This window comes from Mus caroli, unplaced genomic scaffold (genome assembly GCF_978045245.1).
Source record: "Mus caroli unplaced genomic scaffold, Mus_caroli_1 scaffold_274, whole genome shotgun sequence".
In the NCBI taxonomy this organism is placed as follows: Eukaryota; Metazoa; Chordata; class Mammalia; order Rodentia; family Muridae; genus Mus; species Mus caroli.
This window is the reverse complement of record NW_028227529.1, coordinates 52,322-114,821: the sequence shown is the minus strand read 5'-3', so window position 1 is coordinate 114,821 and position 62,500 is coordinate 52,322. Positions and strand designations below refer to the sequence as shown.

At 45.7% G+C, this 62,500-nt stretch overlaps 1 protein-coding gene across 4 annotated transcripts; it reads right to left on the bottom strand.

Moving 5' to 3' along the window:
• Positions 1–11,865: 11,865 nt before the first annotated feature.
• Positions 11,866–61,842, bottom strand: LOC146999627 (actin-related protein 3B-like). Of its 4 annotated transcripts, XM_085834484.1 has the most exons (9): positions 61,761–61,842; positions 45,754–45,849; positions 43,343–43,450; positions 38,873–39,016; positions 36,781–36,954; positions 36,087–36,179; positions 14,072–14,197; positions 13,397–13,480; positions 11,866–12,680 (listed from the first exon to the last, which is right to left on the bottom strand). In XM_085834484.1, exons 1-9 carry the CDS (start codon positions 61,830–61,832, stop codon positions 12,585–12,587), a joined length of 993 nt encoding a protein of 330 aa, XP_085690610.1. In that variant the 5' UTR covers positions 61,833–61,842; the 3' UTR covers positions 11,866–12,584. The 4 variants fall into 4 exon arrangements, with proteins under 4 accessions (XP_085690610.1, XP_085690607.1, XP_085690608.1 ...); XM_085834481.1 differs by lacking the exons at positions 14,072–14,197; positions 61,761–61,842; XM_085834482.1 differs by lacking the exons at positions 38,873–39,016; positions 61,761–61,842.
• Positions 61,843–62,500: the final 658 nt, after the last annotated feature.

Sequence of the window (62,500 nt, the reverse complement as noted above, 5' to 3'; positions counted from 1 at the left end):
CTCTGGACACAAACCCACACAGCCCACACCCCAGTTCCAACTTGACTCCTCAGATATTCTGACACATCCAGGATCACAGGTGAAGCCCCAAACCCTGCCCCAATACCTGGCATAACTGGGACTCCAATAATCCTAGGAAGCAGATACCCCACCCAACCAAAGACCCACATGCCTTCCAGTTTCCATCTGTGCTGGGAGCAGAACATTGGCTCTGGATCCAAACATACACAGCCCTCACCCCAGTTGTAGATAGACTCCCCAGGTATCCTGACATATCCAGGATCACATGATCACAAGCTCACATGAAGACCAAGCTCCATCAGAGATAGAGAGGCCAAAAAACACCAGTGATAACCAGATGGCAAGAGGCAAGGGCAATAACATAAGCAATAGAAACCAACTTGGCTTGGCAACATCAGAACCCAGTTCTCCCACAACAGCAAGTCCTAGATACCCCAATACATCTATAAAGCAAGATTGACATCTAAATTCTCATATCATAAAAATGATAGAAGACTTTAAGAAGGACATAAATATATCCCATAGAAAAACACAGGAGAACACAAGTAAGCAAGTAGAAGGCTTTAAAGAGGAAACACATAAAAATCCCTTAAAGAAATACAGGAAAACACAATCAAATAGGTAAAGAAATTAAACAAAACTCTCCAGGATCTAAAAATGGAAAGAGAAACATTAAAGAAAACACAAAAGGAGACAGCCCTGGAGATGGAAAACCTAGGAAATAGAACAGGAGTCACAGATGCAAGCATCACTAACAATACAAGAGATAGAAGAGAGAATCTCAGTGGTAGAAGACACCATAGAAGATATCGACACAACTGTCAAGGAAAAAACAAAAAGCAAAAACATTCTATCTCAAAACATTCAAGAAATCCAGGATACAGTGAAAAGACTGAGCCTGAGAATAATGGGTATAGAAGAGAGTGAAGATTCCCAACTCAAATGACTAGCATCTTCAACAAAATTATAGAAGAAAACTTCCCTAGCCTAAAGAAAGAGATGCCCATAAACATACAAGAAGCCTATAGAAAACAAAACAGATGGGACTAGAAAAGAAATACCTCTCATCACATAATAATTAAAACACCAAATGCACAGAATAAACAAAGAATATTGAAGGCAAAAAGGTCAAGTAAAATATAAAGGAAAAGGCAGACCTATCCAAATTACACCAGAATTCTCACCAGAGACTATAAAAGCCAGAAGATCCTGGCCAGGTGTGAGACAGACCATAAGAGAACAAAAATGTCATCCAAATTTTATCTAAGGTCCCTCCCTTTGAGTCCTGAAATCTCTCACCTCCCAGGTCTCTGGTAGAGGTGCACATAACTCTTGAGAGACTTGAGTCCCCAGGGAGTGGGGAGGAATGGTGGGGAGGGTGTGTTGGGGAGGGGACATCATCTTAGGAAAGAGGTATGAGATGAGGAACAGCCAGATGGTCAACAGGGAAGGGGATAATGACTGGACTGTAACACATGATTAAATAATAATAATAAATAAATAAAGGAAAAGGAAAAAAAATGCCAGCCCAGGCTACTATACCCAGCAAAACTCTCAATTACCATAGATGGAGAAACCAAGGTATTCCAAGACTAAACCAAATTTAAACAATATCTTTCCACTAATCCAACCCTACAGAGGATAATAGAAGGATAAGTCCAACACAGGAGGAAGAGTTCACCCAAGAAAAAGTAATAAATTAATCTTTTCACAACAAACCCAAAAGAAGAGAAACACACAAATATAACTCCATATCTACCAACAAAAATAATAGGAACCATAAATCATTGGCCCTAATATCTCTCATCATCAATGGACTCAATTCCCTAATAAAAGATATAGGCTAACAGACTGGATATGCAAACAGGATCCAGCATTTTGCTGCATACAGGAAACATACTTCAGTGACAAAGACAGACATCACCTCAAAGTAAAAGGCTGGGAAAAAATTTTCCAGGCAAATATCCCCCAAGAAACAAGCCGGAGTAGTAATCATTTTAATATCCAATAAAATAGACTTTCAACCAAAATTTATCCAAAAAAAAAAATGGAGAAGGACACTACATATTCATCAAAGGAAAAACTCCACCAAGACGAACTCTTAATTCTGAACATCTATGCTCTAAATGCAAGGGAACCCACATTTGTAAAAGAAACAATACTGAAGCTCAAAGCACACATTGAACCTCACACAATAGTAGTAGTCAGGGCAGGAACTCAAGCAGGACAGGAACCTGGAGTCAGGAGTTGATACAGAGAACATGGAGGGGTGCTGCTTTTTGTTCAGCCTGCATTCTAATAGAACCCAGGACCACCAGCTCAGGGACAGCACCACCCACCATGAACTGGGTCCAACTCATCTATCAATAACTGAGAAAATAAATGAGTTACAGCTGGGTCTTATTGAGGCATTTCCTCAACCGAGGTTCCTTCTTCTCTGATGACTCTAATGTGTGTCAAGTTGACACAAACCCAGCCAGTACAGTATGTGTGTGTGTGGTGTGTCACAAGTATATCATATATGAACACTAATATGTGCCAGTGCATACACCTATGCACCTATGCACCTATGCACATGGGAGAAGGCCAGAAGAGGGCAGCATGTGTCTTCCTCATCGCTTTCTGTCTTATTCCTTCCAGGAAGTGTCTCTCCATGAATTGTCCTTTGGGGTTAGGCTGGCAGTCAGCAAGCTCCAGCTACTGTACTGTCTCTGTCTCTGTCTCTGCCTTGTTATCTGGATGCTAGGATCTGAACTTCATGTGTGAGCTGCAAGTGTTTGCCCACTGGGCCATCTGCTCAGGCCAGAGAAGAGTTTGAATATTTCCTTTTTCTTCACATTCTCTAGAGAAATAGAGGATGGGGCCACTCTCAAGTCCTGCAGTGAAGGGAAGGAACAGGGGTAGAAATAACAGAACCCACAGGGACAAACCATCACCCAGTCTATGAGTAATGTTGGAAACATCAAATATGATGTCACTAACATTTCTCAAATAAAAACTATTTCCCTCTTTCAAAATTCTCCCTCAGCCCTTGGTCCTATGAAGGTTCTATGTCCCAGTATAAGGGAATGCCAGGACCAGGAGTGGGAATGGGTGGGTTGGGGAGCAGGGGGAGGGGGGAGGGGACAGGGGATTTTCAGAGAGAAAACTAGGAAAGGGAATAACATTTGAAATGTAAATAAGAAAATATCTAATATAAAATTCTCCCTTGGGCACATAACTTTTAAATATGAATATGGAGCACGAGGCTCCTAGTTCCTCCTGGAATAGGTTCCATTCAACATCACAACCTCTCTCTCTTTCACTCATGACCAAAGGCTCATGTCCTAAGGGACAGAAGCCTGTTGTCACCTGGACCCATGGACACATTCTGCAGTTCCCATCAGTCAGCACCACTGCCATCCCCAGTGTCTGATTCCCTCCCCTTGGGCTATTGTGTTTGAATTTCAAGTACACTCTCGGTTAAAGAACTAGGCTTCCTTTTCAAAGGCTATGTCAATACAGCTTGAGGAGAGGCACTGATCCAATGTTGCTCAGCCAGATGAGGATGAGCACAGCAAGGAGATGAAAGATGCACCAAGAGACATGAGCCCCATTTTGCTAATTACAGTCTTTCTGCAAAGTGCCCTGTAACTGAAATTCTCCTTAATTATCTCTTACCAATGACCATTAAAAGATCCTCTTTTCTCATAGCTCACAATGAAAGCAATATCCTGAAGCTTAGGGTTTTTGTTTTTGTTTTTCCTTTCTAAAACCCTTGGGTTCTCTTCCATATTCAATGGAGTCTTCCAGGAGCAGCGATGAAGGCATCCTTCATTAGCAGACCCAGCTGGGGGACCAACAGACAGACCCATCTGCAGGCAGCTGTTCCAGGGTGTCTGGCCAAGACTGTCTCCCACAGCCTGTTCCCACTGGTTTGCAGGTAGGTCCCAGATGCGAGCCCAGGCTGTGGAAAGTGCAAGAGCCTCCAGCATCCTAAAACCTCTCACAAGCCCTGAGAGGCACCATGTCCCACTGTTAGCCCAAAGCTCCCTAACCCTTGGAGCTTGCCTATGCTCCACTATCCAGCACAGGCTCAGGAACAACTGCTGAGAATGAAGCCCAGGCCACTGGGAGCCAATGGAGGTGCCATGATTTGTCCCTTCTGTGAGGCTCACAAGTGACTCCTGTGTGGCCCTTGAACTGGCACTGGCCCATGGGATGCAGCATAGGATGGTGAGCTCAGTTCATGTCTCTCCCATTGCCTCCATTATAGAGGGAGAGTAGAAGAGGAAATCTAGTCCTTATCCAATAGTGGGGGTGGGTAGAGATCATATCTATTTCCTGATCACCTGGAGATGGGGCCTTGGAGTAATTCTAGTATTCATGGCTGATGGCTTTTCAGACAATCCACTGGAACTGTAGTGCTTGGGGTGGGGGTGGGGATCATAAGTGTGTGTGCATGCCTGCGTAAGTGTAAGTATGCATTCTCTCTCTCTCTCTCTCTCTCTCTCTCTCTCTCTCTCTCTCTCTCTCTCTCTCTCTCTCTAGAACATTGCATTAGTGAGTTGTCTTTGCTCAAAAAAGGAGGAGGGAGAGGAGGAGGGGCAGAGGAGGAAGAGGAGGAGGAGGACAGTGAGATGCCTCAGTGTTTGTGGCAAAGCCTAGTGACCTGAATTCTATCCCTGGGTCCTACATAGTAAAAGGACAAAACTGTCACAAGTTGTCCTCTGACATCTGCAAGTATGTCATGGCATGTGTGCATGACATTATACAAACACACACACTCACACACACACACACCTGGGGGGGGTAATTAAACATGGAAATGAACCCCACAAAGCTGTCAAGGGGAATGGTTTCTACACCACTGCCCCACCCCACTTCAGAGCAAAGACAAGCACCACCTCCCTGCATCATGAACATAACAACTTCCCAAGGAAGCACCTCAGGAAATGATGCACCATGTTGTTAGTGTCTGCTTACTCTCAACCCTGCTGGGGTTGCCACGAATTATCAGAATGGCAAGTTGAGTCTACTACCCTAATTAAGATAAAAGATGTCATGGTCAGGCGTCTATGTCTTCATACTGAGCAGGCGTGCTCTGCTAGTGAGCTTTTTTCTAGTTATCAGTCTCATAGGACTCCTGTAGGCTGCTGGACCTTGGGCTTTTCTTTGGTAGCTCTCTAGTACCACTATACAGACAGAGCACACTGGGAGTTTTCTTTTTCTTTACAAAATAAACAAGCACAGTGAGGTAGGGGGAGGGGAGTAGAAATGAAAATACTTCTAAATTTGGCCAGAAAATGATCTTATTGGTAGCTCCGGTTTAAAAATTATAAACAAGGGACTAGGTGATGGCCCAGTGGTTAAGAGCACTAGCTGCTCTTCTAGAACCAGAGGATTCTGGTTCAATTCCTAGTATCCTGTGGCAGCTCACACTACCCGTTTCAGTTTCAAGGAATCTGGCGCTCCTACTTAGACTTCATGGGCACCAGGCATGCAGCTGGTACACAGACATGCATGCAGTCAAAACACCCATACCCAAAAATAAAAATAAACTCCTTCCCACTATTCCTGTACTCTATGATAATAAGCTGTGGCCATCTGTGGCACACATGTGACGGTGACTGCATCCAGCCATTGTAACTTCTCATTCATTCATTGTGACTTCTCACAGCCCTTGTTAACTTCAGTCACATCGAGGCACACACACACACACACACACACACACACACACACACACACACCAGAACACCTCCCTCATTGTGTCACCTGCCTCCCGCAGCTGCAGGTACAGTTTCCTCACTTCTTGCTGGTCAGCAGAGGTCATGGGTCATATGCAGTCAGTATCTCTTCTCCTCCCCAGGTCTGCTCTGTGACTAGAGAAAAGCCTGTGGTTAACACCTGGGGTGTCAGCTCTACCATTCCTGGCATTTCCATGAGTCAGTGCTGGGAAAACATCAGACTCACTCAGTAGGTATAAAGTAGGCAAGACTACTGCATTGATCTGACCTCCAGGTATTGGAACTGCAGCCAAAGCATGTCATTAAGCTTTTATTTGACATCATAAACCTTTAGGTTTATAATTATTCACTTTTAATAATTTAAAAGTATATTTCATGAAATGAAAATTTAAAAATTCCCAGTACTCATATACTATCTGAGAGGAGAGACTACACAGCTGCTTCCTTAACTGAGAATAAGTCAGGGTTTGTAAAAATGCAACCTTTATAATCCTAAGATCAAGCGATAGCTTCTTTTTATAATACTTATTTTTTAATATTATATATATATATATATATATATATATATATATATATATATATATATATATGTGCAAGCATAAAATGTGCCTGTGGAGGTCAGAGGAGAGTCGCAGTTGTAGGCAGTTGTGAGCCATCCCATATCAAATGTTGGTAGCCAAACTCAGATCCTCCGGAAAGACACCAAGCACCCTTAACCACCAAGCCATCTCCGCAGACCCCTGTCACTTTGTAATAAGGATTTCTTTCCTTGTCAGTCATCCATTACAATTGCCTTGCAATCAATTTATATTTCTATTTAGCAAGCCTGACAATACATTTAAAAAGAAACATTATAAAATACTCTTTAAGTAAGTACAGATCATGTAACAAGTAAATTTTCCTAGCAGGGCACTCTTTGAAATCAGCTGTGCTGATTAAGCTGAGAGGTCGACCCAGCCTGACCATCTGTAGAGGAGACACAAGGGGAGGAGCCCAAGGAAGGAATGAGGTCTGCACTTTAGTCTCATGAGAGCCTGTTAGTCACTTAGGAAGCTGTAGCAGGAACCACTGTCACCCTGAAACACACTCACACCTGCAGGTCTAAAGTGGGCGATTTCTCCTGCCTCTTGCTGAGGGGACATTTCTCAAGGCCACCCTCCAGTTCTAACCAGACTGGAGGGACCACCTGAGACTTGCTACATCAACACACACGCTCAGTCACCTGCTCTCCAGGTGCATCCACCAGCTATGAAATTCTATTCTAATTTATGATACTATTAGAATCCTTATGATAAGAGTCATTCATATCCGAACACTCAGAGCCCAGCTTCCGCTGAGAGCAGTGGCCAGAGGATAGATACACCTCAGCAGTAGTGCACACGTCACCTGGAACAGCAGCAATGGAGTCCCCAACTCTGGCAAGTTCTATTTTCCCCCTATATTTATTTTCCCCTTAATCTCAGCCTATGTGGTAACAGAAGAAGCACTTGTGAGTGCCTGCAGTTTTTAAAATGGGGCTTTTCCTGGAGTATAAAGAACAACTCTGAGCTAGCCACTGTGACTCATCAGGTAAGCCTTGTTTGGTCCAGGGAGGAGGAGGTAAAGGAGGGTAATAGCAAGGGGGGGGGGGGGCATTGAAGCAAGAGGCAGGGCTGGGCAGAGGGTGAGAGCGGCGGGGGGGGGGGGACATTGAAGCAAGATGCAGGGCTGAGCACAGGGTGGAAAGAGAGGCAGAGAGATTCACCAATCAGTCACAATGGACAGATGAAGCTGGTTGCATTTATATTGTACAACATGAGGCTTTAAAGTCCATACTCACTGTGGAACAGTTAAATCATGAGCTTTTTTCTAAATTAAAGCCATATAATTTATAATACTTTTTTCTACATAGATGAGAACCGGTGTCTCAACCTGGTAAACAGGACAAAGCTCTATCAAAACACTTTAACAGGTCAAAGAACTACTAGCTTATAATTCTAGGGTGTGTTTGTTAAAGGTGATATTGATCAACATGGTGTCTTGGTTTCAGTTTTGTCAACCTGACATAAACTAGAGATATCTGCGAAGAGAAGCCTCGATTGAGAAAAATGCTTCAGATTGCCTATAGGCATGTCCATGGGTGTTTTCTTGATTAGTTGTTGATGTGGGAGGGCCTTGGGATGGGGCCGCCCTTTGGCAGGGTGAGCGAGCTTCAGTGAACAAGCCAAAAAGCAGCACTCCTCCATGGCCTCTGCTTCATTTCCTACCTCCAGGTTCCTGTCTGAGTTCCTTTCCTGGTAGACTGTAATCAGGATATGTAAGCCAGACAAACTCATTCTTCTTGGAGTTGCTCTAGGTCATGGTCTTTATCACAGCAAGAAAAAGCAAACTTGGACACAGTAGTCTACAGGAAACTTCACTCGAAGTCATGGGCCTTTCCCTCAGGGATGCTTGCCTTTCCTCCCAATTCTACCACATTGCAATCTAGGCTAAGTCAACCTGAACCAAAAGTGTGTGGGAATTTTTTTTAATTAGTGATATAATTCTAACATATTCCTTCTTTATAAAGTGACCAAATCATATTTTAGTTTTCTATACAATATCTGGCAGCTTTAATCAATAAACAAAAAAACCCTTAAACCTCCTGTCAGCAACAAGGTCCTTAGAATGCTTGGGAAATTGAGGGAAGAGGAAAGTAGGTATCATTGACTTAAGGGTAGCCAGTCTTTATACTTTCAGCTCTGAGCCTATACTTACAGCTCTGGGTCTTTTTCTCAGGGCTTGCAGACCCAGTTGCAGCCCAGCTCCACCCTGGAGACTGAGAATGGAAGCAGGCTCTGGGCACCGTCCTTGTTCTCCCCACTGCCCACTTCTGACATACTTCCTCTAAGATGTGTCTGAGCCGGGGTTGCAGAGGACAGCACCGTGTAGTTGCATTGCAGTAGAACATATTGCTCTCTATATTTTATATCTAAACTAAAATGATCACTGGGCTGGGAAGGAGGTTCAACGTGTGCCTGCCACACAAGCCTAAGGGTCTGAGTTGTTACCCATGTAAAGAGCCAAGACATAGTGGCACATGGCTAGAAGCCTAGCATGGAGGCAGGGTAGGGCAAGATAGGAGGTCACTGGCCAGCCAGTATAGTCGAATTAGTTTGCTACAGGTTGGTCGTGAAACACTGTCTCAAAAGCTAGAGCGTGATTGAGAAACACATCCAATGCTGACCTCTAACCTCCATAGGCATGTGCACTCACATAAACACATACACCCCACACATACACACACACACACACATGCACACACACACACACACACACACACACAATTTTAATTTAAAAAATGAATGAATAAAAGAGTTTCAAAACAATCTTGTGGCAAATAGAATTAGGTAGACACTCTGGGTCTGAGCCAGTTACACTGGCTCTAGTTTGGCCAACATGAGTGTCAACACTGACATATAGATGCAGAGGATGTGGCTGAGGCAGACAGACCAAGCAGGATTGGTTGCAATAAAGCAGCTGGAAGGTGGTGAGGAGCCAAAGTTCCCAAGGAAGTGCAGAGAAATGTGTGTCTGGATGAAAGACAACTAAAGACCCCGAACCCTTGATTGGGAGACTGTGGTTGAGCATCTCTGTCACACAGGAAACAGCACAGGATACTGTAGGTTTCTTCCATGGTAGCAGATTTGCTCCATGCCCCTCAGGGTTTGCTTGAATCAACAGGCCGTGCGGCTCCTACACTCTGTCCTTTCCTATCCATAAATACCTACAGCTACAGCATGGATGTGCTCTGTCCTCTAGCCTCGTGAGTAGGAGGCTTGGTCCTGGGGCACCACTATTCGGGGCAGGGGAAGCAGGATGCAAATCTCAAATGATGACAAATCTCAAGTGATGACCAGCCTTGGGTCAGTTCTCTCCTTCCACAGTGGGTGCTGGGGATCAAACTCAGCATGTCAGGCTCACACAGCTTTTGCTCAGAGAGCCATCTCACTGGCTTGCTCTATATCTCAAGACTATCACTACACATCTCCCTGGCTAGCCTAATAGGGTTCCATAATAGGAACCCATTATGTAAAGAGCCTTTGGGTCACTCTGGGGGCTCTGCCCTCCGAAGAGACTGAGATAATGCCCAAGAGAGGGTCATTACAGAAGCTCACCCAGTGTTCTGTGGCTTCCTGAATCCAGATGCAGTCTTCACTCCCACAATGTTCCCACTGTGACCATCTACCACACCATGAGCAAATGAGAAGGCCCTCACCAGAGCCGAACTGATGCCCTTGAACCCCTGAGCTTGGCAGCTAAACAAAGCTCTCTCCTTTGTTAGTAGCCTGCCTCACCTGATACTACACTAATACAGTTAATTCACACTTGCAGACAACACCCTCACGTGCATTATTCTTGGACTTTCACGCTCCCAGTGTTGCTCTTTTCTAGCAACATGGCCTGTCACTGGCTCTTGTGCAGTGTGACTGCAGCAGTAAGCTACAATACAGTCAGACATGCTATTGAGAGGAGAGACCGCTCTACGGTGGACCATGCTGTCAGCATGGTAGAATGGTGTTTTCCATCCTATCTGCACAGCACCCATGTGTACTCAACAGTCTCCTGCTAAGCTGGCTTTGTATTAGATGATGCTGCCCACACATGACTGTGATGAGTACACTGTCTGTGTGTGTATGTACACACACAGACAGTGTGGTGTGTGTGTGTGTGTGTATGTTGGGTTTTGCTTTGTTTTTAACTGTGGGGAACATTTTATTAGTAGTGTACATGTGTATGCACATTAGCATATATTAGCATATATATCACAGCATATAGATAGAGGTCAGAGGACAACCGTGGAATCTCAGTTCTCTTTCTGTGCACTATGAGTGCTAGAGATCAGACTCAGGTTGCTGGGCTTGTACAACACAGCCTTTACTCAGTGAGCCATCCCAAACACCAAGTATATCACTGGCTGACCTAAAACCCACAGGCAGACCTCAAGCTTGTAGTGACCCTCCTCCCTCTGCAAGGTAAATGCTGAGACTATAAGCATACAAGTATTACAAAGTTTTGTGTGTGTGTGTATATATATATTATATATATATGTGTATGTGTGTGTATATATATATATGCACGTGAGCACTCCAAAGCACATTATCAAGCAAAGTGAATGAAATGTATATTCATGTAATAAATATTCATTAAGTATTTTAAAATAATAAAGTCCATTTTAGAGTAAGAATAATTATGCTACAATGAAAGTTACACAAGGATCCAGTAAGACAGCTCCACTGGAAAAGGCACATGCGAGCCTGCAGACATGATTCAATCCCAGACCTAGTGAAGGTGAAAGAAGAGAAAACCAACTACATCAAGTTGTCTCTGACCTTCATGTGGGAACCTTGGCACTTGTGCTCACACATATACATACCACTCATATACACATCTATACACACCACACTGAGCATACACATGTATGCATATATACACTGCACACACACACATTTACACACCATGCATACACATACCATGAACACATGTACACACAGATATATACACCACACACACATAAATACAGACCATACATGTGTGTAAACACAGACACTAACTAATATATTTTTTAATTATTTACAGTTCCCTGGATGTAGTCTCTCTGGTTCGCAGAATCATTGACTATTCTCAGATTCAGGATGGCTGTGAATAACTGACAGGAAGAATCAAATGTGGAGAGATAGGAGGCCTCAAAGCTCAAGTTTCCAATATAAACTTGTGTCTGAGAGAAAAACATGCCTCACAACTTGGAGGACTATAACAACAATTTTTAAAGTAACAAGGATTCCGGGAGAAGGGAGAGCTTTGGATCTACTAACCTACACTTGAGTGAGAAGTCACTCAGCAAACATCAGAGCACTGAATGCTTCCTAAGATAGCAGCCTGGACACCCCAAGGATGTCCACACCCCCATCCACAACAGGCAGGCTGTCCACCCAGGCTTGATGGCACTTTTAAGACAAACACACACACACACACACACACACACACAGAGTATCAATCATCAGTTGTCTGCAAACCTATAGAGTCTGAGGTTCTCTGAATGAATGGGGAGGCAAAAGTGACCACAAGGAACAGTTATAAAGATTCTAGCAGCCTTTATTACAACAGTGCAATAGTATTTCATCCCGCACTCAACAACATTAAACCATTGTCTTCTATAAAGCAGCTCCAGGAAGTTAGATACATCTGTACCAACTCTCACTCAACAGCGGTTGGTGCTCAGATGTCACACCACCCCAACAACATGTAATCACTTCCCAGCAGACGTGGCATAAAGCCTGTACACACATCAGAACATGCCTCACAATCAAGTACTTTATTACAGAACTCTGACATCCATGAACTCTGTGACTACTCATGCTTAGCATTAGCTGGTTATACCAAATACCATAAAATACAAAATGATAGGAAATATAAACATCAATTTGTATTTCAAGTTTATAACATTTTATTTACAAAAATAGGCTGGGAAGGCCAGGGTTCCCCCACCTTACAGTCTTTCCTGGAGAATCCACTGCATCCTCTAGTAGCTTCTACAGTTGCATGGATTCCTTCAGAGCTACACTTGACCAGAAGCTCGGGTGGAAAGGAGAGAGAGTGGGAGGGGCAGGAGGGGAGGGGCCGGGAGGAGGACCACGAACAGTCATACCGGATAAATGGCTTTACTGGGAAGACCGTGCCCGGCCCCACTGGTGATGAAAGCACGCTGCTCACACACCCATTCCACACTGCTATGTACAGGAGCCGTGGCTGCTCTGGGTTCTGAAGGACACTTATTCCCCAACAGGACACTGTCAGACAATCGCTCCTATGCAGACACTAGGACATGACTCCAAAGACCGGGTTGTGACGGCAGATGCTTGGCCCATATTCCTCATAGTCCTTCTTGGTGTGACAGACCTGAAAGAACTCCGGCTGCGGGAGGAGCAGCCAGAAAGAGGAAGAAGATGAGCAGGTGGGAAGAGGAAAACATTGAGCAAATGGGAGGGACTTATCCAAGGGTCTCTGCCAATCATGGTACCACACCTGATCTGATAACAAACCAGGCAGAACTTGACTTCGCTTTTTAAAATTCACTCAGCAATTCCCAACTTTACAAAGCAACAACAAATCTACTTAGTTTCCCTTACTGGGATCAAAAATGTGTCAACCTGAACTAAAAATGGCTGCTAACAAACTCTGGGGGTGGGGGGAATATTAATAAATAAAATAACCACATGGAAGGGACAATGAGCAGGGTGGACTTTTTTGGTTTTTTTTTTTTTTTTGGTTTTTGGTGGTGGTGGTGGTAGTAGTGGGGTGTTTTGTTTGTTTGTTTGTTTGTTTTGTTCTGTTTTTGGTTGCTGTTCTTTTCAAGGCAGGGTTTCTCTATGTAGCCCTGACTGTCCTGTAACTCACTGTGTAGACCAGGCTGGCCTCTGCCTCCTAAATGCTGGGATTAAAGGCATGTGCCACCACCGTGTTTGTTAATAAAGCATACAATTTAAGTGACTAAAATATTTTTATATCAAGTAGAATTTGTTTTGCATATTTAAAGCCATGCAAACAGAACACATGCTATTTCACATTTGTAGACAATACTTATCCAAACTCAATAGGAAAGCACAAATGACAAGAGATCAGGGACTTACAGTTAAGGCTAGCATCGAGCCTCCAAACCACACGGCATAGCGCTGCATGTGGTGAGTGATCACCTGCACCTCCACAGGCTTAGGCTGCAAAAGAAAGCAACTGCGTTTAGTCTGCATTTAGTCTGTGCACTGCATCCTCCAAGCAGTGTGTCCATGATAGACAGTGACTCCTCCGGTGACGGCCTCAGTCATGCTATAGGCCCAGCCCACAGATTCAGGAGACCCCTTCTTCCAATACTAAAACACACAATTAATCAAACCAATAGCTTCCCTCAAACAAATCACAGGGTGTAGCAAGGCCAGTAACAAAGTGAACCCCCAAACACTATAACAAAACAAACACTGCACCGGGCACCTTCACTGCCGTAGGTTCTCTTCCCCACCAAAGCCCACCTCAGGGAGAAGCCCAGACAGCACCCAGCAGCTCAGAGCTGTGGTCTTGGATGAGCATGGCCTGGCTCCCCACGCACAGCAGTTTTTTTCCATTTAATGAGAACATTTCCTCACCACAAGCCCATCTTGTCTCTGCATCACCCTGGTCACACACATTGATGCCTGACTGACCCAGGTGGTTTTAAGGACGACCTCCCATGAATTCCAGCATCAACCCTCGGCTACCCACCCCCCAGTGAAGCTTGGCTCTACCCCCACAGCGGCTGGCACACAGCCTCCTACCTTTATCCTGCCTCCACTGAGCTCTTGGCTCAGCTTTAACCTGGCATCCACCACTCTTTTCAAATCTCTCTGCAGACGACGTCCAAAATCTCTGAACATTGTGGAGCCTCCAGAAAGAACGACGTTCTGAAAGACCAAAGTGGACAGTGCACAGCCTTGGGTGAGACTGAGTGCCTGTGATGGTTCAGTCTCTGCATACAGCAGGATGACTTATGTAAGTAACACACTGTGCAGCATGAGCGCCCCCTGTCGGAGTTGAAGGCAGACTGCTGCTGGGCTGCCTGCAGCAACTCTCCCACACCCTCTCCTCTTCCCTGCACTGAGTCCCCTGGAATCCTTCAGCTGACACCACCAGCCAGAAAGCACAGGTTTGCTGTGTTTGCAAAGACTGGATACAAACTGCAGAGATATGGGGAGGCTGGGACTTGCAGCTCGAGAAGCAAATTGCCTATCTTAGGCTAGCTTTAGCCCCTGAATTGCCATTCCTTGTCCACCTCTGTGTCAGAACAAACATCCTTTGACTAATGTATAAAAGCCTTAGTAAGCTATCAGCCTAGAAGATCCCGAGTTTCCGCCAAACCAAAAGTTAAGACAGTCTACGAATAGCATTTGGGGCCTACAGAAAGGCTCCCCCATCTTGCTCTAGTTGCCTCTCTTACATGCCCACCAATGCATTTGAACTTGTTTTGACCTATAACTTTCTTCATCCTGTAAAACTCTGAAAATGCTTCCACATTGGAACATGGAATCTGGGGTGACCCCAATCTGCATTTCTGGCTGTGGTCCCCTAAAGTGGGCTCTAGGATGGGCTCCTGCTTTCTTTAAGAGTGGCACTCCTGCGTTGTGGGCTGACTCTCCTCAGAGCTCTACCATGCTGTCTGTCTCTGTCACTAGGGTCTGAACTCCTCAGAGTCTCCAACATGTCTGATTCTACATGGCATTAATAACTGCCCCCCTTGAATCCGTCACCTGAGACCTTTCGCTAGCCAAAAGGCGTACATTATATATATATATATTTTGTGACAGCACAATACCAAACATTTCCCTGGTACTTCCTCCACTGAAAGCAACTGAAAACACATAGCAATTCATGCCCACGCTCCCCATGCCCTGGGCAGAACCCTGACAAGAGCCAAGAAGCCAGAAAATCCACATTAACTGATCCACAGGCTCTATATAATAGCCAACAGGGTCTTCCCTCCTACTGGAACCCATCAGAGCCGAAATGCTGAAAGGAAGCATATTCAAATCCCCTGGGACATTTTCAAATGGCTCCTCCCTCTGCCCACAGCCCCATGATCGCTCCAGCCTCTATCATGCGACCACACCAGACGTCTGGTGGGTGAGGCAGGATGAGAATCATGAAACTGACTGACTGTTACAATGAAAGGCAGCTCTATTCTCTCAGGCTACAGAATATTATTTAGGACAATGAAAGTGAAATTGCCCTCATTTAACTTTCTGACAGAAAATATCATTTGAGAAAACTATAAAGAAAATAAAAACCATCCTTCAAGGATCCATGAGTTCCCACACTGCCTTTCTGGATGCCAGGCACCCCATCAGCCAGCCAATCCCTCACAAGTTTATGGGAAAGCGAAATCACACAGATCCAGGCCAGAGAGCCCAGGTTAGGCTGGGTCTGTTCCACTCATTACTGCTCGCTGCCAGTGAGAGATGGCCAAGCTGAGAACCACAGCTGCTGAGGTGAGATATGTAGAGCAGGCAGTAGAGACAGAGGCAGAAGAGCAGAGTCCTGTAAAGCCATCTCAGATCTAGTCTTCTGCCTTGATACATAGTCCAGCTCTAACATGAGTTTATGTAGAAATTTCAGCTCTAATAGCCTACCCATAGCCTTAGGAAAGCCTACAAGAAACCCACACTCTTGTTCACTCTATACCTCAGGATGGCTGCCCCATGACTTTCCAGGGAGTCTCCTATCTGCCTCCTACCTCATCTTAGGAGACTAGGATCACAGACAGACTGCCACCCTAACCTGGGTTATAGATGCAGATTGCCACCCTAACCTGGGTTACTCACACATATACAGCAAGTCCTTTTACCCAGTCTTTCACTTTTTTAAATGTATAAAGCAAGCACGGTTCATTTTCTTGGAAAACATGAAATGAATGTTGTTAGTAGGTCCCAAATATTGTTTCTAAAATGTCTTTCTCTAGAATGACAGGAAGTTCATATCTTAAAATGTGATTTTTACATTTTTAAAACTTTTTCAAAGTCATAGGCCCCTTTAAGAATCTTTAGATTTAGAGGTATGAGCCCTTTCTTGTGCCAGAGAATGTTCCCAGTGTGGCCCATGGTCTGCCCAATGCAACTTTAGGAGTTTAGTGCCTTTTCCCAGTGATAGTGCTTGCTAAGGGAAGAGGCTGTATCCCTGGCCAACACAGTGCACTCCTGGCTGTCACAGTGCTCCCCTGGCTATCTCAGTGCTCCCCTGGCTGACACAGTGCTCCCCTGGCTGACACAGTACTATCTGGTTGTCACAGTGCTCCCCTGGCTGACACAGTACTCTCTGGCTGTCACACTGCTCCCCTGGCTGTCACACTGCTCCCCTGGCTGTCACAATGCTCCCCTGGCTTTCACAGTGCTCCCCTGGCTGTCACAGTGCACAGGCATAGAAGTCTCTAAGGGCATTTAGTTGTACAAAGTGCATCGTGTGTAAATGTGTGAGTCAATATTACAGCAAGAGTGAAGCTTAGGAAAATGAAGTCCCTGAAAGCAGCAAGAAGTATGGTGATAATGGTGATGGATCACCTGAGAAGTACCACATTTTGAGAACCCACTGGTTGTCCTTACTCCCCCTGAGTCTTCCTAGTGAGTCACCCTGTGAGCAGTCATCTGGATCAGGAAGGCCCACAGGCTTGTTTGTGAACTGGTTTGTTGAGGCAGAAAACTGATCAAACACAGAATGGGACTTAAAATGCAATTCAGTTCACATAGAAGATCTTGGTGCAATAGCTGATATTAATAGTGATTCTACCTTCTTCATAAAGGATCACTATTGGGGCTGGGGACCCGCATATGGTCTGGTAACCATCTCAATAGTTCATCTTCACCAAGCTAGTGAAAGACACTGTGGTCTCCCTTCCCCCCAGCCTGGAACCTGCCTGCTCTAGGGTGGAGCTACCGGCTCATTCGTCCTGCCACGCCCACTGCTGGAACCTGACCTTGCTGCCTGGAGGCACACACGTGTTCGTCCTGCTACTGGACCCTGAGTTACTTGGCGGGAAATTGGGTTCCCTCCCCCTTCCTTTATAAACTGAGTGTCTGGAAATATTAAATTGAGTCTTGATCCGAATGTTGTCTTGACTCCATTGTTTCTTCCACCCTATCTAGTTACCTCTCTTTGCAGGGAACTGCCATTCTCAGTGAACGGTTCGTGTTGTGGACCGCGGGCGGGCCGCAACAGTTGGCGCCAGAACTGGGACCTGAAGAATGGCAGAGAGATGCTAAGAGAAACGACTGCTGTGTGGAGCTCCACAAGAAAGGAAAGAATCGTCGTATCGGAGGAGCATCGGAGCAACGGACAGGTACACATGCTAGCGCTAGCCTAAAAAATTTCAGTTTTGTAAAATGTTGCTGAGGATGCAGTAGGATACGAACAAGTTTGAAGCAGTGCTGACCCAACACTGGTTCTGCTTGGGGTCAGCAGTTCGTAAATCGGAACTAGATACGGAGACAGGCGGTGTGCCGCAGTTTTTTTTAGAAAACTGCTTAGGTGGAAGAAAGAAGGGTTCAAAATCATGGATCAGGCAATTGTGTTTAGTTTTCAGGAGTTGCTTAAGGAAAAAGGAGTAAGGCTTGAAGTACAATTAGTAAGAAATCTTTTAGATAAGATAGATAGCTGTTGTCCATGGTTCAAAGAAGAAGAAACGATAGATTGTGGAACCTGGGAGAAAGTTGGTGAGGCCCTGAATATCGCTCAGACAGATAATTTTACCCTAGGTCTCTGGGCGCTTGTAAATGATGCTATAAAAAATGCAACTTCCCCAGGGCTAAATTGCCCTCAGGCGGAGCTTGTGGTATCTCAGGAGGAGTGCCTATCAGAGAAGGCCTCCTCAGGAAAAGATCTTCTTAACTCAAAAATTGATAATTGTGGAAACTCTGATGATGGACTGAATTTTAACAAAAATCACTCAGATAGAGGAATGGCCCATTACCCTAATGAGAATTGGTCCTCTTGCGAATCTCCCGCTCCACCCACAGTCACCACTTCGGGAGGTGCTACGCATAGGGACACACGGCTAATTGAGTTAGAATTTGAAATTAAGCTTCAGAGGCTGACTAATGAACTTCGGGAACTAAAAAAGATCTCAGAAGCGGAGAAGAGTAACTCTTCTGTAGTTCACCAGGTGCCGCTAGAAAGAGTTGTTAGTCAGACTCGTGGGAAAGGACAGAATTCGTCTAATACGCTGGCCTTTCCTGTGGTCGAGGCAGTTGATCAGCAAGATGCTAGGACCAGACATTACCAGATCTTGGATTTCAAGTTGTTAAAAGAGTTAAAGGCAGCTGTTGTGCAATATGGTCCTTCAGCCCCATTCACTCAAGCATTACTGGACACAGTGGCGGAGTCAAACTTAACCCCCTCAGATTGGAAGACTCTGTCCAAGGCTACCCTGTCAGGAGGAGATTTCTTGCTTTGGGATTCTGAATGGCGAGACGCCAGTAAGAAAACTGCTGCTTCTAATGCTCACGCTGGTAACCCAGACTGGGATAGCAACATGCTTTTAGGAGAGGGTCCATATGAGGGACAGACAAATCAGATTGATTTTCCTGTTGCAGTGTACGTGCAAGTTGCGACAGCCGCACGCCGTGCTTGGGGAAAGTTGCCAGTTAAAGGAGATACTAGTGGAAGTTTAGCTAGCATTCGGCAGGGTTCTGATGAACCATATCAGGACTTTGTGGACAGGCTGTTGATCTTCGCTAGTAGAATCCTTGGAAGTCCAGACACAGGTAGTCCCTTTGTTATGCAGCTGGCTTATGAGAATGCTAACGCAGCTTGCCGAGCTGCAATTCAACCGCATAAGGGACAGACAGATTTGGCGGGATATGTCCGTCTTTGCGCAGACATCGGGCCTTCCTGCGAGTTCTCGCAGGGAACCCACGCGCAAGCAATGTTCTCGAGGAAACGAGAAAATAATGCATGCTTTAATTGTGGAAGTTTGGATCATTTTAGAAGTAATTGTCCTAAGAACAAGGTCACCAAAGGCTCACCTTGCCTTTACCTTATTTGTCCTAAACTTTTTGCAAACTGACATTAAAGGTCAGTCTGCAGCGGAACGCCACTGGCACCCAGTTACTTCTAATTCTTATGCATTGGTAAAATGGAAGGACGCCCTGACTAATAAATGGAAGGGTCCAGATCCAGTCCTAATCTGGGGAAGAGGCTCGGTTTGTGTTTTTTCACGAGATGAAGATGAAGCACGGTGGCTACCAGAGAGATTAATTCGTCAGGTAAACACAGATTCTGTCTCTCCTCGTAAGTATCATTCTAAAGATTAAAATTCCTCTTGAGCTGGGAGTGGAAGCTCTCAAAAAACATTGTTTCCTCTGAGCCAATTCCCCTACAAAAGGCCGGAGATTAACTTTAGCTTTACAATTTGCATCTAAATAAAGTACCTTGACTTCTCCAAACAGAAAATTTACATTACTACACTCTAATTGTTTAGTATTCTTCCTTCTCTCAAGCAGGTCAATCTACATTCTCCGGTTCTCCGCCCCGCCCCTAAGAGCAAACAGGTGGTTCTGCTAATCTCCCTTCCAGGGACATCCCAGCATGTGGCTTTTCAGTCTAAGATAAGATTTAGATTTACCAGGAGAGCTAGGGAAGTAGAAATTTCATATATATTTACAAAGATTAGTTCTTATTTTGATAGATATAGGCTTAGTCCCTTAACTGGCCTCTGGCTTTTCACCCTTGCTGTTACTGCAAGGTGTCCTTAGTTCCTCAGGCTACTGGGAATAACAGGGATGAGGAGGAAAGACTTTCAGCTCCTAGTTTAACCAAAATTAATGGTGTTAATACTGACATAATTCTTGTCTAGGCCTTGCTAAATCTGAGGTTGACAAGTCTCACATAGAGGCCTCGCAATAACTCAGAATTGCGATACTGATTCATAATCATATGAATACGGTATGGGTACCGCTTGGCGCAGGAGATCACTGCGGAGGGAAGGTCCAGTTTGACCGTTTCTGAGTTCCCTGTGCGACACACCTGATTTGAAAGAGGTTGGTATCTGACTCCAGCTAAAAACCAAAATACTTACGGCTCTGCCTCCCCTCCCCAAAAGATACCAAGAGCCACAGATGTGAGTTGTTACAATACTCACGGGAGGAATCAGGTTAATGTCCACCCAAGTCAAGGTTAAAGGCCCACTCATCTACGGATGAGAAAATCATTTGATCACCTCTGTTAAGCATTGCCTATTTAAACTTAATTAATAGGGGGGAGAGAGATTGGAGACCTTGCTGTTGTAAGAGCAGGCCCTTCACTGCCTCCCACCCAAAAAAAATAAAAAAGCCAATTGGCCTTGTACTAGGAGCCAGCCAGTCTTAACCCCTTCTCCCTGGCCCCCTGCCTGTCACCCAAAATTGTGGATAATTATCAGTTCAGTGTTATTCTAAAATTGTTTAGCTAAACTCAGCCAGGGTTCCAACGCCCTACTTAAAAGGCAAACAGGTAGCTACTTATTCAGCACTAATTAGCATTATAAAGTCAGAGCCTACAGCCCAGTAGGCTGCTAGTCAGTCAGTGCTTTTAAGACAGTCTCAGCCAGATACAGTTTACCATTAGAATAGTTAGGGAATCCCACGGAAATAGGTTTTTTCTTTAGCCCTAGGAACTCAGGCAGAACTATTGAACATAGATAATTTTTCTGCCACAGGCCACCCCTTTTTTATTTTTGTTTTGTTATCTAATGGGGGGAAATGTGGTCTCCCTTCCCCCCAGCCTGGAACCTGCCTGCTCTAGGGTGGAGCTACCGGCTCATTCGTCCTGCCACGCCCACTGCTGGAACCTGACCTTGCTGCCTGGAGGCACACACGTGTTCGTCCTGCTACTGGACCCTGAGTTACTTGGCGGGAAATTGGGTTCCCTCCCCCTTCCTTTATAAACTGAGTGTCTGGAAATATTAAATTGAGTCTTGATCCGAATGTTGTCTTGACTCCATTGTTTCTTCCGCCCTATCTAGTTACCTCTCTTTGCAGGGAACTGCCATTCTCAGTGAACCGTTCGTGTTGTGGACCGCGGGCGGGCCGCAACAAGACACTATGTTGGTCAAAAGACACTGAGTCGGTCACGGTCCCTTCCTGTAACACAGGTGGCTCTTCCAAGGACACTAGGTCAGTCACCATCCCTCCTATCCTCACACTTTGTCTAACCACCTGAGAGCATCATGCTTCCTCCTAAACATTTTAGGTGTGTGCACACTAAAACTGTCCCACATTGCAGTGGCCATCTTCAAAGCTGCATTCATAAATACTGCTCCTTCAATATCTTGTTTCTTTGCCTTTTAATAACTTTTACATCTTTTTCCCCTCCAGTCCAAGACCAGCTCAATTTTACAATTACTTGTCATGTCTTTGCAATGGATTTCTTAATTAAAAAATAATAATAATCCACTAGGGAATGAAGTAAATGATCACCAGAATACCCTAGTATTCTGCAGTGCTGTAAGATCTCAGTGCTGTAGACCTGCATAACTCAGAGCTTGGGAGAACAGGAAAACATATGCTTACTTAGAAACTAAACTACCTAGCCCTGCACATATTTGCTAAGTGCCAAATGCTGCTGTGTGCCTTTACAGGCACTCTGCAGTTACGTCAGCTGACTAACCTCTGACATCACAACATCCCTATGTGAGTCTCCTCCAAGGAAGAAAGGCCAAGAAACTAGGGACCCGGGCCTCATGCTGCCCACAAGTGACTTGGCTGCTACACAGCTGTCTGCTCTGGAGCAGCTGCTCCTGACCATGAAGACAGAGAGATACAGCTTCCTCAGAAGCTCTCAGCAGGAGCAGAGCTCAGTGTGTCTCTCTGCAGGAAGCCCGACAGAAAGCAAGCATCTCTCAATAACAATCAGCTCACTCCATCAGATCCTGCTGGATACCCAGGAACTCTGCAAACCACTTAACACTGCCATTGAAAATCTAAATGTAGTCACAGGCCTGGAGAGGTCAGAAATCATCTTAGTCAGGTAGGGATCAGACCTTCTCCAGTCAGCAGGTTCTCAAAGTAGAACCACCCAACTCCAAAATATCTGAAGGAGAGGCGGCCCCTAGAGCCAGCCTCAGGCTAGCATATGCCCTAAAACATAACAAAGTAAAGAAAAAACGGGATGTAAGTTCAGAAAAACACCAAGTACTCAAACACAGGGAAGGGTCAGCACTGAACCAACTTCATGAAGGATGATGTTTCTGGAGAGTTTGCTCTATTAAGGGCGTTTTTACAACACTGCTGAGTGAACACTCAGGACACAGATAGAACCATGATGGGACACATCCATCCTCCTTCTTCTAACTCAGAGCCGCAAGAAAAGCTGAGCAATAACTGATAATCGATAACTGATGATCAATAACTGATGATCAATAACTGACAATCAGGGATACAAGCGACATCTGCTTTCTTACACACATTTCTGGCACACCTGAAGTTTACCAAATTGAATGTGCAGTTTAATTAGAGATAAGGCCTTTGCCCACCTACAGAGTCTAAACTTCTTATGAAGACGTCCATTTTTACATCCTAATGCTTTGGCCACCCCCTCCCTCTGCTTCCCCGCTCCCCAAGTGGCTCGGGATGCATCTGCTGTGTCCCTTTGCACAGTGTGAGGGTGTCAAGTGTTCATGAAACCCACTGTCTTGTCTAGATATTTTTTTCAAGAGCCCTTCTAAAATTACCTCCCTACCAAAAGTCTCCATTTTAAGTTACCTTTGCAAAGTGTGCCCTCTTTCTGCTGGTAGAAAATGCCATGACACAACATTAGATACACACAACCTGTCACCCTTCTGAAGTATAAGTCAGAAAGATTTAAAATAAAAAGCTTTACCACCAGCAAGTTCATTGTCAATATATAATATGGACTGGGGGTATGGCTCGGGGGTAAGCGGCTGGCCAAGTGCAAGCACTAAGTCTCATTTCCAATACCTGTTCAAAAAAGTATCACAACATCAAAAGCAACCATACTTCCTGCTCCTGGAACTTCAGTGCAGCTCAGCTCACACTTGACTTTGAATTCAGTTTGACAGACACATGGCGCCACCTGTGCGCCATCATGTGTAACTGCAGGTACAGTGTTAACCACTCAGGCAAGACCTGGTCTTGCAGGACTGTAATCCAAGCTACTCTGGAATCTGAGGGAAAAGGATTGAAAGCTCAAGACCTGCCTGAGCCAAAGAGCAAGTCTGAGGCCACCTTTAGCAGCTTCGCTTGTCTCAAAAACAATGTGAAGGGACTGGAACGCAGCTCAGCGGCACTACCAAACTTGCCTAGCATATACAAGGCCCTAGGTCCAATCTCCCCACAACACAGGAGAAAAGGAGGACGCTTGCAAACCAGCACAGGCCAGGAAAAAAGAAGCACGCTTCAAGACAGGCTGCCTCTCCTCTCTTGCAGTTTAGATGTCACAGCAGCTACAGGCTCAGCTGACAACTAAAAGTGCACATTTGAGAAAACCCCTAACTGTGAGACACCCAACCATGCCCCTTTTGAAATCCAAGCAAATGTTCAGGCTGGCTTTAGGGGCTGCAGGAATCTGCAGGAATCACTTACATGACTTCTTTTTCCTTCATTTGCATTCCTTTGGCCTCTGATCCTGTGGGGACAGTGACCAGGCAGGCCAGGGACAGTTGTCTTCCAGTGCTCTGAGACTTGACTTTGAGGGTGATTGTGTGTGTTGAACTGTCACACTATCACACCTTGTGACTGAAGCACACAGGAACCCAGGTGTAGCTAACAGAGGTGACACACTGATGCAGGTGATGACACAGTCATTTTTCTCCACTGGAGTCACTGCGTATCCTTCCAAAGTCCTCAGTGGCCCTCGGGACAAACTCAATCTCTACCTCTGTGCAAGGCCATGTCTTCCCTGAGAATCCCAGCCAGCACACAGTGGCACACCCGTCTCCTTCAGGTCCCACGTGATCTGGCTTTGGGCAAGCCTCAGGCTTCTCAATCACTACTGTGTATATAAATATCAGGCCCAGGGATGCTGAGTCCCTTCCCACCCACAGCACACTCTGCTCCTGGCTCTGCAAACACTCTTCTCCTTAAAGATTTATTTTACTTTTTTAGTTATGTGTATGCATGTGCACATTTCTGTATGTGCATGTTACACATATGTACTGGTGCCTGCAGAGGGCAAAAGAGGGCATTGGAACCCTGGATCTGGGGTACACACTGTTATGAGTACCCAGTGTGGGTGCTGGATCCTGTGTAATACATGTTCTTAACTAGCAAGCCAGCTCTCGTTTTTGTTTTTGTTTTTGTTTTCCAAGGCAATTTCTCTTTGTAGCCCTGGCTGTCTCAGAACCTACTCTGTAGACCAGACTGACCTGGAACTCAGAGATCTGCTGGCCTCTCCTTACTGAGAGCCAGGATTAAAGGTGTGTGTCACCACCTTGCAAAGATTACATTTTAGTTCCCATCTTTGTGTTCCCTGTTCTGAGCAGATCACACCAGCCTGGGGGACACCAGTCTGAGCTGTCCCACAGTGTAGCCCTTAGTCCAATATTTCTATTTATATCTGTATCAATTTAAATTAAACAAAATTTTATATGCCTTCTTGTTGCAACCACATTTGAAGGATGCAGCAGCCACATTTGGCCAGAACTGGCACTGCCCTGGATGCCAGAACTGCAGCCACATCCACTGTGGTACAACCCCATGGGGAGCATTAGCTCCAGGAAGCCCCTGAAGCACCAAACTGGGCTCAAACCGGGTGCCCATCCGTCATTATGCTCACCTCACTAGATGCCACTGAATCCCTGCTTCCTGAGCGCCTGTGCTGAGCCTAGCGAGCAGCCAGCAGACACCCCGGCGGGGCATCGTGAGAGAACTTATCACTTATCATCCTACCCCTGCATTAAAATACCTGAATTCGAGAGTAGGGCCACAGGCCTCATCCGGCCGGATCAGCACCAGGGTAGCTAGAGCGCAGGGTCGGCTGACACCCGCCAGCTACCCACGACCCCCGCCACAGGATCTTAAGACTTCTGGAGAGTGGAACACAGCTTCTGCTCCAATCCAATTGCTGGCGGGACCTGAGACTGCATTAGTTAGGGAAGCAGAAAACCGGCCTGAGTAGGACCACAGGCCTCTTCCGGCTGGACCAGCACCGGAGTACTGCCAGCTACCCACGAACCCCGACGCAGGATTTTGAGACTGCTGGTGAGTGGAACACAGCTTCTGCTCCAATCTTTAAACAGTGACAACGATAACAACTAACCCCAGAGATTACCAGATGGCGAAAGGTAAACGTAATAATCTTACTAACAGAAACCAAGACCACTCACCATCATCAGAACCCAGCACTCCCACTTCGCCCAGTCCAGGGCACCCCAACACACCGGAAAAGCAAGACACGGATCTAAAAGCATATCTCCTGATGATGGTAGAGGACTTCAAGAAGGACTTTAATAACACACTTAAAGAAATACAAAGGAACACTGGTAAACAGGTAGAAGACATTAAAGAGGAAGCACAAAAATCCCTTAAAGAATTGCAGGAGAACACAGCTAAAGAGTTTCAAATCCTTAAAGAAAAACAGGATAACCTAATCAAACACGTAGAAGTCCTTAATGAAAAACAGGAAAACACATCCAAACAGATGATGGAAATGAACAAAACCATACTAGACCTAAAAAGGGAAGTAGACACAATAAAGAAAACCCAAAATGAGGCAACACTGGAGATAGAAACCCTAGGAAAGAAATCTGGAACCATAGATACCAGCATCAGCAACAGAATACAAGAGATGGAAGAGAGAATCTCAGGTGCAGAAGATTCCATAGAGAACATCAGCACAACAATCAAGGAAAATGTAAAATGCAAAAAGATCCTAACTCAAAACATCCAAGAAATACAGGACACAATGAGAAGACCAAACCTACGGATAATAGGAGTGGATGAGAATGAAGATTTTCAACTCAAAGGACCAGCAAACATCTTCAACAAAATTATAGAAGAAAACTTCCCAAGTCTAAAGAAAGAGATGCCCATGAACATACAAGAAGCCTACAGAACTCCAAATAGACTGGACCAGAAAAGAAATACCTCCCGACACATAATAATCAGAACAACAAATGCTCTAAATAAAGATAGAATACTAAAAGCAGTAAGAGAAAAAGGCCAAGTAACATATAAAGGCAAGCCTATCAGAATTACACCAGATTTCTCACCAGAGACTATGAAAGCCAGAAGATCCTGGACGGATGTTATACAGACACTAAAAGAACACAAATTCCAGCCCAGGCTACTATACCCAGCCAAACTCTCAATTAACATAGATGGAGAAACCAAAGTATTCCACGACAAAACCAAATTCACACATTATCTCTCCACGAATCCAGCCCTTCAAAGGATAATAACAGAAAAAAACCAATACAAGGACAGGAACCACGCCCTAGAAACTACAAGAAGGTAATCCCTCAACAAACCTAAAAGAAGACAGCCACAAGAAGAGAATGCCAACTTTAACAACAAAAATAACAGGAAACAACAATTACTTTTCCTTAATATCTCTTAATATCAATGGACTCAACTCCCCGATAAAAAGACATAGACTAACAAACTGGCTACACAAACAAGACCCAACATTTTGCTGCTTACAGGAAACTCATCTCAGAGAAAAAGATAGACACTACCTCAGAATGAAAGGCTGGAAAACAATTTTCCAAGCAAATGGTATGAAGAAACAAGCTGGAGTAGCCATTCTAATATCTGATAAGATTGACTTCCAACCCAAAGTCATTAAAAAAGACAGGGAGGGACACTTCATACTCATCAAAGGTAAAATCCTCCAAGAGGAACTATCAATCCTGAATATCTATGCTCCAAATACAAAGGCAGCCACATTCATTAAAGAAACTTTAGTAAATCTCAAAGCACACATTGCACCTCATACAATAATAGTGGGAGACTTCAACACACCACTTTCACCAATGGACAGATCATGGAAACAGAAACTAAACAGGGACACAGAGAAACTAAGAGAAATTATGAATCAAATGGATCTGGCAGATATCTACAGAACATTCTATCCTAAAACAAAAGGATATACCTTCTTCTCAGCACCTCATGGTACCTTCTCCAAAATTGACCACATAATTGGTCATAAAACAGGCCTCAACAGATACAAAAATATTGAAATTGTCCCATGCATCCTATCAGATCACCATGGACTAAGGCTGATCTTCAATAACAAAATAAATAATCAAAAGCCAACCTTCACGTGGAAACTGAACAACACTCTTCTCAATGATACCTTGGTCAAGGAAGGAATAAAGAAAGAAATTAAGGACTTTTTAGAGTTCAATGAAAATGAAGCCACAACATACCCAAACTTATGGGACACAATGAAAGCATTTCTAAGAGGAAAACTCATAGCTCTGAGTGCCTCCAAAAGGAAACTAGAGAGAGCACACATTAGCAGCTTGACAACATACCTAAAAGCACTAGAACAAAAGGAAGCAAATTCACCCAAGAGGAGTAGACGGCAGGAAATAATCAAACTCAGGGGCGAAATCAACCAAGTGGAAACAAGAAGAACTATTCAAAGAATCAACCAATCAAGGAGCTGGTTCTTTGAGAAAATCAACAAGATAGATAAACCCTTAGCCAGACTCACTAGAGGGCACAGGGAAAGCATCCTAATTAACAAAATCAGAAATGAAAAAGGAGACATAACAACAGATCCTGAAGACATCCAAAACACCATCAGATCCTTCTACCAAAGGCTATACTCAACAAAACTGGAGAACCTGGATGAAATGGAGAAGTTCCTAGACAGATACCAGGTACCAAAGTTGAATCAAGATCAGGTTAATGATCTAAACAGCCCTATATCCCCCAAAGAAATAGAAGCAGTCATTAATAGTCTCCCAACTAAAAAAAGCCCAGGACCAGATGGGTTTAGTGCAGAGTTCTATCAGACCTTCAAAGAAGATCTAATCCCAGTTCTTCACAAACTATTCCACAAAATAGAAACAGAAGGTACTCTACCCAACTCATTCTATGAAGCCACAATTACTCTGATACCTAAACCACAAAAAGACCCAACAAAGATAGAAAACTTCAGACCAATATCCCTTATGAATATTGATGCAAAAATCCTCAATAAAGTTCTTGCTAACCGAATCCAAGAACACATCAAAACAATCATCCATCCTGACCAAGTAGGTTTCATCCCAGGGATGCAGGGATGGTTCAATATACGGAAATCCATCAACGTAATCCAGTATATAAACAAACTCAAAGACAAAAACCACATGGTCATCTCCTTAGATGCGGAAAAAGCATTTGACAAGATCCAACACCCATTCATGATAAAAGTCTTGGAAAGATCAGGAATTCAAGGCCCATACCTAAACATGATAAAAGCAATCTACAGCAAACCAGTAGCCAACATCAAAGTAAATGGTGAGAAGCTTGAAGCAATCCCTCTAAAATCAGGGACTAGACAAGGCTGTCCACTTTCTCCATACCTATTCAACATTGTACTTGAAGTCCTAGCCAGAGCAATTCGACAACAAAAGGAGATCAAAGGGATACAAATTGGAAAAGATGAAGTCAAAATATCACTCTTTGCAGATGATATGATAGTATATATAAGTGACCCTAAAAATTCCACCAGAGAACTCCTAAGCCTGATAAACAGCTTTGGTGAAGTAGCTGGATATAAAATTAACTCAAACAAATCAATGGCCTTTCTCTACACAAAGAATAAACAGGCTGAGAAAGAAATTAGGGAAACAACACCCTTCTCAATAGTCACAAATAATATAAAATATCTTGGCGTGACTCTAACTAAGGAAGTGAAAGATCTGTATAATAAAAACTTCAAGTCTCTGAAGAAAGAAATTATAGAAGATCTCAGAAGATGGAAAGATCTCCCATGCTCATGGATTGGCAGGATCAACATTGTAAAAATGACTATCTTGCCAAAAGCAATCTACAGATTCAATGCAATCCCCATCAAAATTCCAAATCAATTCTTCAACGAATTAGAAAGTGCAATCTGCAAATTCATCTGGAATAACAAAAAACCTAGGATAGCAAAAACTCTTCTCAAGGATAAAAGAACCTCTGGTGGAATCACCATGCCGGACCTAAAGCTCTACTACAGAGCAATTGTGATAAAAACTGCATGGTACTGGTATAGTGACAGACAAATAGACCAATGGAATAGAATTGAAGACCCAGAAATGAACCCACACACCTACGGTCACTTGATCTTCGACAAGGGAGCTAAAAACATCCAGTGGAAGAAAGACAGCATTTTCAACAAATGGTGCTGGCACAACTGGTTGTTAACATGTAGAAGAATGCGAATCGATCCATTCCTATCTCCTTGTACTAAGGTCAAGTCTAAGTGGATCAAGGAACTTCACATAAAACCAGAGACACTGAAATTTATAGAGGAGAAAGTGGGGAAAAGCCTTGAAGATATGGGCACAGGGGAAAAATTCCTGAATAGAACAGTAATGGCTTGTGCTGTAAGATCGAGAATTGACAAGTGGGACCTCATGAAACTACAAAGCTTCTGCAAGGCTAAAGACACCATCAATAAGACAAAAAAACCACCAACAGATTGGGAAAGGATCTTCACCTATCCTAAATCAGATAAGGGACTAATATCCAATATATATAAAGAACTCAAAAGGTGGACTCCAGAAAGTCAAATAACCCCATTAAAAAATGGGGCTCAGAACTGAACAAAGAATTCTCACCTGAGGAATACCGAATGGCAGAGAAGCACCTGAAAAAATGTTCAACATCCTTAATCATCAGGGAAATGCAAATCAAAACAACCCTGAGATTCCACCTCACACCAGTCAGAATGGCTAAGATCAAAAATTCAGGTGACAGCAGATGCTGGCGAGGATGTGGAGAAAGAGGAACACTCCTCCATTGTTGGTGGGATTGCAAGCTTGTACAACCACTCTGGAAATCAGTCTGGCGGTTCCTCAGAAAATTGGACATAGTACTACCGGAGGATCCAGCAATACCTCTCCTGGGCATATATCCAGAAGATGTCCCAACCGGTAAAAAGGACACATGCTCCACTATGTTCATAGCAGCCCTATTTATAATAGCCAGAAGCTGGAAAGAACCCAGATGTCCCTCAACAGAGGAATGGATACAGAAATTATGATACATTTACACAATGGAGTACTACTCAGCTATTAAAAAGAATGAATTTATGAAATTCCTAGCCAAATGGATGGACCTGGAGGGCATCATCTTGAGTGAAGTAACACAATCACAAAAGAACTCACACAATATGTATTCACTGATAAGTGGATATTAGCCCAAATCTTAGGATACCCAAGATATAAGATACAATTTGCTAAACGCATGAAACTCAAGAAGAATGAAGACCAAAGTGTGGACACTGTGCACCTTCTTAGAATTGGGAACAAAACACCCAGGGAAGGAGTTACAGAGACAAAGTTCGTAGCTGTGATGAAAGGATGGACCATTTAGAGACTGCCGTATCCAGGGATCCATCACATAATCAGCTTCTAAACGCTGACACCATTGCATACACTAGCAAGATTTTGCTGAAAGGACCCAAATATAACTGTCTCTTGTGAGACGATGCCGGGGCCTAGCAAACACAGGAGTGGATGTTCACAGTCAGCTATTGGATGTATCACAGGGCTCCCAATGGAGAAGCTAGAGAAAGTACCCAAGGAGCTAAAGGGATCTGCAACCCTATTGTTGGAACAACATGATGTACTAACCAGAACCCCGGAGCTCTTGTCTCTAGCTGCATATGTATCGAAAGATGACCTAGTCGGCCATCAATGGAAAGAGAGGCCCATTGGACTTGCAAACTTTATATGCCCCAATATAGGGGAATGCCAGGGCCAAAAGAATGGGAATGGGTGGGTAGGGAAGTGGGGGGCGCTATGGGGGACGTTTGGGATAGCATTGGAAATGTAATTGAGGAAAATATGAAATAAAAATATTAAAAATTAAAAAAAAAACCTGAATTCAGCCATGACTAGTTGTTCACACCAGGCTTCCTTTCCCACTAAGATGGAAAGAAATCTTAGTGTTTTGGAGTAAATTAGCAGGAAGCACATTTAAATGTTGTGGGTAGGTTTAAACGTTCTGTAACTGTTAAACCCGTGACCCTGTCCAAATCTAAACCACTGCCTTCCGTCTGCTTGCATCTTGAACTTGCATTTGGTTTCACTGGAAAGGGACATTTGTAAAGGATGCTGGGTTGAGATGTAGCTCACTAGCAGAGTGCTTGCCTACAATGACCTGCATTCTATCCCTAGTACTGAAGGGAGAGAAAGGAGAGACAAAGATAAAACACCACTAGTAGATATGTTTTCTAATTTTCTGTTTCATCTATTGAAGATATCAGACCTACTCAACATCAATAGATAATATACACAGCTTGTTCACCCTGCATCCTGCTGTTCTGACTTACAAGCACTAAGATAATTACTATACTAGACCCAATTCAAGCCACTAGTTATAGAAAAAGCCAACTTCGAGCACATCAAGATGCAATCACATCTTCTTGACAATAGAACAAGTAGGATATTTTCCCACCTTCCGACCTAGTGCCAAAGCAGGATGACAGATGTCTCATACTGCCACCTCCTTCCGGCCCTGCTGCACCCAGGCTTCAGGAAGGGTGAATTCCTTATGCACCCCTAGATCCCTGCCTCTGTGCTCAGGAATCTATACCAGGCAGGCCTCTCCCACACCTGCTGAGAGGCCAGCTCTGACTGGCTTGGAAGGTGCCTTCCCAAAGCCTTGATCCCTCTAATTAAAAGCAAGCTGCTCATCCTTCAGTTACCATAACTGCATGGTTCGTTTAATGCCATTTAGCTTGCAGTGGTTCCTATTAATTATTTCAGTATTTTCTGCTTTTTGATCAGTTCCTAAAGACAAGCACACCACCACATACATATTAAATCTCCTTAAATTTAACAATACAGCTAGTATCAGTAAGCACTCAAGACAACACACACACTAGAGAAAAAGACACCCAATTACATGATAAAGCAATTATAACTGGTCCACCTTCATGCAGAACAGACAAAATACTAAACACCAGATAATCCAAGAATGGACTAGCTGCTGACAGTAGCTGTCAACTTAGCCAAACTCTAGAAATGTTTTTAATATGCATTTAATATGCCTCCTCCCTAACCCCGGCCCAGCTATGTGAGGATATGTGGAACAGGACACAAGCTGCTGTCTGATAGTGAAGTCTACTGTACATGGAATTTGCTGTCAGTGGCTCTTAGGCTTCTCAACACATGCACACTCATAGCAAGCTATGAGGTGGTGAGTGAATGAATTAGTCAGCTTAACATGGTTTCTGCAGTGGATGCATACACCAAATCAACCTGTCCACACCACAAACACACACTGTTTTTATGTCAACCACACCCCCATAAAGCTAAGCGAACAGTCCAAATCTTCAGAGCCATCTTTTATTCTTACTGGTTGTTTTTCTTCTTGCCTGAGAACCTGGACAAGATGTTGGCTCGATGGCCAACAAAGTCTTGGGTCACTCCACAGTCTAAAGCGAGCCACCTCTTACCCACTCGGTCATAAGAAACCCCCTGAAAATCACCAAGGCTGAATGAGCAAAATAGAACAGCCTTGGCCCCACAAGTCTGGATTACTCAAGAAAGGAGAAGGCTCCAAACAAGAAGAAAGATAACCTTCTAGGGCTGAACAGGATATCATGGAGCTTGCTGCAAACTCCGTCCATCAGTTCTCCACTGTCTGGATAAAGCTGTGAGACTGGAGGGAAAGCACACAGGAGGATGACATCAGGAACATAACATCCGCACTCCTAGGAGAGGGCGTTTTACAATCCAGGAATCCATCAAGGTCCACCAAATGTGTTATTCCCCCTGTCTAATCTGAGTTTCCCTGGGCCTAGACCATGTTGTCCAATCGTTCTGATCCACTGATTGCTGCCCCACTGTGAAAGGGGCCTAGGTCACTGGCAAGAATGAAGAAGAGAGGGCCTCAGAACAAAAATGAAAACAAGAGGCACCCCCTACAGACAGCAGGTGTTGGGCTATGCACAGAAAGACACCCGTGTGTGCTACAGATTGTGTCTTCTAACCTAATTTCTTTAGACACTCAAACACCTATATGTCTGTACATTTAGCCACTGTGAAACTGAGGCCACAGGATATTTTTCAAGTGGGCATCCATAATTCTCAATATTCCACTTTCTCATCACACCCTGGCTTCGGGAAGCAGTCCCTTTCTTAGTGGTAGTAGTAGAAGCTGAGATGCCCACCAAATACTGCCAGAGCAAGAAGAGTGACCCGAGGGCTGCCCAAGGAGGGAGTGGCAGCTTCCTGAAAGAACCCAAGACAATGTCAAACTCACTGAGGCGCCACAATGGCTGCTGCCCTAAGAAAGACAAGAACCCCCAAGGTCCATTTCCTGTCAGAATCTAGTTACAGCAATGAATGTCTCAGGAGACAGAGGAGGGGCAGCCTCTTTTGACTCTCCTCTCTCTCCAGAGTAGAATGCTCAAGCTTCATTAAAAACAACACATAGTGTGGCCAACCCCACTGTCCTCAGCCTTCCCAGCTCAGTGGGACTTGAATTCTATCACTTCCGATGCTACAATAGCAACTAGCAGCCCCATACCGACCTGGCACCCTGCCCCCTGCCACCCTACCCACCCAGCAGCCTACCCAAAGAGAGAACCTGTTAAAAAATGCTCCCCCCACCCACCCACCAAATTGGCCTGTGGTTAAGTCTGTGATACATTTCCTTGATATGCGAAGGTCCAGGTCTCTGGGGGGTGGAGCCATCCCTAGGCTAGTGAACCTGGATGCTATAAGAAAACAGGCTGTGTAAGCCACGGGGAGCAAGCCAGTAGGGAACATCCCTCTATGGCCTCTGCACCAACTCCTGGCTGAAGATTCCTGCCTTGAGCACATACCCTGGCATTCCTACATGATGGGTTGTGATTGGGACACAGAAGCCAAACACTGTTCATCCCTCCGGTTGTTTCTGGTCATAGTGTTTATCACAGCAATAGAAACCCTGAGACAACTCCTGTATATCTATTAACTTCTTATACACACAAACGAAGGTCATGTACACTAGTTACTGTCACAAACTGGATGGCCAGGCAAGCTAAAGCCTCTACAGCCCACAGTGGAGGAGTGGTTCTCCTAGGGAGAAGAAGGCAAGGTTTTTTCTCACTATCTCTTCAGCGATAGGCTGAGTGACTCAGTAGGGAAGGCCTAAACTTATCAAAGATACAGGAAACTGGTTCAAAAGCCAACCTTGCCATTTAGCAGTTAACATGATCCTCCCAAATACATACAAGTTCAAAGACACGGTATACTCTAGACCCCCTACATGCAGAAACCTCACTAACTCAGAGCTGTATGGATGGGCTTTGGGACAGGGACTGGTATTTCAAGGGCTCGTCTCTGTTTGACTGTGATATGCAGACAGAAACAGCATGCCTACAGGGAGTGGCCATAGGCAACTGTTTGATTCAGTTCTCTAACATATACACACTCAATGCATCACAGATATTTGTTAATTGATTAAGGCCTACAATTAGTAATGTGCTTTCAAGAATAATCTGTTCAGCTGGAAGAAGCTCAAGGTTGCTTCTCAACAGCAACAGGACCTGGAAAGCAACGAGACACAAAATTCAATCTGGAAGTATGTGTGTGACTGTATAGTGACTCTCAGTACAAGATTAATGAAAGCCCGGAAATGCTATACAAATAATCCAACAAACAGAGCATTAAGGCAAATGACTACAAGTTTAGAGTCAACCTAGACTGCACAGCAAAATCCTGTAAATAAAAGATATATATATATAAGAATAAGGAAATGCAAGTAACTATTAAACCCCTTGCACTATACTCATATGAGTTGGATGACAATAGCTGTTTTCCCACCAAAGACTTTTCCATGGGAATTTACCCCATTCTTTAAAAGGTATGTAGTACCTAGTATGGAACACAGTAGTAGTTAATACATTTTCACTAAGCACCTTTCTCTGTTTAAAATGTAGATGCCTGTGTGTGCATAGTGTAATGTGAGGTCATGAAGCTGAATCAAAGGCTCGATGCACACATGCACGTTAGCTGAGGATGAAGGCTTGATGCACACATGCACATGTTATCTGAAGATAATTTCTGCTCTTGCTAACCAGCTGTCAGCCATTATTCATTTCATGTAACAATGACTAGATTTCTCTCGTTTCATTCTTACAATTCCAGACAATCAAAGAATTTTGAAAAACTCCTCCACGTGCATATTTGTACTTACTGCCGGGCTAACCTCAGCACTGACCGTAAATACCCAGCAAAGAATAAGAGCGGTTCCCAGAGAGCCTGAGCAGGGCAAACCTTCCTCTTTCAATTGGTGTGTATGGCTCAGGCTGTGTAACTCAATCCAGTTTGACAGTCAAGACAAAAAGACAGCTCACGCCAGGCATGGAGACACAGGGTTTGAAACCCCAGTGCTAGGGAGGGCGAGACAGGAAAGTCATGGTCTGCGCTCAAGCAGAGGAGGGAGGGGAAGGGAGGAAGAAAAGAGTTTGAAAAGTCCCTCTGTTGGTTGTGTCATATTCCCAGCGTCCCACTCATCCCCTCTCTGAGTCAAAGCTCTCAGTTATACACAACTGGAATTCGTTTCCTGCCGGGAGCAGGAAAACAGTGATGAAGACTTGCTACATGGATAGCCAACAACTACAGGCCTTTTATGTGGGAAGGAACTCAAAACACCTTACCCAAGAAGTTTATACCTTATACAGCGGCCGGCGCACATCTATGGGACAGCTCTGTATGACGTCATCAACAACATCCGAGATGGACTCCATAAAGTCTGGGTTGGCAAACTATATTTTATATAAATAGGAAAGAAATATTATACACTTTCTCAAGTAACACAAACTATTTTCAAACAAAATGTTAAGACTTCATTTTTACTTTTAATTATGTACTTTGTTATGTGTGTGGGTGTGTCTGGGTGTGGGTTTGAGCATCTGAGTGCAGTGCCCGCAGAGACCAGAAGAAGACAGCATATCACCTGGAGCTGGAGTTGCAGACAGTTATGAGCCAGTTCACCAGCTGGGCATTCACTGGTTTTACACGAACAGTCACAAAACACTCCGTCTTACTGTTACTTTCATACAGGGATCAATGCACACAGGCCTTGAGATTAGTGACTGCTTTATTCCTACAGGTCCCTGGAGATCAGTTTCAAATCCATTTCTTCTATTGCTCTTCAGAGATCTTCCTCATGCCCAGGATAACCCCAACCTTAACTGTTAAAGCGGGTAAGCCTACAGCAAGGCACACCAGGCAACCACTCTGCAGAGGGAACCACCATGTGAAACCAACTTGCTCACTGGGTCCCTTTACTGGGAACTGCTCCTTCTGCACACTGGAGGGCAGCATCGCTCCACATACACTACTCAGTACACTCAGACATCTTACCTCAGGGTGAAAGAATATTTCTGGTCCCAGGAACCTTTCATAACCAACATCTATAATGAACTTCTTCCGGTTGATGGCATTGATCCCTGTGTACTGTTTGATCCACTTCCGAGGATCTACGTCATACTTAGCAAATTCTCTGACAATATCCGGGCAAATATAACAGTACTTCTCCTGTATGTACACAAAAAGACATGGCCAAAGCATTGATAAGTACCCGCACCTCTGCCCTCTGACAAATACACAGGAACCCACATCTCACAGACACCTCTGAACTCATCTCTGCCTACACTGTAACTCTTGTGTGATTGAACCATCAAGCATGTGTCCTGTTGTCTTTCAGCTTAAGCATGACTACACTTGAGTAGGTAAGTCTGTTTTCTCTGCAATGATTACACATCACTACCATGTTCTCCCTAATTCTGTTGCCATTTTGTCTGAAATAATATCTATCTATAAAACATTAGCTCCTTGTCTCCACCCAGGCTTTGCTGGCCCCTCAGGCTCCCTATCAGGTGCCAGCCTCACTACTGTCCACAAGACCAACAAGCTAAGCTTGGCCCAGAAGCCAACTGCATGAGAGAGACAGAGAGACAGAGAGAGAGAGAGAGAGACAGAGAGAGAGAGAGACAGAGAGAGAGAGAGAGACAGACAGAGAGAGAGAGAGAGAGAGAGAGTATGTGCACGCATGCGTGCCTAAGGGAATGCTATCTGTCCTCCTGTTAAATGTCTGCTTGATCCCCTGACCTTGCTGGTTAGGTATTCTAAGTCACTTGATCAACACTGGAGATACACAGTCGATGAAACACTTAGATCCCTCTCAGAGGCCATCTAGCTCAGAGTCAGACACTAGGTGACTGAAATAAGCAAACATCATGACATCAGTTGGCAGCTACTGTAGAATAAGAGCAGAATCAGGCGAGAGCACTGGGGCTGCCAAGAGATGGCTCCCACTGAGGAAAAGGAAACAAAGGCTGAGGGGAAACCTTGGAAATATTTTAGTCTACAAAGAAGTCTGAGGACATCTTTTCAAATCTCTCCCCACCATGGAACGACCAGTTTTTCCCTTTTGTTTGAGGACTTCAAGTCTCCCCAGTCCTGGGAAGCCCAAGCCCACGAGGAAGGGACAGGTGGCATTTTTTTCTGTAGGAGCCAGCCCTCTACCTGTCCCATCCCAAAAGGATTGTTCTCAACTAGCATCAGCCAAAATTCAGAAATCTTGTCCCCTGCCTCTTTGAATTTAACCAACCTCCAGAGATGCTTGGCTGAGAGGAAACAGCAGGAGAGTTACCCCTCTACGCTGCAGCTCAGAACCAGAGCTGTGTGAGGTCACATGTCATACCCCACCTCAGACCCTTCTCCAGATTCAAACAAAACCCTCCCTCCTCTCGATATATGATAACCAGCCTTGAACACTCAGGAATCTCTTGCATTTTGATTTTTTTTTAATGTTTTAGTTTTGCTAGCTGAGAAGAAAAATTCCTTTTAAAAGTCTGTAACTGCCATGCCCACACCAATAGGAAGATGGGTGAGGTCAAGTAGACCCTCTAAATAATGACCTTTTGTTCTTTTGTTACTAAGTTTCACTTTGTTCTTTTGTTACTAAGTTCACATTTTCCTGTCACTGCTGTAACAGGTAACTGAGGTCTGGAGACAGGCAGGTGGATTCTGTTTAAGGACCCTGAGATCTAGACTGGCAGGGTTCTGAGGTGTACTCTCAGGACACAAAGCACGCAAACACCTCAGGATTCCTGACAGCTACTGCTGCGACTCGCCTCCTGATTCTAAATGGAAGCACGGAGGGAGATGGGGAAGCAGCATGCAGCTAATTGAAGGTTTGGTTTAATTAGGCTTCAATTAAACAATGCTCTACTCCACACACCGGTGGCTCAACACCAGCTCCGAAGCTGCTCTCTGTGTAGGAGAGCACACTGAGCCTCACGTCCCCAGCACAGGAAACTCAATGGCAAAACAACCAAGGCCCACACTCTCGGGGGACAGGAAGGGAGCAGGAGGGGCAGTGGCATTGAGGGGAACACCCAAGCACCATCTCCCTCACCCCCAAACCAGCCAGGTTCCCTTCTGTTTTTACCTTGATGGCTTTTGCGGTTTCCAGTGACTGCTCAGGAGGGATTCCCACCTCCCTCTCCCTTAGCAGCTGTTGAATGAAATACGTAATATCTCTACCTGCAATTGGGATGTGTTTGATGCAGCTTCCAATTACATAACCTTCTGCCTGGAGAAGAGAGGAGAGAAGACGAGAGGAGGCAGGACAGCCACGTCACTAACCACAGTCCAGAGCCCGTGCACTCAGCAGGTCCCCACCCACCCCTTCCCAGATGTCCACCCTTCTGAGCACTGAACTAGCATTTAATGGCTCTCACTTATAAGGTTCAGTATCTCTGGTCTTTTTAAATGACAGCATCTGAAGTTCCATTAATATTTAAAATTCTGAATGACTCCAATAACCTGAATCTCCATAAGCAACCAAAATGTTTCCATTAGGAACATGTAGGCAACGACACAGAATTGGTCGTTTGTAAAAGGTGCTGCTGCCTGAGAGAGGAGCTAACCTGACAGTGAAGCTTTCCTCTACGTAGGCCGAACAGGCTTTGTCTGTGCACTGTCAAACCACCGATGAAGCTGCTCCTAACTCAAAGTTAGCAACTGTGGAAAAGCACAGAGGACGGTGATCCCCAAAAGCCTGGATCCCAACCCTGGGTCAGGGATCCTAACCTCCATCCCTAGTGTGGAGCAAATACCCTGAGGGCATTTACAGCGTCTATGAAATAAAACCCAGCAGGTCACACATGGGCTTTAAGGGCAGATATAAGGATTCAAGACATGGCCCTGTTCAGCACATTGAAAGTGATTCAAAGAAGCTAACCAGTCAGTGCTAGCTAAGACCAGTGCATCTTAGGATCTGGATGCTCCCTGATGCCTTTCTGAGCTACTAAAGGCATGTCTGTGAGGGGCCTGTGGGAGTCCACAATAACTCTGCCATCCACTAGCAGGAGTGCCTAGAGTCCACCTGCCCACAGCAGTGATGGGCCCAAAGTCCCCTCACTGACCTTCTGTTTGCACACACTTGCCATAGCAGCCATAAGCCTGGCCACCCATGCAGCTTGTCTGCAGCGACTCAGGTGTGGGGACACTGGTGATCAGTTTCACACACTAGCACTTTGTGGTCGCTGTGCTACAGGGCCAGGGGGAAAGAGAGGACATGAAGATGAACCACAGCTCCATGCTGGGTACACGCATGTGTGTGTGTGTGTGTGTGTGAGTGTGTACTGTGTGTGTGTGTGTGTGTGTACTGTGTGTGTACTCTGTGTGTGTGTGTGTGTGTACTGTGTGTGTACTCTGTGTGTGTGTGTGTGTGTGTACGGTGTGTGTACGGTGTGTGTACTCTGTGTGTGTGTGTGTACTGTGTGTGTGTACTCTGTGTGTGTGTGTGTGTGTGTGTGTACTACATCCATCAGCACAGGCACAGACAGAGCCATGCTAAGCTGTAAGGATCACCTCCCCAAGTCCTCCTGGGCTCCTCCCCCATGCTCCTAACTTCTAGACAAAACATTGGGCCTTTCTGCAAAGTACAACTATTTGTAAAATATTTTTAGAGAAACGGTATGTACAAGCAATTAAACATTAGCTTCTAACACATGGAATCTTCCCAATCACCCCGTGAGACCCATATACACCAATTCCTAAAGCCAGCATTAAGTCGGCTCCTCAGTGTGCTCCGCACCCAACAGCAGGACAGTCACCACCATGTCACTTTAGATCACACACCATGATTTTAGGTGACAATTTTTCATAGGATGTTTGACCATACAGAAAAGGTATCATTAAATGAATGTGCAAAATACAACTTTAGTATTATTTATACTGTTAGAACACAAACTAGACAGAAGATATTCTCTGTGCTTGTGCATGTGTGTTTTAACCAACACTTGAGAGGCTATGCAGTTCATAGTGTGATTGTCTAGATGGATTTATGAGTAATTTTGTTCTCTTAACTTTACCCAGATTATCAGTAACAAATTAATTTTTATAAATGGGAGAAGAATCTACAGTAATAAATTACAAAACCCTTTCTCTCTGGACTTGGGCTCTATGTGAAATGTCTTTTCTTCCTACCATACACTTTCTGAGTGACCCTTGACCCTGGGCGAAGGGAACAAGTGATAGAAGGGCCTCTGCTCACCCTGGCCCACAGTGTGGAGATGATGGAGAAGGGGTGCAGGCAGACCTGGGGCTCCAGCACTGGGAGCAAAGGCCCTCTGCTCTACAAGGCAGCACAGCAGTGAGAAAGCCAGAGGGGCAGCACCTCCTCCAGCAACTCCCACAGAGCCAGCCTCTGAGACGGCTCTGAAGGGTCCACTCCTCCCATGAAGAGGACACGTGGGCAGGGGTACAGGGTGACAGGGACCATAAAGCCTTTCATGACTTTAGCCTTTCAGCAGACACAAAGCAGCAAGAGAGGAAGTTCACCCGTCTTGCTTGGCTTTAGCCAAGTTGGGTTTTGTTTGTTTGTTTGTTTGTTTGGTGTGTATACACACACGACATGAAGGTAAAAGATGTTCAATTTTGTGAAGCTGGTTGACACGGGTCTCACGTATCCCGGGCTGGCCCTAAGCTCAGTATTAAGCCAAGGATGACCTTTCTCTTCTGAATCTCCTGCCTTCACCTTTCAAACGCTGGAATTACAGGCTTGTGCCACCCCACTCAGTTTTGGATTTTTTAATTCTCTTATTTGCATTTTAAATTTACATTTAGGAGGCTGGAGAAATGGCTCAGCGACTAAGGTCATGAACTGCTCTTGCTGCAGACTAAGCTCCGTTGCCAGCGCTGATATCGGACAGCAGACAAAATAACTCCAGTTCCAGGGGTTTCAATGCCTCTGGCCTCTTGGGGGAACCTGTATTCATGTGCACAAACCCATACAGAGACACAAACATCATTAAATAACTTTTTTTTCAAAACTTAAACTTATTTAAGGGCTGGTAAAATAGCTTAGCAGATAAGGGTGCTCGGCCTGAGTTTGATCCCTGGAGCTCACATGGTAGAGAGAAGTGAGGCCCACAAGCTCATATGACTACTACATATGATCATGGCATGCAACTCCATGCAAACACAGTATACACACACCCTCCAAGTAACAAAACCAAGCCACAGAACTTCATATAATTGATGTGTGTGTTTATAACGATGGGTAACATAAATAACTGTGGTTAACACCGTAACTATGGCTACTGAGAAAACCTGAAGGGGGATGATCATGACTGTCTGACTTTCTACTGACACTGTTGATTTTTTAAATAATTCCTTTAAGTCATCCCTTGGACCAAAGGAAAGATGAGAAAGCCTCCTGCATTGACTCCCCTAACGACTTAAAACCCAAAGGCGATAGCATAAGGAGCCCTGCAATCAAATGTGATTGTCACTCTTGAATTCATTCAGAGGCAAGAGCAAGTTCTCCTCAGCCCCAGATGAGCAGAGCCTGTCACTGACCCTCGACGTTGACATCAGAATGATGTCTAACTGCAGCAGCTCCAATGATGAGTGTCTTACTTAGGAATTCTATTACTGTGAAGACACCATGGCCATCGAAACTCTTATAAAGGGAAACATTGAATTGGGGTGGCTTACAGTTCAGAGGTTTAGTCCATTATTGTCATGATGGAAGCATGGTGGCCTGCAGGCAGACATGGTGCTGAAGAGGGAGCTGAGAGGTCTATATCTGGATCCTCAGGCAGCAGGAATAAATAGCCCAATAGGCCTGGCTTGAGCATCTGAAACCTCAAAGCCCACTCCCAGTGATGTACTTCCTCCAAAAGGCCACACCCCCTAACAGTGCCACTCCCTATGGACCATTTTCATTCAAGCCAGGACACTCACGTGACACTCGTGGGAATACAGCAGAATCCTGGCCAAAAAAAAAGCATGTGACTACATAATTTGCTCCATATTGCAAAAACAACAAAGGCACAAACATAGCCACTTTTTGAACTCTTTCTCACCTTCCTGAACTCTAAATTCGCATTGCCAAGGCTGGCATGGTGACATATACTTTGAATCCCAGCACTTGAGAGGCAGAGGCAGATAGATGTCTGTCAGTTCAAGCCAGCCAAGAAAATCCTATCTCACAATAAACAGAGAGAGAGAAAAAGAGAGAGAGAGAGAGAGAGAGAGAGAGAGAGAGAAAGAGAGAGAGAGAAAAAAAGAGAGGAAGAAAAAAAGAGAGGAAGAAAGAAAGAGAGAAAGAAAGAAAGAAAGAAAGAAAGAAAGAAAGAAAGAAAGAAAGAAAGAAAGAGAAAAAGAGAGGAAGAAAGAAAGAAGGAAGGAAAGAAAGGAAGGAAGGAAGGAAGGAAGGAAGGAAGGAAGGAAGGAAGGAAGGAAGGAAGGAAGGAAGGAGTCGGTCGGTCCCATAGCTGTTTCTACTACACCATGTAAAAGCTGGCATGTTACTTGAGTAGGCTGCGTTTTGATTTGCCTTTTCATTTCTTCTCTTACCCCAGGTCAGCTTAAACCTCAGAGAGTAAAATAAGAACCCCGTGCTTACCACCGGGATAACGTGGGTGACACCATCTCCACTGTCTATAACTATCCCCGTTAGTGTGCGTTCACCAACTTGCCGGGATGTCCAAGAGGCTGCCAGAGCCAGCACTGCCTAGAAAGAGAGACATTGATCAGCCACTGAAGAGAGGCATCACAACCAGGAAGATCAAAAGCCACTGCTCAGCTGGTCTCAGATCCTGCAGTGAACTCTTTCTTACTTAATAAATCTGAGAAACTTCCCTTTCCCGACCCCACATCTCCTACATTACAATTCTCACTCAGCTAACCTGCATGCCAGTTTTCACTTCAAATGAAGGAGTCAAGTTTTCAACAAGAACCTATAAAGTTTTACAAACAAAATCAATGAAGTGGAATCCCACTGCTAAATCATAAGGTTTAACTTCTAATCTGCTGGTGGTCCAAGCACAGCCACAAACACTACAAGGTAAGACACATGGAGCTGGGGCTTTTCTTTGCTTGTTTGTTTGTTTGTTCGGGAGTTTGTGGGTCAAGGCAAGGTCTCATGAAACCCAGGCTCACTGTGCAGCCAAGAATGGCCTAACTCCTGATCTTCCTGCCTCCAGCTACAGAGTATTAGGAATTCAGATGTGTGTCACCATACACAGTTTATTCCGGGCTTGGGATCAACCCCAGGGTTTATGCTGGGCAAGCACTCTCCCAGCCCGCATGGAGCTCTTCTCTCACGGATGATGAGGGCCGCCCCCCACCCAGAAACTCTCATCTGACAGATGCAAGACAGCAGTTCTCAGCCAAAGGCAACTCTCTCAAAAACAGAGCAGCTGGCCATGTCCGCTGCCATTGCCCACAGTCACAGTTTGTCAGAGGTGAGGAGGCGGTGTGTGTATGTGGGGGGCAAGGGGGCTGCTGCCCCACACTCTGCCATGCACAGGACACCCACAGCAAGGAACTGTCCAGCGAATGTCAGGCCAAGGCAGAACATAGGAATTCACTTTTAAAAAACATGACTGTTAGAGTGCAACACTCGCCTCACCCTGAGCAGCATATAAAAGGCCTTCTCAGCATTAACATCAATGTTCTGAGTTGATACACAGTTAAAGATATTTTGGTTTTGCAAAATGTTAGATTGACATTGTGGCCAGATACCAAATTATTTGGCTGTCCTTCATGTCATGGAGACTCTAAGTATGGCATGTGGATCATCTTAAGAACTAATAGTTATTGTGGGACATTGTGGAACACACTTGTCATCACATACTCAAAGAGGGTGAGACAGGGGGATCATCCTGACTTTGAGGCAACTGTAGGCTATAGTTCAAATAATAATAGTAAGTTTGGTGTTCCTGAGTACCTTCCTATTCTATACATTATAGGTATCCTGGGAGAGAAGAGAATGAATAGGTCTCAGCTGGGCAGTGTGGCTCATGCCTTTAATGCCAGCAGAGGCAGGCTGATCTCTGTAAGTTTGAGGCCAGCTTGGTCTACCGAGTGAGTTCCAGGTCAGTCATGGTTACACAGAGAAACCTTATCTCAAAAAAGACCAGGAGAAAAAATAATGATTCTAGATTCCCCTGTAAGAATGGTTGGAGCCTTTGCTGTGTCAAAAGGCACTATGACTGATCATGAGGAGACAACAGTACAGCACCTCCAAACTGCATCTCCCCTGGGACTCTTCTCTCTTAGAAGGAAGCAATATTAGACAGGAATCTTGGAAAGAGATGCATCTCAGTTACTCCTCAAAATTCCAACCAACTTCTTCATATACAACCACTAAAGCAACAATGAGACTGTAGGCCAAGAAAAAGCTTCAAGATGAGCCCTGAAGCCCCTGGGAGCTCAGGGCCTCTCCGAAGCCAGAGTGCACAGAACTAATGCAGCCGAATCCTAGGGTTCTCTAGAGACATTGACTTTGTTTTGGCTTGGTGTTTGTTTGTTTGTTTGTTTATTGTGTTTTTGAGACAGGATCTCACTCTGCAACTCAGACTTGCCTCAGAACACAAATCTATCCCAGGTTGACTTCTTGCCTTATCCCCCCATGTGGTAGTATGAGGCTTGAGACACCCTTCCCAGGTTACCTTGTTTTCCAATGGATTTTAGGATGTCTGTTCTTTTCACTTTCACTGTTATTAGGTTTGTTTTGTTTTTTCTTAACAGTGAGGCAAAGTAAGCGTGAGAAGTTTTTTTAAAAAAGGAAGGAAGGAAGGAAGGAAGGAAGGAAGGAAGGAAGGAAGGAAGGAAGGAAGGCCTCTACATCTCTATCTTGTCACCCAAATAAAAACACATGAGACTCTGCCTAGGAAATCTGTAGATCCAGACCAATCTCACTTCAGTGGTAGTTATGAGTGTCCAGCCAGACTGAGCACAAATGACCTTGATATTAGTGCTTCTTACACTGTCAGAATCACAAAGATAATGTGGGTGTTTTTCTTTAATTACCTGTACCGCAATGTAGAGTCCTGGTACATTAAATGATTCAAACATGATTTCTGCAAGGTACTCTCTGTTTTCTGGTGTGTTCAGTGGCGGTTCTGTCTGTAAGAAAACATTAACTACATCAGAGTTAATAAAAAGGCTAACCTACAGATACATTGGCCAGAGTATTCTAGAACTCCCTAGTTGCCAAGAGGGTCCTCACTGAAGGTGACTAGTTAAGGGCGCCTACTGTGGGTCTTCAAAGCTTTGACAAGGTACAGTGAAGGCAGTATGGGGCTTCTGCTCTCATGACTCACCCAAAGGTCAAAGTTCAACAAGTCAAAGACAAGGAAGAGCTCCTTCATCACCTACATTACACCCAACCACCCTGAAACAAAGAACCCTGGTGCATAACACCAAAGGCAACAGAATACAGCCAAGAGTGAAGACTCAGGACGCTAGGCCCCGTGCCTGGACCAGAGACAGCTGAGCGCTCCAAAGAAGAGGCAATGGTCAGGCAGAAGCTTCCTCTCACCTGTCACTCACAGCAGCAGTGGCAGGCTCCGCCCACCACACTCCAGGTTGGCCGCCATGTTCCCCAGGCAGTGACGCCCTGGGCATACCAAGCCCACACTCACACATGCACTAAAAACAAATGCTAACATTCAATATTGTGTAAAAATACTAAAACAAAGAGAAAAGTAAATGAAACACAAATGGAAAACACACACACACACGGACAGACGGACCGACGGACAGACGGATGGACAGGAAGCAGCCCACGATACTCCAAACCTGAAATTCTGGGCACCAAGCTGATGTCACAGTGATCTTACATGACAGGTGTCAGTCAGTACACATGTACACTAAAAGTACAGTATAAAATCATCCTGGGGTTGTAAGTACAGATCCTTGTAAAGCCCAAATACATTTAGCATTTAGACCTCAGTCCTAAGCCCATGGAATCTCATTATGTATGTTCAAGTATTCCAAACTTCAAAAGCTTCTGGTTGCACACATTTTGAGGAGTAAGGGATAGTGGTTGTGCACATAGCATGACATGGAAAAAAGCAGATGAGACTCTTGAAAGATTCTCAGCAAGTCGTGAAGCCTTTTAAAAACAGTAACTACCATAAAATAGGATAAAAATCACCAAACAGCAGAAAAACTAAAACAAGGCGCTGTATTCTCCCAAAGCAATAAAGTTCTACATCTTATATTTATGTAAACTACAAAAATAAATGAAAATGGTCTAGGCCTTCTGGCAAAAAGTCCTTTATTCTGAACTCAAGTGGGGGTCCCCCATAGTCCATGCATTAAGGCCCTAAACCCACAAACCTGCCCTCCCTCTTTCCTTCCTTCCTCTCTTCCTCTCTCCTACCACCTGCCTCTCTGCCTCCCTTCTTCTTTACACATGTTAGCACAGGGAAGATGCCAAGCAAGAAGGCAGCATGGAAGGACCAGGAAAAGGGCCCTCGCCAGGAGCCGTCCCAGACAGTACCACCCTAGCCTTGAACCTGTAGCCTCCAAAACTATGAAAACTACATGCCTCTTGTTTGAACCACTTTGTCTGTGGTGTTGTCAAGGCAGCAGAGCACACCACTAACACTTCAAGTTAGAAAATAAAGCCTCTGGCTTCAGTATGGTCACTTTAACTCTGTGGTGCACAGAGTCTCCATGACACAAAGGACAGCCCAATAATATCTGGCCCCAATGTCAATCTAACGTTTTGCAAAACCAAAGTGTCTTTAACTGTGCATCAACTCAGAAAAATAATATTAATGCTGAGAAGGCCTTTTATATGCTGCTCAGGGTGAGGTAAGCTATAGACTGTATATAATCACAACACTGTTACTGCTTGAGAATCCCAAATTAAACCCTAATTATCTTTAAATAAAGAATGCTCAGAGAAAGCCTCCTCTCTGAGAACTAGCTTTCATAGTTTAAGAAGGTGCAATGCAAGCTGCCAAAGGAGGCTAGCAATTAGTAGTCCTACCTGACTGTGAAAATGCGATGAACCACAATAATGACCGGCCCTTCAAGACAGTCCTAAATAGTAGTTCTCAGACTTGCTGGTAACCAATCGGACCTAAGGCTTTCACAACAGCCTGGTACTGACCACCTAGCCCGCCTGCTGGGGTCAGAGAGGTCCTGGGTCTAGAGGAGAGCCTACTAACACAGCTTTATTAGACCAGCACACCTCCCAACAGCAATGGAAGCATTTATTCTTATACCCATAGGTAAGTGTAAATCTCGTCTGTGATGGCTACTCTCATGCCAATTTGACACACAAGCTATAGCCATCTGAAAGAAGAGAATCTTAATGGAGGAAAGGCTTCCATGAGACCCAGCTGTAAGGCATTTTATCAATTAGTGATCAGTGGGGGAGGGCCCAGCCCATTGTGGGTGGTGCCATCTCTACATTGGTAGGCCTGGATTCTGTAGGAAAGCAGGCTGAGCAAGCCAGGGGAAGCAAGCCAGTAAGCAGCATCCCTCCATGGCCTCTGCATCAGCTCCTGCCTCCAGGCTCCTGCCCAACTTGAGTTCCTGTCCTGACTTCCTTTGGTGATGAACAAACAGTGCTGTGGAAGTGTAAGCTGAATAAACCCTTTTCCTCCCCAACTTGCTTTTTTGATCATGGTGTTTCATCACAGCAATAGAAACCCTAAGACATCAGTCCTCTCTCAGAAGGTTGTCTTTGTAGGAGACAGAGACCACCACAGAAAACCACAACTAGTCAAAATACAATGAATATCAGGTCATGAGGTGCCCAGCTGCAACAAATACAACCTAAGGCTCAGGGAGCATGAGAGAAGACAGGATAGAAAGATTGTTAGGGTCCAGGAGGTCTGCTTTGAGACTACAAAGCAATCTCCTAGGAATGACAGGGAAAGCTTTTCACCCATGGTACTGAAACATAACCAACAAGACCAATACACATGCCGAAGTGGAAGGCCACGGCGCTCTACCCTAGACATCAGCCAACTGCAGCTGAGGGAGAGCACTGCTGAGGGAGAAACAATTAGACTTTCCCAAGGATGAGACCCAGGAAATAATCAAACTCAGGGGCGAAATCAACCAAGTGGAAACAAGAAGAACTATTCAAAGAATCAACCAAAGGAGGAGCTGGTTCTCTGAGAAAATCAACAAGATAGATAAACCCTTAGCCAGACTCACTAGAGGGCACAGGGACAGCATCCTAATTAACAAAATCAGAAATGAAAAGGGAGACATAACAACAGATCCTGAAGAAATCCAAAACGCCATCAGATCTTTCTACAAAAGGCTATACTCAACAAAACTGGAAAACCTGGACGAAATGGACAAATTTCTAGACAGATACCAGGTACCAAAGTTAAATCAGGATCAAGTTAACGATCTAAACAGTCCCATTTCCCCTAAAGAAATAGAAGCAGTCATTAAAGTCTCCCAACCAATAAAACCCCAGGACCAGATGGGTTTAGTGCAGAGTTCTATCAGACCTTCAAAGAAGGTCTAATCCCAGTTCTTAACAAACTATTCCACAAAATAGAAACAGAAGCTACTCTACCCAACTCATTCTATGAAGCCACAATTACTCTGATACCTAAACCACAGAAAGATCCCACAAAGATAGAGAACTTCAGACCAATTTCCCTTTTGAATATCGATGCAAAAATACTCAATAAAATTATCGCTAACCGAATCCAAGAACACATTAAAACAATCATCCATCCTGACCAAGTAGGTTTTATTCCAGGGATGCTGGGATGGTTTAATATACGAAAATACATCAACGTAATCCATTATATACACAAACTCAAAGACAAAAACCACATGAACATTTCCTTAGATGCAGAGAAAGCATTTGCCAAAATCCAACACCCATTCATGATAAAAGTCTTGGAAAGATCAGGAATTCAAGGCCCATACCTAAACATGATAAAAGCAATCTACAGCAAACCAGTAGCCAACATCAAAGTAAATGGTGAGAAGCTGGAAGAAATCCCACTAAAATCAGGGACTAGAAAAGGCTACCCACTTTCTCCCTACCTATTCAACATTTTACTTGAAGTCCTAGCCAGAGCAATTAGACAACAAAAGGAGATCAAGGGGATACAAATCGGAAAAGAAGAAGTCAAAATATCACTTTTTGCAGATGATATGATAGTATATAATAAGTGACCCTAAAAATTCCACCAGAGAACTCCTAAACCTGATAAACAGCTTCAGTATAGTAGCTGGATATAAAATTAACTCAAATAAGTCAATGGCCTTTCTCTACACAAAGAATAAACAGGCTGAGAAAGAAATTAGGGAAACAACACCTTTCTCAATAGTCACAAATAATATAAAATACCTTGGTATGACTCTAACTAAGGAAGTGAAAGATCTGTATGATAAGAACTTCAAGTCTCTGAAGAAAGAAATTAAAGAAGATCTCAGAAGATGGAAAGATCTCCCATGCTCATGGATTGGCAGGATCAACATTGTAAAAATGGCTATCTTGCCAAAAGCAATCTACAGATTCAATGCAATCCCCATCAAAATTCCAACTCAATTCTTCAAGGAATTAGAAAGAGCAATCTACAAATTCATCTGGAAAAACAAAAAGCCTAGGATAGCAAAAACTCTTCTCAAGGATAAAAGAACCTCTGGAGGAATCACCATGCCTGACCTAAAGCTGTCCTACAGAGCAATTGTGATAAAAAAAAAACTGCATGGTACTGGTATAGCGATAGACAAGTAGACCAATGGAATAGAATTGAAGACCCAGAAATGAACCCACACACCTATGGTCACTTGATCTTTGACAAGGGAGCTAATACCAGCCAGTGGAAAAAAGACAGCATTTTCAACAAATGGTGCTGGCACAACTGGTGGTTATCATGTAGAAGAATGTGAATTGATCCATTCCTATCTCCTTGTACTAAGGTCAAATCTAAGTGGATCAAGGAACTCCACATAAAACCAGAGACACTGAAACTTATAGAGGAGGAAGTGGGGAAAAGCCTCGAAGATATGGGCACAGGGGAAAAATTCCTAAACAGAACAGCAATGGCTTGTGCTGTAAGATCGAGAATTGACAAATGGGACCTCATAAAACTGCAAAGCTTCTGTAAGGCAAAAGACACTGTGAGTAAGACAAAAAGGCCACCAACAGATTGGGAAAGGATCTTTACCCATCCTAAGTCAGATAAGGGACTAATATCCAATATATACAAAGAGCTCAAGAAGGTGGACTCCAGAAAAATCAAATAACCCCATTAAAAATGGGGCTCAGAGCTAAACAAAGAATTCTCACCTGAGGAATAACGAATGGCTGAGAAGCATCTGAAAAAATGTTCAGCATCCTTAATCATCAGGAAAATGCAAATAAAAACAACCCTGATATTCCATCTCACACAGTCAGAATGGCTAAGATCAAAAATTCAGGTGACAGCAGATGCTGGCGAGGATGTGGACAAAGAGGAACACTCCTTCATTGTTGATGGGATTGCAAGCTTGTACATCCATTCTGGAAAATCAGTCTGGTGGTCAGAAAATTGGACATAGTACTACCAGGGTATCCCGCAATACCTCTCCTCGGCATATATCCAGAAGATGTTCCAACTGGTAAGAAAGACACATGCTCCACTATGTTCATAACAGCCTTATTTATAATAGCCAGAAGCTGGAAAGAACCCAGATGCCCCTCAACAGAGGAATGAATACAGAAAATGTGGTACATTTACACAATGGAGTACTACTCAGCTATTAAAAAGAATGAATTTATGAAATTCCTAGGGAAATGGTTATACCTGGAGGGCATCATCCTGAGTGAGGTAACCCAATCAAAAAAAGAACTCAAATGATATGTACTCACTAATAAGTGGATATTAGCCCAGAAACTTAGAATACCCAAGATATAAGTTACAATTTGCAAAACACATGAAACTCAAGAAGAACGAAGACCAAAGTGTGGACACTTTGCCCCTTCTGAGAATTGGGAACAAAACACCCATGGAAGGAGTTACTGAGACAAAGTTTGGAGCTGTGACGAAAGGATGGACCATCTAGAGACTGCCATATCCAGGGATCCATCCCATAATCAGCCGCCAAACGCTGACACCATTGCATACACTAGCAAGATTTTGCTAAAAGGACCCTGATACAGCTGTCTCTTGTGAGACAATGCCGGGGCCTAGCAAACACAGAAGTGGATGCTCACAGTCAGATAGTGGATGGATCACAGGGCCCCCAATGGAGGAACTAGAGAAAGTACCCAAGGAGCTGAAGGGATCTGCAACCCTATAGGTGGAACAACATTATGAACTAACCAGTACCCCGGAGCTCGTGTCTCTAGCTGCATATGTATCAAAAGATGGCCTAGTAGGCATCAGTGGAAAGAGCGCAATTGGTCATGCAAACTTTATATGCCTCAGTACAGGGGAATGCCAGGGCCAAAAAGTGAGAGTGGGTGGATAGGGGAGTGGGGGGGTGGGTATGGGGGACTTTTGGGATAGCATTGGAAATATAAATGTGGAAAATACCTAATGAAAAATATTTAAAAAGGAAAAAAAAGCTATTTCTCTCTTGCCCTTTTGGGCTATTCCCTTCTCCCTCCCGTCCCTATTCCCTTCCCCCTCTCTCCACGTGTTCATGGCCCGCCTCTACTTCTCTACTCTCTACCTCTCTCTGCCTTTTTCTGCCACTGCTACCCTCTTGACTCCCCTCCCCTTGCCCTAAATAAACTCTATTCTATACTATAAAAAAAAAAGGAAAAAAAAAAGAAAATCAATCCATCCTTATATGACTTCATAAAAAAAGAGAACCTCTCTCTCTCTCTCTCTCTCTCTCTCTCTCTCTCTCTCTCTCTCTCTCTCTCTCTCTCTCTCTCTCTCTCTCTCTCTCTCTCTCTCTCTCTCTCTCTCTCTCTCTCTCTCTCCTCTCTCCTCTCTCCTCTCTCCTCTCTCTCTCTCTCTCTCTCTCTCTCTCTCTCTCTCTCTCTCTCTCTCTCTCTCTCACACACACACACACACACAGGGTGGATAACATCTGAAGCACAATGCCCAAGGCTGCAGGAGGGAGCACACAGAGTGGCTGCTTGTCATCTCCTACTCTCCCACACTCACTATCAACAGCCCCAGCACAGCACAGCACAGCACAGCACAGCACAGCACAGCACAGCACAGCACAGCACAGCACAGCACACAGCTCCACCTCCTGCCACCACAGAGTGGCCCCAGTCTCCCTTCTTCCCTTCCCATCTCATGCTGCACCCACCCCATCTCAATGCTTTACTTGGCTCCTTGACTTGTTCTTTCTTTTTGAGTTATATTCATAAAGTCTGAAAGATGTTTTCTAAAGTTACAACTTGATTTCCGCTCAATGCCACAGCGATCAGGCCAGTAGCACATGACTGTGATCTCAATTGTTCGGAAGGCTGAGGCAGGAGGATCACAATTTTGAGGCCTGATAAGGTTTCAGAAAAAGAGAGTTCATGCCCACACTCAGCAACTTTAGACCCTGCTTCAGAATGTGAAAAAAGCAGAGACACAGTAGGCACCAGGGGCACGGTAGGCAATAAGGAGAGACACAGTGGGCACCAGGAGCGTTGTGGGCACTACAGAGAGACACAGTAGGCACCAAGGGCACAGTGGGCACTAAGGAGAGACACGGTGGGCACCAGGGGCACGATGGGCACTAAGAAGAGACACAGTGGGCACCAGGAGTATGGTGGGCACTAAGGAGAGACACGGTGGGCACCAGGAGCGCGTTGGGCACTAAGGAGAGACACAGTGGGCACCAGGGGCAGGGTGGCCACTAAGGAGAGACACGGTGGGCACCAGGAGTATGGTGGGCACTAAGGAGAGACACAGTGAGCACCAGTGGTGCAGTGGGCACTAAGGAGAGACACGGTGGGCACCAGGGGCAGGATGGGCACTAAGGAGAGACACAGTGAGCATCAGGGTTGCGGTGGCACTAAGGAGAGACACGGTGGGCACCAGGAGTACGGTGGGCACTAAGGAGAGACACAGTGGGCACCAGGAGTATGGTGGGCACTAAGGAAAGACACAGTGAGCACCAGGGGCATGGTGGGCACTAAGGAGAGACACAGTGGGCACCAGGGGCACGGTGGGCACTAAGGAGAGACACAGTAGGCACCAGGGGCAGGGTGGCCACAAAGGAGAGACACAGTGGGCACCAGGGCGTGGTAGGCACTAAGAAGAGATACAGTGGGCACCAGGTGCGCGGTGGGCACTAAGGAGAGACACAGTGAGCACCAGGGATGTGGTGGGCACTAAGGAGAGACACAGTGAGCACCAGGGTTGCAGTGGCACTAAGGAGAGACACGGTGGGCACCAGGAGTATGGTGGGCACTAAGGAGAGACACAGTGGGCACCAGGAGTACGGTGGGCACTAAGGAGAGACACAGTGAGCACCAGGGGCATGGTGGGCACTAAGGAGAGACACAGTGGGCACCAGGGGCACGGTGGGCACTAAGGAGAGACACAGTAGGCACCAGGAGCACAGTGGGCACTAAGGAGAGACATGGTGGGCACCAGGAGTACGGTGGGCACTAAGGAAAGACACAGTGGGCACCAGGGGCATGGTGGGCACTAAGGAGAGACACAGTGGGTACCAGGAGTATGGTGGGCACTAAGTAGAGACACAGTGGGCACCAGGGGCAGGGGGGCACTAAGGAGAGACACAGTGGGCACCAGGAGTATGGTGGGCACTAAGTAGAGACAGAGTGGGCACCAGGGGCAGGGGGGCACTAAGGAGAGACACAGTGGGCACCAGGGGCATGGTGGGCACTAAGGAGAGACACAGTGGGCACCAGGGACGTGGTGGGCACTAAGGAGAGATACGGTGGGCACCATGGGCACGTTTGGCACTAAGGAGAGACACAGTGAGCACCAGGGGCAGGGTGGGCACTAAGGAGAGACAAAGTCAGCACCAGGAGCATGGTGGGCACTAAGGAGAGACACAGTGGGCACCAGGAGTATGGTGGGCACTAAGGAGAGACACAGTGGGCACCAGGAGTATGGTGGGCACTAAGGAGAGACACAGTAGGCACCAGGGGCACAGTGGGCACTAAGGAGAGACACAGTGGGCATCAGGGTCATGGTGGACACTAAGGAGAGACACAGTGGGCTCCAGGAGTATGGTGGGCACTAAGGAGAGACACAGTGGGCACCAGGAGCACGGTGGGCAATAAGGAGAGACACAGTGGGCACCAGGAGTATGGTGGGCACTAAGGAGAGACACAGTTGGCACCAGGGGCAGAGTGGGCATTAAGGAGATACACAGTGGGCACGAGGTGTGTGGTGGGCACTAAGGAGAGACACAGTGGGCTCCAGTAGTATGGTGGGCACTAAGGAGAGACACAGTGGGCACCAGGGGCACGGTGGGCACTAAGGAGAGACACAGTGGGCACCAGGAGCATGGTGGGCACTAAGGAGAGACACAGTGGGCACCAGGAGTATGGTGGGTACTAAGGAGAGACACAGTTGGCACCAGGGGCAGGGTGGCCACTAAGTAGAGACACAGTGAGCACCAGGGGTGCTGTGGGGACTAAGGAGAGACACAGTGGGCACCAGGAGCATGGTGGCCACTAAGGAGAGACACAGTGGGCACCAGGATTATGGTGGGCACTAAGGAGAGACACAGTGGGCACCAGGGGCAGGGTGGCCACTAAGGAGAGACACAGTGGGCACCAGGGAAGCGGTGGGCACTAAGGAGAGACACAGTGGGCACCAGGAGCATGGTGGCCACTAAGGAGAGACACAGTGGGCACCAGGATTATGGTGGGCACTAAGTAGAGACACAGTGAGCACCAGGGGTGTGGTGGGCACTAAGGAGAGACACGGTGGGCACCAGGGGCAGGGTGAGCACTAAAGAGAGACACAGTGAGCACCAAGGGTGCGGTGGGCACTAAGGAGAGACTCGGTGGGCACCAGGGGCACGGTGGGCACTAAGGAGAGACACAGTGGGCACCAGGAGTACGGTGGGCACTAAGGATAGACACAGTGGGCACCAGGGGTGTGGTGGGCACTAAGGAGAGACACGGTGGGCACCAGGGGCAGGGTGAGCACTAAGGAGAGACACAGTGAGCACCAGTGGTGCGGTGGGCACTAAGGAGAGACACAGTGGGCACCAGGGGCATCGTGGGCACTAAGGAGAGACACAGTGGGTACCAGGAGCACAGTGGGCACTAAGGAGAGACGCAGTGGGCACCAGGAGTATGGTGGGCACTAAGGAGAGACACAGTGGGCACCAGGGGCACAGTGGGCACTAAGGAGAGACACAGTGGGCACCAGGAGCATGGTGGGCACTGAGAGACACAGTGGGCACCAGGAGTATGGTGGGTACTAAGGAGAGACACAATAGGCACCAGGGGCAGGGTGGGCGTTAAGGAGAGACACAGTGGGCACCTGGGGCACGGTGGCCACTAAGTAGAGACACAGTGAGCACCAGGGGTGCTGTGGGCACTAAGGAGAGACACAGTGGGCACCAGGAGCATGGTGGCCACTAAGGAGAGACACAGTGGGCACCAGGATTATGGTGGGCACTAAGGAGAGACACAGTGGGCACCAGGGGCAGGGTGGCCACTAAGGAGAGACACAGTGGGCACCAGGGAAGCGGTGGGCACTAAGGAGAGACACAGTGGGCACCAGGGCATGTTGGGCACTAAGAAGAGATACAGTGGGCACCAGGTGCGTGGTGGGCACTAAGTAGAGACACAGTGAGCACCAGGGGTGTGGTGGGCACTAAGGAGAGACACGGTGGGCACCAGGGGCAGGGTGAGCACTAAAGAGAAACACAGTGAGCACCAGGGGTGCGGTGGGCACTAAGGAGAGACTCGGTGGGCACCAGGGGCACGGTGGGCACTAAGGAGAGACACAGTGGGCACCAGGAGTACGGTGGGCACTAAGGATAGACACAGTGGGCACCAGGGGTGTGGTGGGCACTAAGGAGAGACACGGTGGGCACCAGGGGCAGGGTGAGCACTAAGGAGAGACACAGTGAGCACCAGTGGTGCGGTGGGCACTAAGGAGAGACACAGTGGGCACCAGGGGCATCGTGGGCACTAAGGAGAGACACAGTGGGTACCAGGAGCACAGTGGGCACTAAGGAGAGACACAGTGGGCACCAGGAGTATGGTGGGCACTAAGGAGAGACACAGTGGGCACCAGGGGCACGGTGGGCACTACAGAGAGACACAGTGGGCACCAGTGGCATAGTGGGCACTAAGGAGAGACACAGTGGGAAGCGGTGGGCACTAAGGAGAGACACAGGGGCACCAGGTGCGCAGTGGGCACTAAGGAGATTCAGTGGGCACCAGGGGCACGGTGGGCACTAAGGAGAGACACAGTGGGCAGTAGGGGCGTGGTGGACACTAAGCGAGACACTAAGGAGAGACACAGGGGCACCACGTGCGCAGTGGGCACTAAGGAGAGTCAGTGGGCACCAGGGGCAGGGTGGGCACTAAGGAGAGACACAGTGGGCACCAGGGGCACAGTGGGCATTAAGGAGAGATACAGTGGGCACCAGGGGTGCAGTGGGTACAAAGGAGAGACACAGTGGGCACCAGGGGCAGGGTGGGCACTAAGGAGAGATACAGTGGGCACCAGGGGTGCGGTGGGCACTAAGGAGAGACACAGTGGGCACCAGGGGCAGGGTGGGCACTAAGGAAAGACACAGTGGGCAACAGGGAAGCGGTGGGCACTAAGGAGAGACACAGTGGGCACCACAGGCTGGGTGGGCACTAAGGAGAGACACAGTGGGCACCAGGTGCGCAGTGGGCACTAAGGAGAGTCAGTGGGCACCAGGGGCACGGTGGGCACTAAGGAGAGACACAGTGGGCAGTAGGGGCGTGGTGGACACTAAGGAGAGACACAGTGGGCACTAGGGGTATACCCAGGTGGTGGAGAGCTTGCCATGCAAACCTCAAAGCCTAAGGATTAATTCCTAGAACAAACAAAGAAAAGAAAAACCAGCAAACCTCTTTAAAGCAGGATTCTGGCAAATGTGGTGGCTAGTGGCTCACACTCCTAATCTCAACACCTGGAGACTGAGGCAGCAGGACTGCCATGAATTAAAGACAGCCTGTGCTACATAGTGAGTCCCGGGACAGTCTAGGCTACAGAATGCCTCAAAACACCCAGTTTTATGTTAAGGTCTGGTCAGTTCAGTGTTAGGGACAAGCACAGGACCCCTATCTGCCACCAGCTCAGTTCACAGGCCAGTGTGCGTCTAAATCATCAGAAAACATGCTGTCCCTGAAAAAATGTTCAACATCCTTAATCATCAGGGAAATGCAAATCAAAACAACCCTGAGATTCCACCTCACACCAGTCAGAATGGCTAAGATCAAAAATTCAGGTGACAGCAGATGCTGGCGAGGATGTGGAGAAAGAGGAACACTCTTCCATTGTTGGTGGGATTGCAAGCTTGCACAACCACTCTGGAAATCAGTCTGGTGGTTCCTTAGAAAATTGGACATAGTACTACCGGAGGATCCAGCAATACCTCTCCTGGGCATATATCCAGGAGATGTCCCAACCGGTAAGAAGGACACATGCTCCACTATGTTCATAGCAGCCTTATTTATAATAGCCAGAAGCTGGAAAGAACCCAGATGCCCCTCAACAGAGGAAAGGATACAGAAAATGTGGTACATTTACACAATGGAGTACTACTCAGCTATTAAAAAGAATGAATTAATGAAATTCCTAGCCAAATGGATGGACCTGGAGGGCATCATCCTGAGTGAGGTAACACAATCACAAAGGAACTCACACAATATGTACTCACTGATAAGTGGATATTAGCCCAAAAGTTAGGATACCCAAGATATAAGATACAGTTTGCTAAACACATGAAACTCAAGAAGAATGAAGACTGAAGTGTGGACACTATGCCCCTCCTTAGAATTGGGAACAGAACACCCATGGAAGGAGTTACAGAGACAAAGTTTGGAGCTGTGACGAAAGGACAGACCATCTAGAGACTGCCATATCCAGGGATCCACCCCATAATCAGCTCCCAAACGCTGACACCATTGCATACACTAGCAAGATTTTGCTGAAAGGACCCAGATATAGCTGTCTCTTGTGAGACTATGCCGGGGCCTGGCAAACACAGAAGTGGATGCTCACAGTCAGCTAGTGGATGGATCACAGGGCCCCCAATGGAGGAGCTGGAGAAAGTACCGAAGGAGCTGAAGGGATCCGCAACCCTATAGGTGGAACAACAATATGAACTAACCAGTACCCTGGAGCTCTTGACTCTAGCTGCATATGTATCAAAAGATGGCCTAGTCGGCCATCACTGGAAAGAGAGGCCCATTGGACATGCAAACTTTATATGCCCCAGTACAGGGGAACGCCAGGGCCAAAAAAATGGGAATGGGTGGGTAGTGAAGTGGGGGGGGGGTATGGGGGACTTTTGGGATAGCATTGGAAATGTAATTGAGGAAAAGATGTAATAAAAAAATATTAAAAAAAAAAAAAAAGAAAAAGAAAACATGCTATTACCAGCTCGTTCTTGCTCTGAACCCTCCAATGACTAGATACAACACAAAGGACAGTCCTGTGGGCTCCTAACAGGCTGGTGATATGAGTCACTTAGGGCTTATATACACTAAACCCCAAGTCCTCACCTAAAAAGCAGTTAGATGTCTCCCCTCCCTCCTGCAACCACTTCCCTCCTCCCAACCCCACCCACTGATGGGGAAGAACACAAGGCTGGGAGATAGCTCTGTTGGTGAAGTGCCTGCTACCTTTGTCCTGAGTTCACACCCCCTGCACTCACGTAAAAGGTCAGGAATATTAGCAAACACACCTGTGAGAGGCAAGGCAGAAGGACCCACGTGGCTTGCTGGACAGACAGTATAGCCAGAGAGGAAAGCTCTGCCTCAAAAAGTAAAGCAGAGTCAGCACAATGGCTCTGCACTCTCCTCAAAGACCAAACCCTGAGTTTTTAGAATCTACACAGTAAAAGAGAGACCCGACCCGGTAATCTGTGTTCTGTTGCACACCTGCATACCACAGCACACACATACCCTACCACCACCACACAAAATCTGTAAGTGTCATTTTTTTACTATAAAAATGAGGTGGAAGGGCTACAAAGTTATCTTAATGGTTAAGACCTTAGAGAGGACCTAAGTTTGATCCCAGCACACTTGTCTGACAGCTTACAATGTTTGTAACCCTAACTCCAGGGGACCCAAAGCCCCCTTCTGGGCTCTGTGGGCACCTGCACATATGTGGAAAACACGCATACACACACATATACCTGGAAGAAACAGGAAATTCCCAAAGTCACGTTCAACACTTGCAGATTCATAGTGCAGTGTGTGCAGTATGATCTACTTTGTATTTGTTGAAATGGATTTGAATATTTTTAAAATTCACCATGGGTACCTATTTTTGGCAAATGGACTTTTCTAGGTTCACATGAAACTCCACCTCCGTTTCTTCCTAGAAACTGATTGTTTTTCCCATTTATATATATGCTAAATCAGGGAAGGGTGTGCATGTGTGAGAGAGATGGGGGGAGGGGAGGAAGAGGACCAAGAGGAGGACCAGGAGGAAATTAGAGGCAGAGACAGGAGAGAACAAAATCTTTCTGTCTGTCTGTCTGTCTGTCTGTCTGTCTGTCTGTCTCTCTCTCTCTCTCTCTTTCTAGGAAAAGTGTCCTGTGACATGCACTGCACTCACTCCACAAGCCTTAGGTCAGATCCCCTTTAGGCAGAGGCAGAGAAGAGCCCTGGCACAGTAAGCTGAAGCAGGCAGAAGGCAGCAGTTGGAGTGGTACCAGGCCCTAAAATCCTGTCCAACAGGTAGTCAGTGATAAGCAGGAGCAGGGAAAGCACCAAGCCCAGCATGCAGAGTCTGAGACAAAGGAACTCATGCTGTCAGTCCCCTGGCCTCCTTTAGTCACTATAACCACTCCAGGGAGGAAATACAAAGGCCTGTAAGACACAGAAGCCATGCCTGACAATCCCACCTAAGGGGCAGCTCAGAGCACCCTCAAAGACTGCCTTGACAGACATTAACTCTGTAGACTCCTTAACTATTAACCTTGTAGTTACCACCTTCTAAGCCAGACAACTCTAAAGAGTGTGTATGGGAAAAAAATGAAAATCATTATAACTGAATTTGGAACCATTTAACAATATACTTGCACAGAAAAATTCAAAGCTAATTCATGTGAGTTTTAATATGCAGCTTATGTTGTACAGAGTTTCTGTTTACTAAGCAAGCATATTATACCTTAGGCTACCTTTAATGTAAAAGGACTGCTCCATGGAAGGAAACATTGTGTTAAATAGAACAATGAGATCTCAGAGATCCCAGGAGATATTTCTTCTCATTTCTCTATGCAGTTGTTGTTTGACAGGACACTTACATACCATCATCAGAGCCTGTAACTCAGATCAGTTCCCTCCTACAATAGAACCTAAACACTGGAAAGTGATCTCATGGCTGGGGTTCCTCTGCGATAACAGAATAATAGTCACAGCGTCCACTCCTGAGGACACTGCAGGACATAAGAGCTTTCCTCCCAAGCCTCCCTCTCTGGACCTTATGCTTGAGGTTACAGTATTCACCCCTCCTCCCAGTCTAAGAGACCCACAGACAGCTCAGGCACACAGGGCAAAACCACCGGAAAGGTTCCTAAGCTTAGGAAAGCTGCAGGGAAAGTTTCCCTTCTACTACTGAGCAGAAATAGGGAAAGACTCTGAAGTAGCAACACAGGAAGTTGGAAAGCTGTCCTGAGGCACCAGAGAGCCAACAGAAGAGGCCACACTAAAAGCTGGGTTCATCCTGAAGCTGATGGTCCGAGGAGCCCCAGGCAGCCGGACTTTGCCCTTCTTGGTCTGCAAGATGCTAAGCCTTGTAGGATCTTGATATTCTTCTTGCACTTTCTGGTATTTGCCCCTAAAAGCAGCCTGATTCATGCCAAAGTCTTTAGGAGGATTCTGCATTTAAAAAAGGAAATCTAAGTACTTTGGAACTCTCAGGAGTGTATTTCTCTTGGTTCCAACTACTCACCATTAAAAAGTAATGGTCCTCAGGCTCAGCACGAAGATACTTAAAGACCACTTGTTCCATGAACCTTTCCATAAGATCCCAGTCTTCAACAGGCCATGTCATATAGGCCACTGGAGCAAAAAGGGCAGAAGCAGCAGTGTCACCAAAGGAACATAGAGGAGGCTGTGTGCTCCCACAGAATGAAGGCCTTCTGGGGGGCAGCTCCCATTGACAAAAACATAAGCAACATACATGTATTTACAGCAGTGCCTCTCAGTACATGGAACTACCTGATGGCCGTGGCAGACCCATCTACCATGCAACTCCCTCTGGTCCTTCTGTGTTTACTGAAGACAAAGCGGCTTTGCTGGTGATGAGGTGGAGAAAAGGACACTTCGTGCACTGTTGGTGGACTGTAAAGTGGCAGAACTATTACAGAAGTCAGTGTGAAGGTTCCCAATAAGAACTAAACACAGAACTGCGGTATAGACCAGGGCTACAACTGAAGGACTCCAAGTCAATAAACTTCGGAGATAGATGCATGGCAATGGTGACCACTGTGTATTCACAGGAGCCAAGGAACGGGACCCAGCTAGATGTCTGTCAAAAGTGGATGAATTCCTTTTCAATGTAATATTGATACACAATGGAATCTTATCTAGCCATTAAAAAATGAAATCAAGGGGTTGGAGAGATGGCTCAGCAGTTAAGAGCACTGACTGCTATTCCAGAGGTCCTGAGTTCAAATCCCAGCAACCACA

Excerpts from the sequence above, each read along its gene's own strand:
- LOC146999627 (XM_085834484.1), bottom strand. The coding sequence starts at position 61,832 with ATGGAAAGGTTCATGGAACAAGTGGTCTTTAAGTATCTTCGTGCTGAG. Across the intron at positions 36,955-38,872 it reads AAACCGCAAAAGCCATCAAG|GAGAAGTACTGTTATATTTG; the intron begins GTAAAAACAGAA and ends GTGTACATACAG. Across the intron at positions 12,681-13,396 it reads GCTCGATGCTAGCCTTAACT|CCGGAGTTCTTTCAGGTCTG; the intron begins GTAAGTCCCTGA and ends CTCCTCCCGCAG.